The sequence below is a fragment of the Lithobates pipiens genome, unplaced genomic scaffold (assembly GCF_037356315.1).
Source record: "Lithobates pipiens isolate NorthernLeopardFrog02 unplaced genomic scaffold, aLitPip1_a1.2 Scaffold_19, whole genome shotgun sequence".
NCBI lineage: Eukaryota > Metazoa > Chordata > Amphibia > Anura > Ranidae > Lithobates > Lithobates pipiens.
Genome location: NW_027507764.1, coordinates 199,246,851 through 199,307,798, shown reverse-complemented (window position 1 = coordinate 199,307,798; position 60,948 = coordinate 199,246,851). Strand labels below are relative to the sequence as shown.

Sequence of the window (60,948 nt, the reverse complement as noted above, 5' to 3'; positions counted from 1 at the left end):
TCAACAATGGGGCATTATTCCTTCCACTGGTATAATTTCTTCCACTAAAAACAAAAATCAGGCACTATTTCGCCCCCTAATACCAAAGATTGCATTGTTTACTCCCACTGGGCACAGTATGCCCCCCCTAAAGTCTGAAAGACAGTAAACTGTACCTTTCTTTACAAAGTTTGGAGACCCCTGGCTTACAGCCTAGAGCTGGATCTCAGAGGAGGTAGATAGGACAGAGTGTAAGCCTCAGTTAAACTATAAAATTCAGATACAGTATAGATATTTAAAAAGCTGGGACCTGAGATGATTGAATAAACACAATATAATGCAGTTATGTGATCATTAGAAAATTTAATATTTTTAAACTAGTGTAAGTACTTGAAATCTGTGTCTTGATTTCAGTCTCATGTAATACCTCATACAATAGAACACAGACGGAAAGATAATCAGCCTGCCCATTGCTTTTTCATTGTCAAATTCTGAAACAGGAAAAAAAAAAGGACATCAACATGGCTTTGTTGACTGGTAGAGCTGTGTACATCATATGATTGGCTGTACAGAACTAACAAAACCCTTAGTTATGCAAATACAGATGCCATGTATATATTGCAAATATGTAGCTTTTTTTTGCACAGAGTTTGAATGTTAATGCATTTTTATGCATTTTGCTCTGTATATGTTTTGCACATGTTTAACATTTGTATGTATAACATATATATGAGGTATGTCTTATAAGGTCCCTAGGTAATTTTTAATATTGGTTAATTTCAATGGGTACTTACATTGTAAATGTAAACATTGACAAGGAAAAAGGGAAATTGGGGAGAAAAATAAAAAATAATAAAAGAACCTTCACATAAAAGACCTCGAAAAAATGTGGGTTCAGTTGGACTTTTTAGGCATAAAGAAAGTTGTGAACACAACCAATATATTCAAAAAGAATTATTTCTATTTATTAAAACAGAAGCAAAAAAGAGAGATGTTTTTTCCGTATAACTACACATTTAAGACCTAGTTGACATCCTATCAAAGGTAATAAAGTCCATTTCAAATTTCCAAAAGGGAAAAAAAAACAAAGTACATATCTATATAAATATAGAATCAAGGATATCAACCATACAGTCAACAATTACATGTATTTTTGGTGCTCTACATGTTTTTCGCGTCTGTAATGACGCTTCTTCAGGAGCTGATAACAGTGTTCTAAATTGTAAGGAGAAAAAAATAATAATAAATAAATAAAAAAGAAAAAACATATATATATATGAAATACTAAAAAACACATATATAAGCATACATATAAAATACATATATCCAAATATACATAACATATTTCATTATATCACCTATCAAAATGCTGAGGTGTTCCCAAAAAAAAAAAAAAAAAAAAAAAGGGGGGAGGGGGGAAAAGGGGAGAAAGGGGAAAAAGGGGTTTGAAAAGTACTTACATTGATTGTATGACATGTTAAGAACTAATTTACACTAACTTGTGTTGGTGCAATGCAGTGATATTCAAATCTCTAATTGCACCCCAATGCACGTTTGTTGCAGTGCACCTCAACACACAGTAACATATTACCATATGTTCTGGTACACTGTGTTATAAAAAATTACGTGTCTCTTTTGCAATGCCTTCTGGTTAATTCAAACCAACTGGCTGCTTTATTGCATTGCATGTAAACATGCAGTATATTATGCATTAATGCAGTGCACCAGTGTGACTTTACTTCTGTACAGTGGACCTGAACACAGAAAGTGAAGATTATAGGGAACATCTAGAGATGTTTATTGTGGATAAGCAGCAAAATATACCTTTTACTTAAATATAGCCCACAAAAAAATCAGTACAAGGGACATTACTTACTAACGTTGGGGTGTGTCTCCAGCTTCCATTGACATCTTCCTCCACCAAACAATCCTACCCACCCAATAATTTTCCAATGCAGTGTGCAGACAATTCTGCTTTTTTAATCTGCTTTCTCCATTCATAGAAACTAGCTTTAATGATGTGTGCCCAATCTCGGACTTCTGCAGGGTTTGTTAATTATCTCACTTCTACTCAATAAACATTCTCCATATGTCTGGCACTGAGACTTGCAATTCTGGCTGCAGTACATTAATCTCTGTGTTGCTCACTTGATATCTTCTCCATTCATGAAAGGGAAAAAAAGCATTCTTTTCAGTGAATGCAAGGCACTATGTCATTAGAGGAAGGGAGATTGTGACTTTCAGCTGCACCTCCTCCAAACAGAGTACCTTGCATTCATTGGAATGCATGGCTGTTATGAATGGAGGAGCGGTCCATAACGAATCTTATGCAATCACAATTACAAGTTTCAGCACTTTAAAAAAAAAATAGGCTGTTTAAGTTGAGCTTACTGTAATTTAATGTCAGTTAAAACGTGAATATGTTGCAGATGTTATGTTTTTTTCTATATAAGACAGATGTAGGCATGTGCCTACAGGGGGTTAATGCGTCTGCCTGTGGAAGCACTTGTTTCACTTGCTTGTGCTCTTTCCTCATGTTATGTAGCACTGACCCCCAAAGGAGCTGCCAGTTTGATTTGGGCCTGCACTCTGCTAATAAACCCCCTAACTTGCCTCAGTCCCCTTGACACAGCTGTGGTGCAATACAATACAGTACAATATAATATAACACAATATACATGTATTGTCCTCTCAGGATCCACTGGCTCCACCTGCTGGGAGAAAACAATAAGGGGGTACTTAACCAAAGTATATTTTACTGTATATATTGCTAAACAGGTGATTACAGCAATTGTACTGTCATCCCAACATAGAATGACAGGACAATGAATTTTGATAAAACAGTTATAAACTTTATATAATATATACAGTTACAATGTTTCTATGTTTCCTGTGTCCTCAGGTTGCCAGGCTGTAAGGGTTAACTCTTTTCCTGCCATTTTCAGTCGTGTTACCACCCCCTACAGGCCAAACAAAATAAATGGGGGCTGCCTCCAAGCCCCTGGGTCAATTCCTGGGGGAACACTGCCAAAATGTAGCTGGTTTCTCTGCTTGAGAGGTCACCCCCTTGGGGGGGGGGGGGTGATAGGAGCCTGATTAGGGTTCCTGGAGAGGGTCTCAAGCCGGGGGACCTCATGGAATTGTTGCTGTTAATCATGGATTTACTGCCTTTTTGGATTACTGCCAATCATAGACTCTAAGGCAGTGATTCTCAACCTCAGTCCTCAAGTACCCCCTACAGGCCATGTTTTCAGGTCTTCCTTTACTTTGCACAGCTGATTTAAATCAATATCAATGACATGGTATTCATAAGAGCTATTTTATCTAAGGGAAGTTCCCAAAACATGGCCCGTTGTGTGTACTTGAGGCCGAGGTTGAGAATCAGTCTTCTAAGGGACACACTATCTCCTGTGGATTATTGCCTTAATGGACTTTTGCCTTATGAAGGATTGCTTTCTGGACTTGCATTTTATATAAGATATGCGCACTCCACAGAATGTTAGAAGAGCACTGTACACGAATTATGTGAAACTGCAGCAACTACCTCAGTAAACAATTTGTGTTTATTTGCTTTGCCTGGTCTGAAGTCTCTTCTAAAGGGGTGCTTGCACGCTGTGTATCAAAAGAACCAGGCTTGCAACACTACAATGGGACGGAGCTACAGGAAGATGCAATACATTGGTTTAACACACAGAGTACTGGTCAGAGGAAGTTAATGTGTTGCTAAGGACTACAGTGTTTGTGTCAAATGAAAGGCAGCCAATCAGACAGGAGACAGGTGGCTGGCAGGGGTGACATTTCCTCTGGTAGCAAGGGGGTTAAGTGCTTGGCACCATCACTAATGGCTGGTTCCCTATTTTTTAGGAAAGGACCCACAGCAGAGTGCCTAGGGATCCAGCCTGGATTCATGGGAGAGAGTGTGTAGAGGGGCTCCTGGAGAAGAGTGCCAGCACACAGGTTGGAGAAGGAAAGAGAGAGTGCTTCCTGTATCCCATAGCAAATATAAAATGGGTCAGTAGTAGGAAAGGCACACACCACCCTCTGCATAGGCAGAGGAACGAAGCAACATGCAGAGCTGTAGTGTAAGTGCTGTCTGCTTGTCTACCTCTAAGCCCTTGTACACACGGTCGGAGAATCCGTCGGAATGTGTCGTCGGATAATCCGACTGTGTGTGGTATGCATCGGACTGATTCCGTCGGAATATCCGTCGGACCCAATTTTCCAACATGTTGGAAATATTTCCCGACCAACTGGGCCGATCGGACATACTCCGATCATGTGTAGAGAATTTTGATCGGCCCAAGTGCCACGCATGCTCAGATCAAATTCCTACATCAAAGCTATTGGCTACTAGCCTGAATATAGTCCCATCGTAACGAAATTACGCCATCACGTTCTGAAAGATCGCATTTTTCGCCAACTTTGTCCGACTGTGTGTATGCAACAGTTTCGGACAAGATCCGAAGGACAAAATCCGACGGGCAAAATCCGACCGTTGTGGAAATCTCCGACCGTGTGTACAGGGGCTTGGATCCCTCCCCAATGCAAATTTTGAGCTTCTGTTATCTCGTGTGTCAGAGAACTTGTTAGAAGTGACCCTGCCGATAACAGATGAACAGAGCAGCAGAAAGACAGGGCACCTAGAGCTTTGAAGAGAGATAAGTAAACACTACAGATATATGTGCTTAGATTACATTTAATGAATGGGGTTTAAAATCACTTTAAGTGTCATCAGTGTAATGGAGTCAGCACAGAGAATAAGGAGATAATGGTATCATTGTAGCTCACTTCTAAGCTTGAGAGATTTATCTTACTGTCGACTGTCACATGACCGCAGTTCCCACCCTGATCTTAGGCATTAGTGAGTGCAGTTCCAATTGTTCCCCACATGGGCTCCTGAACCCAGCCCAAAAAGACATATTATTGTTTAATGTCAACCAGGAACAAAGTGTGAGAACGGTCAGGGCCTTCAGATAGTCCTAAATGGCTTGTTTCATGAACTACAATTGAAAAAGACATACTCATACCTGCTTCTGCTATATGTCTTCTTGGAAAGGTTATCCAGATTGTAACTGTGTTAGTAGTCATCATAGTTGGATGCAGAGGCATAGATTGAAGCTTGTTAGCCCTGATGCAAAAGCTGACCCGGGGCCCCCATTACCCCCGCCACTTCAACAATGCACCAAGATACTTCTACCGCACACTAAGAGACTCCAAGTGGCTAAAGAGTTATTTCAGATCTTTATTTACTGTACATAATTCCAAAGATTTTGAGAAACTGTCCACATTTCGACATACCTCTCCAATTACCTTGAATACCTTGAGTTAGACAACCTTTGTTAGGCAACCTTTGATAGGTGGAGATCTACCTGAACAACATGAAAGATCAAAGATTAGCAGGGTTCGGCACCTTTTTTTTAAGAAGTTAACTAGCAAGGCCGAACTCTTAGTTCATGTTACAACATCGTGGTTTGGAATACGGGTAAGACCCTTTTTAATATTATAATTTTTTTTTTAACTCTCTTTATAGAAATCGGTCATGGGATAAACCACTGCTGAATTCTCCTTCATAGAATACTATTGTCTGGCTGCCACGCTGAGTCTTTGGCTTCAATACTTAATAACCCAGAACATACATAGAGATAATCAATTTCTGACATTTTAAAGCTGAGCTCCAGCAGAAACTTATTTTCACTGTCTTTGCTGGTGCTTTCCTACCTTTAGAGAATATGTAGTCCATCCTGTTGTTCACTCGGTTGTTTTAGAGAAAAAAAAGGTGCATTATTTAAACCACAAGGTTAATTCCCCGTGATTTCCGTTTTATAAGACTGGGGGCCGTTATGTCATGATTTTCCCCAGCCATCGGTCTTGTATTTCTTTTAACAGCGAGCAGTAACAAGATTTCCATTCCCGTTTGCTGTAGTGGGAGGACCCAGGAATCTCAGACTCCTAGTCTGAACTGTTCACTGTTGAAGCACCTTCCAATTGACAAGCCTACTCAGCTCCTGCTCCACCTGCACACATAATGGTCACTACCTGCATTTCCTTATGCATTTTTGGAAATGTAGTGCAATTTTCCTGCATGGATGTGATGTACAGACAAATAAAAAGTCCTTGTTACGGGGCCTGGAAGTAGCGCATTATTCTGAGGGACGTCATGGCATCACTGGGGCAGAAAATCCTCTATTACAGGAAAAGTTAGCAATTTCATTAAAGTGGATGTAAACCCAATGTCATCCTTTTTAAACTGCCAGAGGGGTTATCTATAAGGATATACATGCCTCCTGCATGTGTCTTTAACTGTCAAATGTCTCCCCTCTGTCTGCTATGAGAACCGGAAAACTGCAGATTCTGTGGGTGGGTCTGTTGTCTGGAGCTCAGTAGGTGGAGTCGTGATGTCAGTAGACTCCCCGCCCACCTCTACACCTCTACACTCCCCTTGTCAATATGCATTTTTTCCTGTGTATTTCTTACACTGAACTCCTGCTATGATCTCTAACATCCAGTGAAAAGACAGGAAAGTAACCACATGACTTCAGCATGCCCAATTATGCTGAGGTGTGGAACATCCAATCCTTGCAGAGCAGCAGCAGAGGAGTGGGAGGGAATTAAAAAATAATGCATGTCTCTTAGGCTAGTGCACCAGATATGTAAATCACCTGTCACTCACAGCAAGGGGGAGGATTTGACAAAATCTCTGTTTGTCAAGATTTATCTCATTGAACAATAAAAAAGGATTGCTCAGAGCTGGATTAACGCTTTGTGGGGTTCAAATGATAGGAAATCTTATACTCTACATTATGACATAAAAAAAAGAATAATTTTTGGGTTTACATGCACTTTAACACTTTCTATGCATTTTAAATCACCTCTACTTCTCCAACGTTGGTATAATAATTATAACAATAAATTCTCTTACACAAATTTGGCCACAATTTATCTTCTATGTGGCCATTTGTGCAGTTCATCATTCAATATTCTATTTTCTTTGACTTTGAGCATTTTTCCAGGCGTTTTTTTAGCCTCTAAATACTGGTCTCCTCTCCTAGTGTTTTCTTTTCACTAAAACAAAAACTGCCTGAAACTTGAATACACATGTAAAACAATTGAAATACTCTTCTAAAATGCTTGTATATGCTTGCCAAAACATCTAAAAATGTACAATTGCCCTGCTCAGGTGTGAATGCCACCCAGAGCTAGCTGTTATATAATTAGCATAGTTAAAAGCTTACTTTTACTTTAAAGGTCTAACAACAAGTTAAGCCACATATACACTACTAGTTTTTTTTCCAGCTCAGGTCGGAGCCACTGTACTAACAATCCAATGTTAGTACAGTGATTTCCCCTGCTGAGCTATTGTGTTGTGACAGGGGGGCGACCTCCCCGCCAGAACACACCAGCCATTGGCTGAGAACGCTGATCAGGAGACGGTTGGCAGACCTTTTTTCAGTCATGAGCCTTCTAAAAAAGCTGGCCGAACATTGTGTGGCAGAATGTGGCAAAGAATGGAGAGTGAGAGAAACACTGGCTGCAGCTGCTCTCTGTTTTTGCTGCCCTGCGATGCTGAACTGATTAACAGCAATATTAGTAAGAAGGGGGAGCTGCGGAGTTGGGCAGCACTGTACTGTGGGAAACTGTAGTTGAGAGGAGGGGGACTCTACTGTATAAGAGCTTTTGAATTGCATTTTCCAGCAAGAGATTGTCAGAAAGAGGGGAGAGAGCTGCATTTTCTCAAGCTGTACAGGACATAGCCTCATTTTTCCACGACAGAGACCAGAACATTAACATTGATGTATATCGGCGATCTAAGCAGGATCTGGAGTGCTGAGTTTGGGCACAGCCCTCAGCCAGAATCACCTCTGGAGCAGAAAGTGGACTAATCGCTGTGTGTCACCAGATGGTGAGCTGCTGCTGTGGAGATCCACTATCTGCTGCTAGAGAGAGAGAGTGACTGAGCCCTTTAGGAACTGACCATACAGCCATATAGTAGGCTTATTGCTGCCTGCAGACTTGACTGGGACGATTCTCATGTGCACCAACAGTACAACTGGGCACTAGCGCTAGCTGGGCCATTTACAGCTGCAGCACAGAGACCTTCAACTGTTGCTTATGCTAAAAGGTACCTCTCAGGAGACATTGTACTATATCCTAGTCATTCTCCTAGAGTGTGCACTAGCTTAGTTAGTATTACTATTCACATTGCATTTAACGTTTATATGCACTGCTTATTGCTCATCTTGCTGATTTATGAGTTGATTCCAGTCTAGTGGTACAGAACTCTAACCTAAGTCATTTCGGACTAGAGATCACATTGTTTAGCAGACTGTCTCCAAATCTTTCCTCATTTATGCTCAAACCACCATTTACCGAAACCCATATGAATACATTGAGTTTATACAGCACTAAACAGTCTTCTGTCTATTTTCTGTTACTAATTCACAGTCAAGTTCAAGATATCCACACTTGTGTTCCTATAAGTGCGTGCAGTAACTTTAACTCAACCAGGTGAGGTTGTTCTTGGAGTCGAGGCGCAGAACATAGAATTACCAAGCAGCTCCTTTTGGGGGGTAGTACTACTTGTACTACAACTACTACTTGCAATAGGACTAATTAGAAATCTTCTGGTGGACTTCTGTTTGCACCTCCATTTTTTTTTCTGCTTGATTGAAGTTCCTTATATCTGGGACTTCCTTCTGGTTGCTGATCAGATAGCAGATAGGTTAACTGGTAAGTATATAAAATACATTTACTACGTTTTCTATCTATTTTCAATTAAATGAATACATTCAGCCTGTGTCACAAATTTCTTGCTTACAACATCACGTTATTGCTGGTTGTGTGTACTGCTACTTTCTGTTGTACCTGCAGGCACACAGCAGGTAATCTGTGCCAACTTCATGGAACTTCTGTACGAAGACTGGATTTGCCATGTGTAGGCCAATATCTGTACCAGGCATCACAATGTACAAACAATTAACATTTTATTCAAGATAAAAATTAGAAAAAATGTATGTTTTTTTTTCTTTCTGTGGACATTTTTGTCTGAAGTCAAAAGTCAACTACAAGGTGAAGTGTGCACAGAGAATTTTGAGTCATTTCACTTTAGTTCCGGAAGCATGAAATTTGTTTTGTGATCTGTTTGGTTATATAAAGCAGATAGCATGCTTCTTTCAATAGTACATTGAGGCATTAAGGGACACCATTGCAAAGCAACAAAAAAAAAAAGGGGGGAGGGTTGGGGGCACGCTTGACAAATATATTTCGTAGCGCTTTATGTTTTTATTACTTTGGTTTATAGTTAATAGAAACTACCTCAAGTTTACATACAGTTTGTATTACCTTTTTTTGTAATTATGAATGAAATGGCTTGTTAGCATAATGTATAAAGCATGTGTAACAGTATATGTTTGTGTTATCCATTATGTCTGTTTCCCCAGGAAATTCTATCATTTTTTTTTACAGTTGTGCTAAGTACGCTGGCCTTGGTGGCTGCTGTTATCATTTATTCACTGTAATTCTCAAATTCAGAGCTCTTCCCATACTAGTGATGTGAGGTTTTTCTATGTACTATGCATTTATAATGAAGTTTTAAGAAAACTGGGCCCACAAATGGCTTGGTCATCACTAAATTTAGCCATTGACCAAAGGTCTTACATGGTTCAGCTCACCAACATTGCGGCCCCACCAGCTCTGTCACTTCACAGCATCCCATTCTGCCTGAACATCAGTTTGTTGACAAAGTCCCCTATTAGTGTGCTCTACACTGACACATTCCCAATTAGGTTCTTATTAAAACAGATCATGCATCCTACCATTTTCTCCTACTGCATTCCACTTCGCAAATTCTAAAGGCTGACCCGGCCAACAAAAGTAGATTTTCATTCATCTTTGTTGAAGAAGCCAGGAGGAAAATTGTTGGCTGAACGCTAATTCCATCCAATCACTGTTGCAGTATTTTGACTGGAAGACTTCTGCTTATGATGAATTGTGTTGGGTGGAGCCTCCTCCGTGATATCATCATGTGCAAGAACCAAAATTAGAACTTGATGCCACTATTGCTGGCTTGGGGAATACACCTATATGCGCATATGTGTTTACGTCTGTACTGTAAGTGCGGTTTTATGTTCAATAAAAGGTGTTTTATGTGGTTTACACTATGAGAAGCGTTTAGCTGTTTGCTTCACATGGTTATACTTACCATCAGGGGCGGACTGACCATTGGGCAACTCGGGCACTGCCCGAGGGCCCCATGCCACTAGGGGGCCCCATCAGGGTTGCCAGCCTCAGTAAAACCACGGAAAGTATGTAAAAATCTGTGTTTTTTTTACATCTGTCTCTTCAGTACCTTCTCAGTCAATAGAAACATGTCTGTTTATACTGTGTGATTGTATACTGTGTGCATGTGTTTGTGTATACTGTGTGGCCCCATAATGTCTGATTGCCTGGGGGCCCCATAATCTCCTATTGCCCGGGGGCCCCATGAGTTGTCAGTCCACCCCTGCTTACCATAGTTGAGCTCATTGTATATTTTAGGAGCTGTGTTGGAGACCAGTGTTGGGATTAATGTGGAGAGTCACCATTGCATTTGAGCCTTTTATGGGCTTTTGACCACTCTGAGCAAGGGGGGTCTTTGCATCTGGTAAGTCTGCATTTTATCTGCACAGGGATGATGGGCGACACCGGTGTTGGCAGAGGAAGATAGAAGTTGTGAAGTGTCCTTTCCTTCCCTTGAAGTAGATTAATGCTTCTAATTTAATTTATTTATATAGACTAATGATCTTTTTTCACAAAATTGTTTTTTATTGCATTTGAGCCTCTTCAAAGAGTGACATATATTTTCTACTCACTGTGGACTTTTTTTCACATTTATTGTGGACTAATTATTTTCCTATTACATTCTGTATTTAAATGAACTTACACTTTTTTTTATTCATTGTGAATTTTTCTGTATATTGTTTTTGATTATAATTTAATTTATTATATGATTTACACTGGTTTATACATAGAGTACCAACACTTATTACTGTTGCATTAGAATACAATAGCCGGCATGGGAATACTCAGCCATGGGCTGACTGAGAGAAATCGATACTTGCAAGGCTGGCTTTACTTCCTGCAGCCCAATACGGTCTTAAGTTTAAAGTTTTTTTTTGTTTTGTTTTTTACCAAGCCATATGACGGTTTATATCAGTTGCTCATATTATACTATATGTTGTAAGGAGTAAAAATGAGGAAATTGTATCATTCTATAGGGACGACTGTTGGATATATTAATTGCAACATGTAAATTGTTTCCAAACTGAGCTGGAATCTACTCCTACAACTGTTTACTATTTTAACTCTTTAGACATGAGATCTGGAGCAAGACATTTGACAGGACAAAACTGTTATGCCACATACACATGACCGGACTTTCCGGCAGACTAGGTCCGACGGTCTTCCTGACGGACATCCGGCGGAGTTCTGATGGGCCTTCCAAATGAATGGATTTGCCCACACACGAACGGACTAAGTCCATTTGTTTTTAATGTGATGACGTTAGATGGGACTAAAAAAGGAAGTTCAATAGCCAGTAGCCAATAGCTTCCCTTGTGTCGTATTTGGTCCGTCAGACCAGCATACAGACGAACAGTTTTCCTGATAGGAATTGAGTTCATCTGACAGATTTGAAACATGTTCTATTTCTAGGTCCGTCTGATTTTTTAAATGAAAAAGGATATTAGCCCACACACGTTCGGATTGTCCGATGGACTGATTCCGTTGGACCTAGTCTACCGGAAAGTTTGGTCATGTGTACGCGGCATTAGTGTCCACCTTAACTTCATGTTTGATCATACAAAGAAGATAGTTGTCCTTATTCAGTGAAAAGTTTTTATTTATTTTTAAGAGCTGACCTGATATGCAGCGATCTGTAGCAGCCAACCAGAATTCCCTTTTCTGACAGTAGACATATGCACACTGAAATATTTTGTTTCGGAATTTCAGTTTCGTCCAAAAAATTTATTTATTTAGTTACTCCTGTAATTCATTTTTGTTTATTTTGTTTTGTTAAAAAATGCATTCATCCGAAAATCCAAATTAAGGTAGAATCTGTCAATTGAAGGCTTATGGTGTCTGTTGGATGTTCTAAGAAGATTAGACGAAGCAGCTAAACTGTACGATGCATCGATCATACATTTCTGGTTTAATGCTCCTCCCACAAGCTATAGTAGAATTCTAATGTTGTTTGACTAGTAATAATTATAATTATTAATTATTATTACTAGTCAAACAACATTAGAATTCTTCTATAGCCTATGGGCAGAGCATTTGACCGTAAATGTCCGCTTGCTGTGATCGTATGTTTTTAGCTGCTTTGTCAAATCTTGTCTCTATAATGTCGAATCTTTTCTCTCTATGTCGAATAATCTTGGACTAATAGAGTTAGGTTAGGCACATATGACCACAGATTCAATAGAAACAGATCGCTATTGTCAATGTCATGTTGAATCTTCTATCTATATTGTTGTCGCAACAATACGAAAATATAATGGATACGAAAATAATGCATTTTTTATTTCAGATCTTTTAGATTTTGGATTCTGCACATTCGTTATTGTTTTGTTAAAACAAACATGAAAACATGCAGCCTGCTCAGTGCCGATCTGCAGCCATTACATTTCCCAAAAATGCGGCCTGCTCAGTGTCCATCTGCAGCCATTAAATTGCCCAACAATGCAGCCTGTCCAGTGCCCATCTGCAGCCATTAAATTGCCCAACAATGCAGCCTGTTTAGTGCAGCATCACCTTTCCCATCATTGCAGCCTCGTCAATGTTGGATTATCCCTGCTGTCTCTGAGGGAAGAGGAGGAGCGAGCGCCACTGAATTACACAGAGCCACGATCTCCTGTGTATCCAGCACTCCGTTACTTACAGCCACGCCTCCTGGCCCTGCTCATATGATAGATAGAATAGTGGCCCAATGCGGGGCCTGGAGGTGTGGCTGTGAGTGACGGAGCGCCAGGTACACAGGAGATCACAGTTCTGTGTAATTCAGCGGCACTTGCTCACCTTCCCTCAGAGACAGCGGGGATCCATGTATAACACGCACAAACGATTTCCCCTTGGTTTTCAGGGGGAAAAAGTTTGTGTTGTACACCAATAAATACGGTATTCAATGTCAATCAGTGCATTAGCAGTACATTGATGAGCAGTGTCATGGACGGAGGTCTGTATCCACTGAAAGAAAGGCGGTCTGGGAGCATACCTATAGGTAGTGAGGAAGCAGCGAGTGCTGACAGTGGAGCATAGCAGGCCAGTAAGCTGTGGAATGTGCCAGGGACTGCATAGAGACATGGGTGTCAAGGGGTGCACTAGGAGTCACTAGATGACACAGAATATTTTGGGGTGCACTTAGAGGCATGAGGTGCAAAGTGGCATGCTTGGAGTCACTAGATGATACAGGATGCTCTGGGGTGCACTGGGGGTCATGGCACCTACAGGGCTATGCATTCTGGTGCATTGTCAGCCCAACTGTCTGAAGAGGTCTCTACTGGGGAGGGTTGACTGTACTGTGGAGCATATATAAAAAATTATTATACTAGAATAACGTCTATACGGATGCTGCACACACCTTATGAGCCAAACACTCTCATTAACCCCCCTGATGGTATTCCCGAGTCTGACTCGGGGTGGATTTTTTATACCAAAAGCGGTATCCCCGAGTCAGACTCGGGACAGCGTCGCTGGATCCAGGAGGAGGTTTCCTTACCTTCTCCTTCGAATCCAGCGTTGTCTCCCCGCTGTACGAGCGAGCCGTGCCTCGCTCGATCTATCACATCGGCGATCTCCGTTCCCTGCGAGCGTTGCGACGCACGGGCACGGAGATCGGCGCCAAATTCAAAAAGTGAAATAAACAGTATACATACAGTATAATGTAATCTTACAGATTACATTGCTGTATGTAAATATTTCACATCCCCTTTGTCCCTAGTGGTCTGCCCAGTGTCCTGCATGCAGTTTTATATTGTAAAAACTGTTCTTTATGCCTGGAAACTGGAGATTGTCCATAGCAACCAAAACTGTCACTGTACATCAAAAATGATTTTAGACCAGCTAGAAAACAGCGATAATAAATTAGAATGACTCGCAGAATTGAGCGATAGCGATTTGTGGGGAGATCCGTCATCAAATACTGAAAAGTAATGACAGTGACAATTCTGCAACTGAGCAAATTTCAGTGTTTTTGATTAGATTACATTATTGAATAATTTTTATTATTGTTATATTATTATTTGGTACAATTATTTATAATTATTTATTATATTATAATTTATGATTTAATTTTTCAAACTTTATCATACCTGGGATGTCTGCTAGACTCTGGTTTGGACAGATTTAAGAGAGTTATTCCTAAGAATTGCAGGACTACAATATAAAACGCCAAATTTTCATGCAAAATAATGGTACCGCTTTTAGCACCTAAAATCCGAAATAATGGTACCGCCAGGGAGGTTAAAGTCAGTAGTGATAATAAAAAGTGGTGTTGCGCTCCCACATGTGAATATATATATAAATCTCAAAGAAAAACTGTACTGTGGAGTGACTGTCCTGTGGAGTCTGTACTCACAGCTCCCAACTGTCTCTGATTTCCCTCTTTCCTCCCCATTGGTCTCTCATTTTGGTCTGATCTATATAGTTGTATATAAAATGACCTTTTTATCTTTCAAAAAATGTTCCCCAGTGCTAAACCTTTCATCCAATTTCTAAATTGCTGCATTTGTAAATTTCAAAAGCTAGTATAACGGAATAGTAGTGTTAAAAAAAACACTTGTGGGTTTAACTAATCATTTTTTTAAAGGGGGCATGGCAGGGGGTGTTTACTATGCCTACATACTTTTGTTAATAGGTGTCCCTCGTTCTACAATGCTTGTACTGCTGTCTTCATAACCCAGTGTTTTCCAACATGGTGGATGTAACAGCAGGTAGGCTTTCTCTCTGAAGTGGAACTGCTCCCTCTTCTCTGTAAGCAGCTGGAGACAGACTGCATGCTGTTGGCTTGTCTGTGTCTTCTTTCCCATGCAGCGGACTGTCTGTCTGGGCAGAGCCCTCTCCCGTTTTATTATCAGCACAAAGAGGAAGGCAGAGCTCAGCAAAAAGTGTGGGAAACAAGGGTAACGGTTTCGCTCCCAGCTGGGACAGCAGCTATCTCACTAACCAGCATTTTAGCCTGCTTAGTAGGGAGGGGAAACTGTGGTAGTGCTAGGGAATTTATTATTTTTTAACAATTCGAATCTTACGGCAAATATCTTGAGACTAGCAATCAGAGGCACAGTCCCTTAATAAGCTGGCCATACACTGATCGAATTTCAGTTTTTTTAAATAATTTATCAAGGACCTCTGAACACCCGATCAGGACAAGCTGTTTGTTTTCAAGTGTGGGTTTTCCTCAATACATACCAAGTACAGTCCCACAGGGAGTATTTAACCACTTCCCGACCGGCGCACGCCGATGTACGTTGGCAGAATGGCACGGGCAGGCATATTGGCGTACAGGTACGTCCAGTTTTAAATGCTGCCCTGCCATGCCGGTCGGGACCCCCGTGAGTCCTGTCGTGGGTCCCGCGGACTCGATCGCCGCAGGCATACCCGCGATCGTCTCACGGGGCGGCTGAACGAGGAGATGCCATTGTAAACAGCATCTCCCCGTTCTGCCCAGCAACAAGTGACGCTGATCTCTGCTCCATGTGATTGGAGCAGAGAACAGTGCTCACTAAAACAAACCCAGCCCCCCACAGTTAGTAACACGCCCCTATGAACACTTAACCCCTACACTGCCACCCACTGGTTAACCCCTTCACTGCCACTGTCATTTAAACAGGAATCACTGCATTTGTATAGCAGTGATTGCTGTATAAAGGACAATGGTCCCAAAAATGTGTCAAAAATGTCCGATGTGTCTGCCATAATGTCGCAGTAACAATAAAAAATTGCCAATCGCCGCCATTACTAGTAAAAAAAAATTATTAATAAAAATGCCATAAAACTATCCCCTATTTTGTAAACGCTATAACTTTTGCGCAAACCAATCAATGATCACTTATTACGATTTTTTACCAAAAATATGTAGAAGAATACATATCGGCCTAAACTGAGGGAAAAAAAATGATTTTTTTAATATATTTTTGGGGGATATTTATTATAACAAAAAATAAAAGATAATGCGTTTTTTTCAAAATTGCCGCTCTATTTTTGTTTATAGCGCAAAAAATAAAAAACGCAGGGGTGATAAAATACCACCAAAAGAAAGCTCTATTTGTGGGAAAAAAAGGACGTCAATTTTGTTTGGGAGCCATGTCGCACGACCACGCAATTGTCAGTTAAAGTGACGCAGTGCCGAATCGCAAAAAGTGGTCTGGTCTTAAGCCAGCAAAATGGTCCGGTCCGAAAGTGGTTAAGTGGTCTTCTCCAGCATTTCAGGTTGATTCTAATGTTCCTTGAATTTTTCTGTCTGTTTTTTTTTTGGAAGTGTGCACTATATGTAGTTATTGTATGTGAATTATTATTTAACCACTTGCTTACTGGGCACTTAAACACCCTTCCTGCCCAGACCAATTTTCAGCTTTCGGTGCTCTCACATTTTGAATGACAATTACTCAGTCATGCAACACTGTACCCAAATTAATTTTTTTTCCTTTTTTTTTCCCCACAAATAGAGCTTTCTTTTGGTGGTATTTGATCACCTCTGGGGTTTTTATTTTTTGCGCTATAAATGAAAAAAGACCGAAAATTTTGAAAAAAAAAACGCATATTTCTTTGTTTCTGTGACAAAATTATGCAAATTATTAATTTTTCTTCATACATTTTGGCCACAATTTATACTGCTACATGTCTTTGGTAAAAATAACCCAAATTTGTGGATATTATTTGTCCACAAGCTGTGGTGCGAATCATACAAAATTGATCACATCTGATGTACTGGTGGCCTATCTCATATCTTGCGACCCAAACAAGTCAGGAAAGTACAAATACCCCCCAAATGACCCCTTTTTGGAAAGTAGACATTCCAAGGTATTTAGTAAGAGGCATAGTGAGGTTTTTGATGTCATTTTTTCCCACAATTCTTTGCAAAATTAAGATTTTTTTATTTTTTTTATTTTTTTTCCACAAAATTGTCATTGTAATAGGTTATTTCTCTCACATGGCATGTGTATACCACAAATGACACCCCCAAAAAGGAGATGTGTTACTGGTCAGATCAGAAGAAAATAAAGGGGGAAGAAGCCAAAAAATAGAAAACTAATGCCACCATATCTAATGATTGCTGCAACATATAACATGTTTGGTTTAGAGCTTAATGATGCTTAAATACGTCTAGATTTTACCTATATATATATATATATATATATATATATATATATATATATATATATATATATATATATATATATATATATACACACAATATATATTGGCAAATATTTGCATTTTGGATTCAGGCTCACTTAGGTTTAGGAGCATTTAGATCAAGGCAGTGCAAGATACATATGTTTTATATCAAGACAAATAGAGGTGCTTACCATAGTAGCATTATGTAGTGCTACCCCTGAAGGAGCCACTTAGAAGTTTGGGCTCTCTGTTCTGTGCCATGACTCCAAGAACAACCTCAGCCCCTCTGACACATGTGGTTGAATGAAAGTCACTGCAAGAACTTATAATAACACAAGTATAGATACTTTAACTTAGCTGTTAATACCTGGGAAAAGAGTAAACATATATAAACATTTTAAGTTACTAAAGTAACTTTGAATATAGTTCTATACCACTAGACTGGAATCAACACATAAGTCAGCAATAATTAGTGCATGTAAGCATTAACTGCGATGTAAATAATAATACTACATCTAGTCCAGGGATATGCAATTAGCAGACCACCAGCTGTTGCAGAACTACAAGTCCCATGAGGCATTGCAAGGCATTGCATGACAGCCACAAGCATGACACACAGAGGCATGATGGGACTTGCAGTTTTGCAACAGCTGGAGGTCCCCTAATTGCATATCCCTGATCTAGTCAAACTCTAGGAGAATGACTAGAATACAGTGCAGTGTCCCCTGAGAGGTACATCTTAGCATAAGCAATAGGAAAGGTCGTTATGTAGCAGCTTTAATTGAGCAGTCTTTAGTCCTAACTCCTCAACCGGCTAGCATTGGGGTCCAGTTGTAGCATTGGCACATATTAGATTATCCCCAGTCAAGTCTGCAGGCAGCAGTAAGGCTACTAGATGATTGTATTGTCAGTTCCTAAAGGACTCAGTTTCTCTAGAAGAAGATAGTGAATCTTCCCAGCAGCAGCTCACCAGTCTCAGGGATATATCAGCTTACCATCCTGTCACACACAGAACACTCTCTGCTCTGCCCCCAGGTGACTCCGGCTGTTGGCATTCCTGAACTCAGCACTCTAGATCCCGCTCAGGCTGCCGCTATGCAGTAGTGATGGTGCACACTGGACAGCGATATGTACTCTCCATACCTCCCAACTTTTAAAGATGAAAATGAGGGACACCTATTAGTAAACATATGTAGGCATAGGACACACACCCTGCCACTCCCCCTTAAAGGACAATTATACAAAATAAATGATTGGCTAAACCCACAAGTGCTGTTTTTTACCACTACTATTTCTTTATATTGGCTTTTGGAAATTACAAATGCAACCCTTTAGAATTTGGATGAAAGGTTTATCACTGTAAAATACTTTTGGATAGATAAATAGTGCATTTTATATACAACTATATAGATCAGACCAAAATGAGGGACAAATAAGGAGGAATGAGGGACAGAGGGATATTGCTCCAAATCGGTGACAGTTAGGAGCTTTGACTCTCCAGTCTCCCTCACAGCAAAATGAAGCTCTGTTCTGTACAGCCTGAGAAAATGCAGTACTTTCCTTTGCTCCTGGCATTCTCACTATTGGAAATGCAGTTCAAAAGCTCTTGATTACAGTAGAGTCTCTCTCCTCTGGACTATAGTACCCACAGTGCACTGCTACCTGATCCAGTATGTTGAACTCTTCCTGCTCAGCAGCTCCCTCCTCTTGCTGAAACAGCTGTTAAGCAGTTCAACACTGCAGGGCAGCAGTGTTGAACTGCAACTACAGCCAGTGTTTCCCTCACTCTCCAATCTCAACCAAGCAATTAGCTTCAATTATATTATATGAAATGTTTTATGCATATGTAACTATACTTGTTTTTTTTTTTTCCTTTTGTAATATCTTTTTGAAGTTCACCTTTAATGTTATGCAGTTAAACGAAATACAAGGAGTTTTTTTTTTATAACGTGTAACACGTCTCCTTGTTACAAGTGAGTTCATATGTTCACGAATATAATATATAATACATATTATGTGTATTAACATGGAAACCTATCTCTGCTGACAGAAATAATACAAAGTAATGGATTCAACAAATGATGGACTCCCTGAAAGTTGGAAGCTGATATTCTTCAAGCACAAACCTATTATTCCTGCTGTGAGTATTTCTATCTTTTGCTATTCAATTAACCATGAGTTATAAAATGTAAGCATACCAGCACACCAAATGCCCAGGGCATTGTTTTTAAAAATGAGGCGCTGATAAAATGGCCCTTGCTGCTGAACCAGCTGGATTCTGATCCATCTATGGCCAGTTTATGAGTAGCTAGTGTGCAACATTGTTGCAATGGTCCTTCATCATGATGCTGATCTAGGCCAAGACAATGGGGGGCATGGGCGTCCGCAGGTAGGGGCAAGGGGGGGCCAAGTGCCCCCCCCCGGAATCAGGGATCGGATCTTAAATTCAGCACAGTTGCGTCGCTATCGGGGTGCGGGCAGCCCTCACCCGGGTGCCACCCGCCAGTGGGGTGACACCATCAAGGTGTTGTCAAGCCCACCATCAGTGTAGTGGGACTTTGGCTCTTTTCCCTGCTCAGTCCAGCAGAGAACTCTGCGGTGTTTTGACAGGCGAGCTGCGGGCTGTCAGAGGTTTCCCCCGCTTGTCCATCCTTTCTCCTGTCAGGGAGAAGAGATGGCGAGGAGAGCATCATGAGACATGTAGTCCCAAAGATTGGCGGCCCCATTTTCCACAGGGAGGAGGCGACAGCTCTATCAAGAGAGAGATTGAGAGACTGCAGACTGGAAAAAAGCTGGGGAGAGAGTGCTACAGGACAAAGAACGAGGAGTGTGCTGGGTGGAAGCCAGAGAGAGCTACGCTGCCCAACGCCAACGCCACCAGAGAGAGAGCCACACTGCCCAGCGCCACCAGAGAGAGAAAGCTGAGTCACTACCAGGGTAATGACATACTAAACTACTGACCAGAGTTGCCCCCAGGGAACCAAGAGTGAGCGATCGTCCAGCCGGAGGGATCACTGCTGTAGTTTTCGCTGGGTCTGGTAAGAGGGCCTGTTGGCCATTATCCATTACTTATCCATGATAATGTGATAATGACATTGTTGAAATGGGGCTGTGCATGGGTGACCTTAAAATGATGTCCCCCCCTATAAAAAAGTTCTGCGGGCAGTAATCACTATATGGTGAGTTCCCAAAAAGTAAAATAAATGTGAATGATTCTGCACAAGGAATAAATACCAGCAGGAAAAAAATAAACAAAAAAATTGTGTAAAAGAAAGAAAGTTTTTAGGGCTCTTTCACACGGAACGGATTTGTGCTGATCCGCCCAGTGGATATCCGCTTGCTCAGCGGGGATTGCTCCGTCACCATGTCACTACTGACATCCGACGCTCCGTAGAGGTCTATGGAGCATCCGTTCAGGTCCGCCTAAAAAACTGACAGGCAAACCTGAAAGGATCTGTCATTTGAAAGAGGCCTTAAATAGGGTGAAAAGGAACTGCTGCCTCTACTAGTTACTACCACCTGGGTGGAGTAAATAAATAAATGAAAGGAAATTAAGTAGAATTTGGCGCTGTTCAAACCCTGATCTAAATATAATGTGACAGGTGGTAATGAATGGTGACTCAATATAATGGGTTGTAGCATTATATTTATTTTGCTATTACATCTATCACATTTGATATATATACTTATTTTTTTTATTAATCATTATAGATCCATATGTGCTCATTTTTTCACAAATATTTATTTCTATTATTTCCATCACGGTTATTGTTTATGTAAATTATGCAGATGGTATGAGGAATTTATTCATAACCTAATGAGCACTAAGTTGTATACCTAGCGGCTTTTATATGCGCCTTATTGAGTCACCATTCATTACCACCTGTCACATTATATTTAGATCAGGGTTTGAACAGTGCCAAATTCTACTTAATTTCCTTTCATTTATGGTGAGTTCCGGCCACAGGAGTATTGACAGTGAACTCACTACAGGACTAGTGACAGCAGCAGAGAGGAGAGAGTCGGGAGGAGGTACTTGCTGTGCTCTCCCTCCTTTAGCTCCTCTCTCCTGGTGGTATAGAGGAGTTGACACCGACTAGGACTGGGCAGAGTTTGATTACCCACCCCATATTTACTCCTTAAACTGCTACTGTCCTGGCAGCAGAAAATGTAAAGAGCTGGTAACCAAACCCTGTAAGTCCCAGTCTGACAGTATTCATGTATAAATGCCTGTATACTGTCAGAAGTGAGGAGCTGGAGTGGAGGAGGCTGCGCACAGCCAGCACCTCCCCCCGGCTCTCCTTCTTCATGCTGTCACTACTTCTGTGGCAAGTTCCTTCCACTGTAGCATTTGAGGCCTGAGGTCTATAATTTTTAAGGAGGGAGGGGGAGTGTAACAAATATTTGTTCTAGGATGGGAACAGGATTTGTGCTTGGGGGGAGGATGGGGGGGGGGGGCTTTTGGTATAAGAGGGGTTTTAGGGAGTGGAGAGAATTTGTGCTAGGAAGGGCAATTTGGAAAGTGAGAAGGGTTTGCGCTGGGAAGGGAATCCCCCCCAAAATGTTCCTCTTCTAGCACTTTCCCCCTGTTTGGGCTAGGAGAGCAAACAATTTTTGAGGAGAGATGATTTGTGCTAGGAACAGTAATTTGAGGGGGAGATTTGTGCTAGGTGGAGGAATTGGGGGGGGGGGGATTCTTTCTAGGAGGGAGGATTGTGGGGGAAGATGATTTGTGCCAGGAGGGGGGATGGGGAGGAATTTGTGCTAGGAGGGGGAATTGAACTTGGCAAAAATGTGTGCTGGGGGTTTTTGCATTTTTGTTTGGCCTGCAGAGAGAATTTATGCTCAGGGGGGTAAGCATGCAGACTGCTGCTGAATTTATTTTTGAGAGGAAGGTTATTCTTGATGAGAAATTTTGCTCACACATCATGGATGAGGAGAGGATGCAGTTTGTTGATTGACATACACCTTTTGTGGGATCAAAGCTGGTACAGTAGCCACACATTCATCAGCTTGATCATTCAATCACCCTTCATTTAACCAATTTAGTGAGCTCTCCATCAGTTAAACCTTGCCAAGACAATCAGCTGTTCTGTGCAGTTTTTGACTCTCAAAAATGATAAGTTTGTACAAGAATCTTGGGCCACTTTTGTGGTAGATTGGGGTAGTGGGAAAGTACGGGGAAGATAGCGGATTTAGATAATGGTGCATGTGGTGCAGCAACTAAAGAACTTTGCCATGTATGAGAGAAGTCCAAGTTTGGATTTAATAAAGCATTCATATAAATTATATAAATGATTAACACACATTAAAAAAAAATAAGTGCTTAGATTGAATTTACCATAAGTAAATAAAACTGACAGTTTTAAAAAAAAACTACTGTATTGCAAATATTGTCGATATTTTATTTTCTTATATAGGACAGAGACATTTTATTGTATAATGTCAGACAGAATCCCCAGGTCCTCCAGATAAAATACATATCAATAAATTTTGTTTAATATTTTGTGAACTGAAATTGGAAAAGACATACTTATACCTGCCTCCTCTATATGTCTTCTTGGAAAGGTTATCCAGATTGTAACTGCAATAGTAATCATCATAGTTGGAAGCTTTGGAGAAGTTCATGTAGGGATACCATGGTGGTCCGGAGTACTGGTAAGACCCTTTTTTAATCGTTTTTTTCTAAATATATATATATATATATATATATATATATATATATATATATATATATATATATATATAGGAAACCTGTAGGATTGACCACTGTTGACTTCTCCACAAGAGAATACTATAAGGCTGGCTATAAAACGGTTATGGTATCAACACAGGGTGGTACTGTGGATACTACATAGATATAAGATGCCACATCCCATTTATATTGGAAGAAATTTGATAAGAAGAACTTGGACTTCCATGTATAAAATCACACTGATAAAATTAACCAATGAGGGTAATATAAAGCTAGATATAACAGACTTATCTCTACATGGAATCTGACAACAAATGGATTTGCGGTATAGTAACGGTGAATCCAAGAGTACTGTTATATTGCAGTGAAGTAGTATCTTGCGCTACATGTTACGCGCCTTGTGTCATAGATCTCCACTTTCTAATGGTATCTGTAGATGTATCTGTAAGCTAAATCTGTATTCCTGGCTGAAGTATCATGTCCTAGAAATGTGCCAGATCTTCCAATGTGTGAAAAATATCCTAATGAAATTTTATTATGTACCATAAAAGTATGCGCCAATAGGTGTAATTCAGAATCTACAAAAATGCATTGCATAGCGTATAATTACACAATTTCATGTGAAAAAGCAAAATACATTTAAACAATATGGACTGATACTGCCTGCATTCACACCTGAGCATTTTACAGCCCAGGTATATTATAGAGCAGGGATATGCAATTAGCAGACCCCCAGCTGTTGCAGAACTACAAGTCCCATGAGGCATTGCAAGACTCTGACAGCCACAAGCATGACACCCAGAGGCAGAGGAATGATGGGACTTGTAGTTTTGCAACAGCTGGAGGTCCGCTAATTGCATATCCCTGTTATAGAGGTTTTAACTAACTGCATTCTTGCATGTGTATAAAGCTGCAGGAGTTTGTTTCCTGGGCTGAGCATGGAGAGGACAGCATTTCTATAGGAGGAGAGAAGTTTCTAAGGCATAAAAACCTGCATGTATTGCAAGTTTACAGGCACTCCCGTTACAGTCTGTAGGACGAAAAATGACTGAATACACTTAAAAAAAATGCTCATATACTTTTTTGAACATAGGGCATGAAGTGTAGGGCAACTGAGTATGAAAAGGGAAATTGTTGAGCATAGATAGACAGGCATAGAGAAATGAGCAGAAAACTACTAAGGCCCCATTCACACCTGAGCATTTTGTAGCTTAAAGTCATTGTAAAGGTAAATCAGAAAAAATAATAACAAACATGCCTATACTTATCTGCTCTGTGCAATGTAATTGCACAGAGTGGCCATGAAATTCCTCTTCTCGGGTCACCCGCCAGCACTCCTGGCCCCTCCTCTCCGACCAGTGCCCCAATTGGAAGCCACTCGTTGTGTGCTTGCTCCCAAGCCCCGCTGCTGCATCCATTGGCACAGACAGTGGAATTTGGCCCTCATCACTGGCTTTGATTCACAGCACTGGGTTCCCTAGGGACTGGTGCCCCAGCAAGGCCAGCGAGACCTGGAAGTTTGGGGGATGAGAACTGCAGATGTGCACAGCGCTGGATCGAAAGAGGGATCAAGTAAGTAAAAGGGGTGAAGGGGATGCTGATTCTTTTCTGTTTCTTTGTTTTTTTTTCACAAGGGGGATGCTGATGCCTAAACATTTTTTTACCTTAATGCAAGGCATGCATTAAGGTAAAAAATGTTTAGGCTTTACAATCACATTATGCCTAGGTTTATATTGGGGCAGTGCAGGAATCACAGCAATTCCTGTGCGTTTCCCGCACTGCATCACAATCGCACTCCGTTTATACAAATCTCTGCGGGTGTCAGTGGTAAGTTAACAACACCCCAAAAATGGTTTTCAAAACACAGTGCGATTGGTAGAATGCAAGTCGATTTCAGTGCAGCAAAAAAAATAAAAAAGAGCATGCACCATTTTCAGACGGGTGAGATGTGATTTGAGACATAAAAAAATGAATGCATTCAAATCACACTGCAAAGAATCGCATGGGATTTGAACAGGAATGCGGTGCGATTCCTGTTTGAATCACATGCGGTTCCCTGCACCGCACCAGTGTGAATCCAGGCTGAAGCTCAAAGCTCCAAACCTCTTAACAAAGCCTGTAAACACACAGATGAGGAGACCGATCATGTGTTCCCAGTACAGAGGAACACTGATTGGTCTCCTCTCCTTGTGAGTCCCCTCCCCCTACAGTTACAATCAAACCCTAGATAACACATTTAACCCCTTGATCGCCCCCTAGTATTAACCCTTTCCCTGCCAGTGACATTTATACAGTAATCAGTGCATTTTTATAGCACTGATTTCTGTATAAATGTGAATGGTCCCAAAATAGTGTCAAACGTGTCCGATGTGTCCGCCGCAATGTCACAGTCAGGATAAAAATCGCAGATCGCCGCCATTGCTAGTAAAAAAAAAAAAAAAAAGAAGCCATAAATCTATCCCCTCTTTTGTAGACGCTATAAGTTTTGCGCAAACCAATCAATATACGCTTGTTTGCGATTTTTGTTACCAAAATTATGTAGAAGAATACATATCAGCCTAAACTGAGGGAAATTATTATTTTTTTTTAAATTGGGATATTTATTATAGCAAAAAAAATGAAATATTGTGCTTTTTTTCAAACTTGTCGCTCTTCTTTTGTTTATATCGCCAATAAATTAAAACCGTGATCAAATACCACCAAAAGAAATCTCTATTTGTGGGGGAAAAAAAATTATAAAAATGTAGTTTGGGTACAGTGTTGCATGACTGCGCAATTGTCATTCAAAATGCGACAACACTGAAAACTGGCCTGGGCAGGAAGAGGATGAAAATGCCCTGTATTGAAGTGGTTAAACGGTGAGCACTCAGGTACCTGTAGCTTAACACCCGATGCTCCAAAGCTACACAAGCTACTTTTGAGGCAGATTTTAGTATTTTTGGCCCCATAAGCTTCAATGGGAATGCCTGTAAATGCTCAAATGGAGAGTTTTTGAGCATTTATTCAGGCTTTTTTTTGGCTGTAAGGACTTGTCTCCTCCCCAGGTGCTTTATGTTGTTAAAACAAAAAAGCCAGAAACTTGAATGCACATCTAAAATGCTTAAGATACTGGCTTAAAATGCTTGTATATGCATGCAAAAAGGTCAAAGAGGCAAAAAAATGCCCTACTCAGGAATGCATGCAGCCTAGAGCTAGCTGTTATATAATTAGTGTAATTAAAAGCTGACTTCAATAGCCATGTAAATTTGGTTAAACTTTGGATGCAGTGAGCCTAACCCCTTTGGGATAGAGATGAATCCAGTGTGCATGAAGCATTAGTAGGGGCATTAGTAGGGGCTTCTAGACACATTATTGCCCTAAATCTCATTATAGTGAGAGCTTTACAAGAGGCAGCCTCCACATTAGATCTAATTAAAACATTTGTTTAAAATAGGAAAGAATATTCCAACTATCCAATTTCCTTAAAATGATAACCTGCAGCCTTTTTTTTCTTTTTTTTTTCTTATTGCTCTTTCCATTAGTCTGTTTAGGGATATTTCTATTGCTAATAAAATTGTGTAAAATTACAGCTGCACCAGGACTAATCACCAGTCCTCTGGTGGGCTTCTGTTCTTTATTACTTTATTACAATAATATATATTTTTTTCTGCTTGATTGAAGTACCTTATATCTGGGGGTTCCCTTTGCTTGCTGATCAGAAGGCAGACGGTTAAACTGGTAAGTAAATTAAATGCATTTTCTGTCTAAAAAAATGCATTCAGATTTTTTTTCAATTTCAAACAACAACGTTGAAAGATGGGATACACAGAGTATAGACTGTACTTAGTAGACTGAGATCGGTCATACTGGGCCCAGATAACATATGTAATGGTGACAAATCAAAGGTCAATGCGGTTGATTTACTAAATTCAAAAAGGCAGTTGCACTCTGCAAATGCAGTTGCTTCATAGCTTAGTAAAGGAGGTAAAATGAGGTAAACCTTAACTTTGCAAAGAATTCCCGATTAGGTTGTAAAATTTTGGAAAATTTAAAAAACTGCATTTTTGCTTGCACATGATTGGATGATGGAAGTCAGTAGAGCTTCTGCTCATTTACTAAGCTCTTGAGCAACTGCTCATGCAGAGTGCAACCGTACTGTGCAAAGTGCACAGTCTATTTGTCTTTAGTAAATCAACCCCGCTGAGTACAGCATCACTAGTGTATAGAATACAATGATTCCCTCACATAAAAATAAGGAAGAAAGAGAGGAAATGAAAGAAATAAGCAGATAGACTAAGTTGGTCATGGTGGGGGGGGGGGGGGGGGGCTGTTTAAATGAAATGCATTTACCAGGTTTTCTACTTATGCTATATTAAATTAATAAATTCATCCTTTTTGTTACAACTCTCTGCTTACAACATCACCCCATTGCTGGTTATGTGTACTGCTATTTTCTGATTTTATCTGTAGGCACACAGCAGGTACAGTATGGTCTGTTGACCAATGTGTGCCAATTTCATGAAACTTCTGTATGAGGACTGGATTTACCACGTGTAGGCCAATGTTTGTGAGCAGCATGGTAAAGGTGGGACAGTACCAATCCTTACAATGTACAAACTATGACTTTTTTTTCCTTGTTTTATTTTGATTAAAATTTGTATTTGTTTTTTTTTTTTTGTGGACATTTGTGGTCAAGAAATTAACTTCAGGATGATGTGTGCACAGACAATGGGGTTGATTTATTAAAGGGAAATAGACTGTGCACTTTGGAAGGTGCACATGCCCTCTGCAAGTGCAGTTTCTCCAGAGTTTAGTAAATGAGGTAAGGCTTTACTTTGTAAAGAGTACCAAATCACATGCAAGGAAAAAAAACAGCATTTTTGCTTGCCCATGATTTGATGATAGAAGTCAACAGAGCTTCTGCTCATTTGCTAAGCTCTGGAGGAACTGCACAGTATTTTTGCCTTTAGTAAATCAACCCCACTGGTCATTCATGAGAGTTATTTCACTAAATTTAATGAAGCATGAAACCATCCCTCATTTCCTTTGATTTTAATCTGCATAATAATGTACAGCAGATATCATGCTTTCATTAGTTCATTGTGACATTGTACCCTGTTGCCTAGGCAAAAAGAAATTAAAAAGTGGCAATCGCGCAAGAGTAACAGATAAAAACGAATCTCTTCAGCTGGTGGGAAGAGAGGAACAAAATGAGACCTTTCTTTTTTTGAATTTGGTTTCATAAATAATTTGTTAGGGACATTTGTACTAATTAATCATTAAAATAAATCTGTCACTTGCACTATTACCAGTTACTCTTGTTGACCTTCCTCCTCTGTTACTGATCATATCATTGCCATGCTCCTCTGCTTCCCTGTTCACCAGCCAAAGCCCTGAGTAAAGAGCCCTGTTTAAACTCAGAGCTTACACAGGGATCTTCTTGATTGCTCATGCAGATATGGCTGTCCAAAAAAACTCTCCAGATCCAGCAGTTAGCTTCCCTACACAAATTCACACAGGAAAGCTCTATTTTGAGTCGATTCAAGGATTTTCTTTTGAAAAATATGTACCAATAATGCCACCCTATGGGAATGAGAACATATAGCAGCTGCCCCTAGAAAAATAGAACAAATCACTAAACTGTGTAAAATATTGAAATAAAGGATTTGGCGCTATACATGTTCATAAAAAAACTTTGCACAAAGAATAAATATACAGTGCATCAAACCTAAATGGGCACACTAATGAAATAAATTGTCATAATAACAAGCAAAAAGTCCATAAGTGATAAATCCCAACACCAAATCAAAATGCTCTGAGATAATACTTCTAGTTCTTCCACCACGAGTGCTCAGTATGAAGATGGCCACTCACCAGAGATGTTTGACCCCTTTTTACAGGACGGTCAAAAAATGCTTTTGAAGCACCAGATTGGTTCCACTAATAGCATAAATCCACTCCAATGGCCACTTACAATGGAACTAGGATGTAAAAAATTACTCCACAGGACACACGGATAAAAGTCTCATAGTGTAGTAATTTTTAATAAAGTGAAAAAAAAAACAGCAGCAATAATAGCAGTTACACTCACATGTTGAAGTTCCTGGCTTGGCACTAGGTGTAATCAGCGTGAGTGAGTCAGCTAATCCCCTGGGGATGGCGTGCGTTCCACATCTTACTCCAGAGGGCAAAGCCTGGTATGGTATATCAAGTTAGGACCCAGAAGTGACGGATCCTCCGCTCCGTCATATGTTTTGACGTAATTGGCGTTTTCAGGAAGTGACTTAACGCTGCTTCCTGCTTGCTTTTATGTGAATTGGAAGGCTGCTATTGGTGAGGCTCATCCAAAATGGAGGAGAGGACGAAAATGTGATACAAAATCTGCCTTTATGGAGCGCTCATGCACACAAGCTCCCCACTCCGTACATTAATAGCCAACCATAAAACCAAATCAATTAATTGACTAATGTATAAAAATCTTATAATCGATTGTATTCTCTGCCATCAGGATACAATGATCATGGGGGGAGTGGCCTGAAGATGGCGGAGTAGAGATATACGCTCCCGGAGCTCCGTTCACCCCCTGGCTACTCAGCTACTAAGGCAGCTACGCTACCTAGCAATAGAGCCTCTGCTTATGCGCTATTAATGAGGTTAGATAACTTGGAATGAAGGGGAGAGAGGAAAACCTGCAGAAGATTTCAGTGCAACCGGAGATTCAGCGGTACTTCCCGCGTACACGATCAGCAGTGTCCTGGGGCCGTGTAGCAGAGACACGTGGTGCAGCAGCTCGGGTAGAGTCTAGAGAACTGGAGGGTTTGGCCTCACCTGTCCATCATATGATGTCGGGAATGGAGGCGGGAACGCTGAGTGGTGTAGACGAACAGCAGGTGACTGTTTCAGACCAGCGGGTTGTCTCGCTGGCGGTGATTGATAACATAACCTTAGAGCACTCCTGCAGGCTCTGCCGACACAGGCAGACTTAGAAGCAATGATTACACGGGTGGAGGAGGTGCACCATAGAGAAAAAAAAATCACTAAAGCTGGTTCAGTCGGAGGTGCAACAGCTAGCAAACAGACTTGTTAAAGATGAAACAACTCTGGCTAACCTGGAAAATCGGATTACCCACCTGGAACAGGTACAGTCGCTACAAACTGTTTATGCCTCCTCTGTGCAGCTTCATTTGGAGGTCCTTGAGGAACGGAGTCACCTCAGAAACTTGCAGATCAGGGGGATTCCAGAGGGGGTAGCTCGAGAAAAATTGCAGCCCACGGTCCTGGCAATTTGTCAACAGTTTGCCAGTTTGGAACCCCCACAGGAGTTGGAGTTAGAGAGGCTGCACAGATCTTTGGGACCACATTCAGTGAACCCGAATAGACCCAGAGATGTGATATGCTGTTTTCATCGCTATGCCCATAAAAAGCTAATTGGTCGTAAAGCATGGGAAATAGGGGAAATTAGTTATGAGGGGTCCCCGGTGAAAATACTGCCAGACCTATCCCGAGCCTCTTTACAAAGGAGAGCGATTTTACGCCCACTGCTGGAAAAAATCAAGTTGCTGGGTAGCACGTACCGCTGGGGTTACCCAATTTCACTAACTGTAAAGAAAGATTCACTTTCATTTGTGTTGCGCCACCCCACAGATCTCCCAAAGTTGTTGTCTTTTTGGGGGTTAAACTGTTTGAGATCCCAAACTGGCTGCAGCCAATATTGGGACCCCCAGGAAGAAAAACAGTAACTCCAGCTGAATCAGAGGATTTACCATTGCAGACAAGGGGAAGTGGGGACCAGGGCAGTACCCCCCCAGATCAAATCAGAAAAGATCCAACACTCCAGAAAAAAGGAGAGGGTGGGGTTCAGGACATTATCCCCTAAAGAGACGGACATCAGATTAATTAGCTGAGGAGGATATCACTTGAAGAAGAACTTTGGCTTTCTGTCTTTTATTTTTTTCTCTCCCTCTCTCTTTTTTTTGGGGGGAGCCTTCTCTTCCCCCCTTCCCCTCACCCCTGATTTTTCTAGCTATCCTGCCGGGGATCCTCATGGACCTTATCTATTGCACAGTGGAATGGACACTACTGATTAGATTCACTTAAAAATATTTGGTACTTGATTGAGGTGTTGTGTTTTAGGTTTTGGGAGTTCCAGTTTTTTTTTTTTTTTTTTGCACTTTACTGAAATATTTCTCTTTTTTTCTAGTACTGAATAGGAGTGTTACAAAGTATAGACCACGGAAGGGGCACTTAATTGGGCGCTGTAAGAGACGGCACCCTTGGAAAACTGAAAATTTTATACTTACCTAATTTTCCTTTCCTGATGCAAAGCATGACAGCATACACGAATGGGATAGGCTCTGCCTCTGGACTGCATCCAGAGAATAGCCATTCGCAGCTGGATGAGCACTCAGGTTGGACAGTCCCTCTCTCACAAGGCCTAGCAGCCAACAAGGTGCTTTCTCAAGAACAAAGTCTTTTATCAACGACGTTGTTGCAGAACACATAGGAAACTAAGCTGTAGAACACTTGTAGGATACCTGGATCTTTCAACCAGCTTGGTGATATCCACAAGTCCGGATTCTCTCGTTTACTTCAGCCCTTTCAGGCTCTTGCTAAGAAAACCAACCTCACTCGTGGTAATCTTCTGAAGAGTCCTCCCCTGGAATGTTCTAAGTACACTGGGTCTCTCCCTCACCGGAAACAGCACCCATCCACCTCAGAATCCTTCCTTAGTTCCTCTGCCTTGGGCTAGCCAGGCCCCGAGGCATTAAAGTTCGGCGGATCTGCACCCCAGGCCATACCTTTCCTGGGGGCTGGTCAGGAGGACCTCCTGTGAAATAAGGAGAAAAGAAATAGGCTGCCTAAAGGTGACTATACAGAAATAGAAAAGTGACGTATGAAAAATATGTACCAATAATGGCGCCCTATGGGGATGAGAACATATATACATTGGTGAATATAACATCAGACAGTTCATCACCTGTGACACAAGATATGTTACCTACCTGCTTATGTGTCTGTGCAATTTCCAATATGTTGGTAGAACCACTAGAACCATGACCAAAAGAGTGGGAGAACATATAGGCAACATAAAAAATGGGTTTAAACACCACAGTGTATACAACCATTTTAGGTTGATGCATAACAAGGACCCGTCTCTGCTCAGGTTCTGGGATATTGATAGGGTTCAGCATTGGAGATGTACAGACATGGCTAAAAAAGTGTCGCAGATTGATTTGGTTCTATGGTTGGCTATTAATGTGCGGTGTGGGCAGCGTATGTGCATCGGCGCTCCCTAGAGGCAGATTTTGTATCACATTTTCATCCTCTCCTCCATTTTGGAGGAGCCTCACCAATAGCAGCCTTCCCATTCACATAAAAGCAAGCAGGAAGCGGTGTTATGTCACTTCCTGAAGACGCCAATCACGGCAAAACATATGTCGGAGCGGAGGGTCCTAACTTGATACGCCATACCAGGCTTTGCCCTGTAAAAAGGGGTCAAGCATCTCTGGTGAGTGGCCATCTTCATACTGAGCACTCATGGTGGAAGAACTAGAAGTTTTATCTCAGAGCATTTTGATTTGGTGTTTTATTACTTAGGGACTTTTTGCTTGCTATTATGACAATTTATTTCATTAGTGTGCACGTTTAGGTTTGATGAACTGTATATTTATTCTTTGTGCAAAGTTTTTTATGAACATGTATAACGCCAAATCCTTTATTTCAATATTTTGCAAAGATTTTCTTTAACCTGAAACCCTGATGAAGGGGATGTTTTTTCTAACCCTCGAAACGCATTGGATTTTTTAAAATAATAACTGAATTTGGACTTTTATCTTTTTGGTCTGGTGCTAATTCCGTGCATGTTGATTTTGTACACAGGAATAACAATCATCATGGGAGGAACAGGAGAAGGTTGCATTCTTCTCCATACCTAGAAGTACTGGTATTTTAAAGGCTTGGGCTAGAAAACAGGGTGCCACAGGATTGTTAGGAAGGTACAGTGGTGTAGTGGGTAGCACTCACGCCCAGCAGTAAAAAGGGTCGCTGGTTAGAATCCCAACCAAGACACTACCTGCCTGGAGTTTGCATGTTCTCCCTGTGCCTGCGTGGGTTTACTCCCAGACTCCAAAGACATGCTGGTAGGTTAATTGGCTTCTGTCCAAAATTGGCCCTAGTATATGGATGTGAGTTGGGGACCTTGGATTGAGGGCTCCTTGAGGGTAGGGACCCATGTGAGTGTGCGATGTATGTGTGGAGTGCTGCGTAAGTTGAAGGCGCTATATGGGTACCTTAAATAAATAGTGATACAATAGATGAGCATCTTAATCACACAGTACAGGGATAGGGACAATTGCAGACACTCACTCAGGATGGACTGGTGTATTTATTCAACCTTACTAACCATGTAACTATGTATCTTCAACTGAGGACATAGGCTACCAGATAAACCAGTAACTTTGCAAAGTAATACAAAAAGTTACTTTGATTAAGTAGTGGGAATACTTAAATAAAATCAGCAGGTTATTTCAGTTTACAAGTATTATACTGACCTAGGTGCCTAATTTTCCATTAACCCCCCTAGCGGTAATCCCGAGTCTGGCTTGGGTTAGGAATTTACTGATAGGAGCGGTAACCCCGAGCCAGACTTGGGATCGCATCGCTGGATGCAGGGGAGGACACAGGGAGAGTTACTTACCTTGTCCCCTGGATCCAGCGATGTCCTCTGCGCTGTGTGATCGAGCTGTCCTCCGCTCGATTCACAGTGCCGAATGCCGCCGAGCTCCGTTCCCTGCGGCGTTACGGCGCGCGGGAGCGGAGAACGGCAGCAAATTCAAAAAAGTAAAAAGACACAAAACACACACAGCACTGTAATCTTACAGATTACCGTGCTGTATTAAAAATTACACACCCCCTTTGTCCCTAGTGGTCTGTGCAGTGCCCTGCATGCACTTTTATATTATAAATACTGTTTTTTCTGCCTGGAATTTGGAGATTGCCCACAGCAACCAAAACATGTCCCTTTTTCAGTGTTTTAGGATTTGATTACATTATTGAATCATTTTTATTATTCTTTATTATATTATAAACTTTATCATACCCAGGATGTCCGCTAGACTCTGGTTTGAAGAGATTTAAGAGAGTTATTCCTAAGAATTACAGGACTACAAAATAAAATGCCAAATTTCCATGCAAAATAATTGTACCGCTTTCAGCACCTAAAACCGGACTGAATCATACCGCCAGGAAGGCTACGATTATGCCGTGATCAACAGACAAAATCTCTTTTTGGCCAACCTCATAAACAGCACAATGAATATCTTTACAATAGCTTTCATGATGTTTTTATTACTTTGATTTATATTAAATTCAAGCTACCTTTAAATTATATACAATTCATATTACCTTTATTTTTTAATTATGAATTAAATAGCTTATGTTATATACATATGCAACGTTATGTATTTCTTATCCATTATGTTTCTTTCCCCAGGAAATTCTAACTTTTGGTACAGTGGTGCTAAGTATTCTGGCCTCAACGGCTGCTATTATCTTTTATTCAGTGGAATTCACAAATCCGCAACTCCTTCCACACTTTAAAAGTGATGTGAGTTTTTCTATGCACTAAGCATGTTATAATGAAGTTATTTTGTGTGTGAGTAGTGCTGACATTGTTTGGACAGTTTAGACTTATGCCGCGTACACACGATTGGAATTCTCGTCGGAAGAAGAAGAAGGTTTTCCCGACGGAATTCCGACGGAATTCGGCTCAAGCTGTCTTGCCTACACATGGTCACATCAAATTCCGATCATTTATAACGTGGTGACGTACAACACGTACGACGTGACTAGAAAAAGGAAGTTCAATAGCCAGTAGCCAATAGCTTCTGTCTCGTAGTTGAATCTGAGCATGCGTGATTTTTGGCGTGTCGGAATTGCATACACACGATCGGAATTACCGATAGAAAGTTTTTCCGTCTGGAAAATTGAGAAAATGCTATCAATTTTTGGCTGGCCGAAATTCGGACAGCTAAATTCCGATGGAGCATACACACGGTCGCATTTTCCGATGAAAAGCTCTCATCGGTCTTTTTCTGGCCGGAATTCCGATCATGTGTACGCGGAATTAGTAAGAGAAAGCTAGGACAGAAAATGGCATGGGTATCACTAAATGTAGCTATTAGCCAAAAAGCATAAATTATTTTATATTCCTAGGACCAATTGCTGGCTTAGAAAAACATTCTAGATCCCAGTGGCATTATAATTGAAAGATTCAGCACTATTGAGTGCCTAGGTAGCAAAGTTTCTGGCCTTACTATACCAATTTATTTGTTGATGTCTGTGTCTCATAAAGGAGATCTTCTTTTACATTTTGCACAGAAATGATGCAACAGAAAATGAGAGGAAAGCTCTACAAAGTGATAGACAGCTATCGTCAGAATAGTTGTCTCCACTGAAAGATTCCCCCCACATACTTGGGTCTGGGTTCAGGAGAAGCTTTGTAGCACAAAGGGAGGTAAACAGATATGTGGCCCCACTGAAAAAAGCCCAGTCCAGTGGGGCCGCATATTTGCGTATGCTCGACGTGAAGGGGCTGAACACTATAGGGTTGATTTGCTAAAGGCAAATTGACTGTTCCTCTTGCAAGGGAAGTTGCACTTTGCAAGGGGATTATCCCCAGAGCTTAACCACTTACAGACTGCCCGCCGTCATTATACGGTGGCATTTTGAAGAGGAATATCATTGTTATGGCAGCAGCTATCTGCCATAACCCCAGAATCTTCTTTCCTCAGGTGGCCGTCCGCTTTCAGATAAAAGTGGTCTTTGCTCTCTGCCTCTTACCGGAGCCGCAGGCAGCAGCAGAGGTGATTGGATCCTGTCCCATCTGAGGGAAGATGGCCTCCACCCTGCTCCATACCATTGCTGGGCGGAAGAAACATCAAAACGTCACTTCCGCCCATAGCTCTTAAAGGTACATTTTTTTATTTTTTCAAACAACATTTTTTTTTCCCTTTTATTGTATTTTAGTGTAAATATGAGATCTGAAGTCTTTTTAACCCCAGATCTCATATCTAAGAGGTCCTGTCATGCTTTTTTTTATTACAAGGGATGCTTACATTCCTTTTAATAGGAATAAAAGTGACAATTTTTTTTTTAAAAGAACAGTGTAAAAATAAAAAATAAAAGGTAAAATAAATAATAAAAAAATTTTTATAAACATTTTTAACGTACCCTGTCCTGCCTATGGAGAGTTGTAAGGGTGAAAATTTGTTGCCATTCCATGAGCAAGTGCAATTTTGAAGAGTGACATGTTGGGTATCAATTTACTGTTGTCTTATTTTTTAATTCAAAAAGGGGTATTTTTTCCAAAAAAAAGTGTGCTTGTAAGACCGCTGCACAAATACAGTGTGACAAAAAGTATTGCAACAACTGCCATTTCATTTTCTAGGGTGTTAGAAATTTTTTCATAATGTTTGGGGGTTTTCTAAGTAATTTTCTAGCAAAAAAAATGATTTTAACTTGTAAACAACAGGTTTGAAATATAGGCCCGGTCCTTTAGTGGTTAATGAATGAGGTGAATCTATGCTGACTTCCAATGTCCAATCATGCGCAAACAAAATGGGTGTTTTTTTTTATTTTCCTTGCATATGATTTGATAGTATTTTGTAAGTGAACGTTCACCCTATTTACTAAGCTCTGGGGAAAATTCTCATGCAAACTGCAAATTCCCTTGCAAACTGAAAGTCCTACTGGCCTTTAGTAAATCAGCCATATGTATTTAAAACAGAGCTGTTAGTTGCATATGCTGGAACTCTATGTGGAAGCCCTCTGCATAGTGTGGTCCCTAAAGATAACTATACAGCCATGCAATTTAATGCCCCGTACACACGATCGGACTTTCCAACGGAAAATGTGCGATTGGAGCTTGTTGTTGGAATTTCCGACACACAAAGTTTGACAGCTGGATCAAAAATTTTCCAGCAAAATCCGATCGTGCGTAGACAATTCCCACGCACAAAGTGCCACGCATGCTCAGAATAAATTACGAGATGGAAGCGCTCAGTCTGGTAAAACTAGCGTTTGTAATGGATATAGCACATTCGTCACGCTGCAATGTTTAAAATTGTTTAATGCAGCGCATTCTCTTTTTCTTTATAATGCTAGAAGAATTACGTTGTTTTGCTTCTCATATTCACACAGACTTCTCACAAACTTCTTTCTTTATTATTTCTCGTCATTTTATTAATATAATATTTTTATTTGTCGAATCTCCCGAATATTTTTTTTTTTTTATGTTTTAATATTTTTAATTATTTTGTGGTTGTTTTTTTAATCAACATCACCTGTATTTTTTTTTTTGGTGATCTCCATACTTTTGTTTGTGTTTTTTGTGTGTCAAGTTACCACAACACCATTATTTTTATTTTAAACTCTAGGAGATTGTTTGGTGTTGGTGTCCCTTTTTAATTTGACTTTGTATTTTTGAAATGTAGCTGCCTACTCTCAAATAAACTGTCCTTTTTGAAGTGAAACACATAGGAAAGTATTTCTTTAACAAAAAAAAACTTTATTAGGGGTCATATACAAATAAAGAGGATGGCAACACTGGAGAAACTGCTGAAATTGAGGAAGCCTTTGGCCCCCAGGTCACACATCAATGCTTTTAAGGCAAAATTGGTGGCCTGAGGAGTCCATATATAAGGGAGTACAATTTGGTCCAGAAGTCCAAGAGATCAGGAACAGCAACAGATGACATACATGTCCCTAGGCTGTGGTCATACAAGAGGCTGCATCTTTTGTCAGACCAGACTGAACCCAGGCCATCACTATCTTTTCTTTCTTCCATACTTCCTTCCAGGCTGTGGCTGTGGTGTTGGAGGTGTGGCAGGAGGATGAGGAGGATGGTCCAACTCACAAGGTTTTTTTGGGGGGGGATTTAGTGTGTGGTACATGATTTCCTCACACATGAGGCTTTGCCCCTCCTCCACGTCCTGCAGTTTGCATGTAGCCATAGAGGCAAAGGCCTCTTGACTAGCGAGGGTGGTTCTGAGGGCTGCAGAAGCCTCCCCAATCAAGTGCTGACTCATTAATTTTTACAAAAAAAATATGTAGAACAATACTATACCTGGCTCAAGCTGGGCTCCTCCACTTCTTCCTGGCTGGAAGGCCCAGGGTGGGTGTCAGAAGCCTCAGTTGGGGTGGAAGGAAGCGTGGAAGGAAGGGTTGAGAGGGATTCCCTGACTTTAGCCTGGTCTAACAGAAAATGCAGTCTGTCATAGTACCACAGCCTGGGGACATAAATGTCATCTGCTGCAGCTCCTGACCTCTGGGAATCCTGGACCTTCTTGCTCTCCCTAAGATATGTGCTCCTCAGGCCACCAGTTTTGGCTTTTAAATAGGGGATGTTTGCCATGGGGACAACCGGCTTCACCAACCCCAGCAGTTTCTCCAGCGCTGCCTGCCTCTTTCATTTGTTATTATACTGTGGATGCTTCACCTGCCACAGACAGGGCAGCTCCCTGTAGTTGTCTATGAAAATTGGGCGAAAGCTGTGGTCTTTGAACCCATCCATTTTCTCTGAAAGACACAACACAAGTCAAACCCTAATGTCAGGCTAAACTCTCCTAATCTTGACCCAATATAGACCTCAATCTACAAGCAGTATAGGCCAGTGATGCACCAAGTTTAAATTGTACCTTCGTTAACGATCGTCGCTGTGATACCCCGCCCTCCTTTCACAGATCGTACATAAAACGCACGCGTGCTACGTTTTATATACACTGCGCATTCGTGAAACTCCGCCCACCCCTGGCATTCTTTCTAGTCTATTCCCCGCCCCTTCTCTTTCAGCGCAGTGGGGAGAGCACATGGTGAAGACACAGCAGGTGCATGATAATTTCAGCAACGAGGAGGACGAGGAAAGCCAGGAGCCAGAAAAATCCCGATCCCGGAGGAGATTCCCGCACCAGATCAGCAGAAGGAGCCCAAAGGGTGGCGCACGTGGTACTGAACTTCCCTTTTATAGTCCCGTTGTGCGTGTTGTACGTCACCGCGTTCTTGATGTTCGGAAATTCTGACAACTTTGTGCGACCGTGTGTATGCAAGACAAGTTTGAGCCAACATCCGTCAGAAAAAATCCGATGGATTTTGTTGTCGGAATGTGCGATCGTGTGTACAGGGCATAATAGTAGAATATTCTTTAATTCTACCAACTACTATTTAATGCAAGGGCCTGTGTAACTGTGCTGAAAATTAGACATGTGTAGAACGAAAAAATGTATTTTGTTCTTTTTCTATTCGTTATTTACATAAATTCATTTAGTTAAATTAGTTTAATCTGTTTAATTCGTTTTTGGCATTTGTTTCATTTATTCGTATTCTAATCGATTTGAATGTTCCGAATGCGAATCGATTTGATTCGAACAGTTTTCAAATTCAAATAGTTTTCAAATTTCCAAAGAGAATAACATATAATAGAAAATAAAGGAATAGAATAGAAAAATATAATAGAGAAGAAAAGAATATAGCAGAAAATAAAAGAAAATAATATAATAGATTAAAACAGAACAAAATAGAATTAAAAATAAAAGAACAGAATAGAATGGAATAGAATAAAAACAAATAAAATAGAATAGAATAAAATAGACAGAATATAACCATCTTCTGAAATTAGAATAGAATAGAAAAGAATAGAATTAAAAAAACAATAGAATAGAAATGATATAACCATTTCCCAAAATTCAAATAGAATTGATTTGACTATGAATAGAATAGAAAAGAATAGATTAGAATAGAATAGAAAAAAACATAATGGTGTAGAAAAAAATAACAGAATAGAAAGAATATAACCCTCTTCCTATTCTAATCTATTCTTTTCTATTCTATTCAAATTCAAATAAATTCTATTTGAATTTTTGGAAATGGTTATATTTTTTCTATTCTATTCTATTATATACTTTTTTAATTCTATTGTTTTTTTTAATTCTATTATTTTTCTGTTTGTTTATTCTATTCTGTTATTTTCTATTTTATTTTCTATTCTTTTCTACTCAAATTTGAATTTATTCTATTTGAAATTCAAATTTCAGAAGATGGTTATATTCTTTCTATTCTATTGTTTTCTATTCTACTAAAATTTGAATTGATTCTATTTGAATTTTGGGAAATGGTTATATTCTTTCTATTATATTCTATCCATTTTTTTAATTCTAGTCTTTTCTATTCTGTTATAGTCTATTCTATTCTATTCTTTTTTTTTTCCTTTCTATTATTTTCTTATGTATTCAAATTCAAATTTATTCTATTTGAAATTAGAATTTCAGAAGATGGTTATATTCTTTTTTATTCAATTATTTTTTATTCAGTTTTATTCTACGAATTTATATTTTATTCTATTTTGTTCTTTTATTTTATATTCTATTTTTTCTGTTTTGTTCTAATATATTTTATTCTTTTATTTTTTGGTATATTTTTTTCTATTCTATTCTATTTTTTCTATTCTATTACTTATTTTCTATTCCATTTTATTCTTTTTGTAAATTGGAAAACTATTCGAATTCGTAAACGCTTTGAATTTGAAAACTATTCGAATTTGAAAACTATTTGAAATTGATTTGAAAACTATTCAAAGCGATTTGAATTTCCTCAAAATGTTTTTCTCGTTATTTTCGGATTTGTTTAACCACTTAAGCCTCGGACCATTTGGCTGGCCAAAGACCAGACCACTTTTTGCGATTCGGCACTACATCGCTTTAACTGACAATTGCGCGGCTCCCAAACAAAATTGATGTCTTCTTTTTCCCACAAAAAGAGCTTTCTTTTGGTGGTATTTGATCACCTCTGCAGTTTTTATTTTTTGCGCTATAAACAAAAAAAGAGCGACAATTTTGAAAAAAACACATTATTTTTAACTTTTTGCTATAATAAATATGCCCAAAAAATATATAAAAAATGTAGTTTCCTCAGTTTAGGCCAATACGTATTCTTCTACATATTTTTGGTTAAAAAATTTGCAATAAACGTATATTGATTGGTTTGCGCAAAAGTTATAGCGTCTACAAAATAGGGGATAGTTTTATGGCATTTTTATTAATATTTTTTTTTCTAGTAATGGTGGCGATCAGCGACTTTTATCATGACTGCGACATTAAAGCGGACACTTCGGACAATTTTGACACATTTTTGGACCATTGGCATTAATACAGCGATCAGTGCGAATAAAATTGCATTGATTGGGGGGCGTGATCGGATGCAGGAGGAGGCTGTGCGTGTGTGAATGAGCCGGCGTCTCGCTCTCCCCTCCATGCCTCCACACTGAGTGGCGTTCTCCCTCGTCAGCCCCGTCCGCATACAGATGGATAGCAGTCTGTGATACGAACCCCACGCCGAATAGATATTTTCTCCTCCCCCCGCTTGCCATTCCGCCGCACGGCGGAGATTCTGATTCGGCGGCAGTGGGTGGAATACTGGATGGGTCAGCTCTCTCCCTGTCTCCCGTGGAGCGGCCTGATCTGGTGACCGGCCCGGGACTGGAATGCTGAGATTGGAGAAGCAAGGAAGGAGAGGAGCAGGTTTTCTTTGCATCTCCACCGCCAGAGAAACAGGACATGTGAAGCATGCAGGCGACCTCAAGAGAGCGGCGTGAGAAACAGCTGTTAAACAGGGTGGTGAGTGTGTATCATCCAGTGAACTTTTGAACTGAACTGTGAATTCTGATAAAGATTTCATATGATGTGGAAGGACGCTGAATAGATCTTTAAACTCCCACCCTATATATTGGCTTGTTTGGTGTTCCCCCTGCCTCAGCTTTGACAATTAAGCAGCTTGCTGAAGAGATAACATAAGGAACTGTTTCTTTTGGAGGAGTTATCAATTTTTTTTTTTTTAAAAAAAGCCTGTCAGTGTTGCTAAATATTGAGTGGAGCTGCTTCTATCAGATTTACTCTGACTTATTGAGGCATTGCCCTCCCCCAGGGGTTGATCTACTCTGGGGTAGTACACCGGCTATGAAAGCTACTATGGGACATCGTGTAAACTGAACCCAAACAGACCTTTATAATCTTTGTAATCCCGCTTTATATACCTGCTTGCTTGGCGCTTTTCCCCTGCCTTAGCTCTGACAACTGAGAATTTTGCTTAAGAGTACAATATAAAGAACTGTATCTTCTGGAGGAACTCTCAACTTATTTTTAAGAGACTGCCTGTTTGTATAGTATCGATAGTAGATGCAGTACCCTTCCCCAGGGTTTTGACCTCCTTTTGCCTCAAGGAGAGTGGTAAAGTTAGAAACATAGTATATAAATGCCCCAACTTTTGATAACCAGAGACAATGGTTGAAAGCGCAGCAGGAATACCGTCATATAATGTTAGAGAAAGCGGAAAACAAATATGTATTCCAGAAACAACAAGCATTTGGGGAAGGTGAAAGGGTTGGTCGAATGCTAGCGCACTTAGTGAAGACAAATTCAACACCCTCTATGGTAACAAGGATTAGTATGGCAGAGGGTGGGATATCCACAAATGGGTTAGACATATTAGAGAGATTCAGAGCTTATTATGAGGGTTTATACCACTCTAACCAGGCTGAGAAGGGGGAAGAAATGGATACATTTTTTAGTGAGCTGACAATGCCTCATCTCTCTAAGGAAGATAGTGATACCCTTGATGGTCCTATAACAATAGAAGAGATTCGGTGTACCGTGCAGGAAATGGCAGGACAAAAAGCCCCAGGCCCAGACGGCCTCCCGGTGGAGGTTTACCGCCATTTTGGTGAGGTGTTAATACCAGAATTGTTAAAAGTTTTGAATTGGTCATTGAGTACGGGAGAGCTCCCGTCTTCAATGATGGAATCAATTATAATAGTGATACCGAAAGAAAATAAGGATCCCCTCGACCCCTCATCATATAGACCCATCTCCTTATTGAATCTGGATGTAAAGATTTTAGCAAAGGTCTTGGCGGCTAGGTTAAATAGAGTGATAGAAAAGCTCATTCATCCTGATCAATCAGGTTTTATTCCTGGTAGATCTACAAGCATAAATACAAGGCGGGTCTTTTTAAATCTTCAAGTACCAGCGGATGGAGATGGCCAGAGAGCTGTCCTATCTTTGGATGCCGCCAAGGCCTTTGATACTTTAGAGTGGCGCTATTTGTGGAGGGTTTTGAGGGAATTCCATGTGGGTCCGGTATTTATAAAAGGGGTGAAAATGCTATATAGATCCCCGGAAGCAAGGATAAGAATAAATAATGATAGCTCGGCCGGGATTCGATTGAAGAGAGGAACGAGGCAGGGGTGCCCCTTGTCCCCCCTCCTGTTCGCCATGGCAATTGAACCCTTGGCCGTGTCCCTTAGATCAAATATGGGGATAAAGGGATTTAGGAGAGGGAACGAGGAAGAAAAAATAGTATTATTTGCAGATGATCTGCTCCTGCTTCTTGGAGATGTGCAGCATTCTATAAGGGAAGTAATGTTTAGAATTAAAGATTTTGGACATCTTGCGGGATTAAAGATAAACTGGGAGAAATCCTGTATATTGCCTATTGACCCCCTAGATAGTCCCTTACCTTGTGAAGCTGCACATATCCAGATAGTGACCCAAATGAAATACTTAGGCATATGCATCACTAAAGACCCCAAACAGTATATAGCGAATAATCTGGTCCCATTGTTATTTAAACTTAAACATAAAATTAATATCTGGAAGAAACTACCTTTGTCAACAGCAGGTCGATGTAACTTAATTAAAATGATAGTATTACCGCAACTTCTATATGTCTTACACAATTCTCCAGTATGGATATACAAAAAATGGTTCTATAAGGTGGATTCCATATTTAGAGAATTGATTTGGAAAGGGGGTCAAGTAATGGAGGGGGAGTGGCACTTCCACATCCATTTAACTATTTCTTAGCGGCCCAGCTACAACATCTGGCGGGAGAGGGCTTAGAGGATGGAGGACGGAAAAAGAAAACCCCTCTAGAACAACTTTTTGGCAGAACATTGGCAGTGACACTAGAGTCAGGGGTCTCTAAGCGAGATATTCCTACTCTAGGGTTGATGACAAAGGTGTGGGAGGTAACTAAAAGAATATTGGGATATAGGGGATTTACGGAGTACTCCCCCCTTTGGGACAATAATAAGCTGGATGAGATACAAAAAATAGGACAAATAAGGGAATGGGAAAGATGCGGCATAAAGTTTATCCACCAGATTTATCATAACGGCAACTTGAAACAATTTCAAGAGCTAAGAGACCAGTTCGCAATTCCGAAGAAGTCTTTTTTTAGATATTTGCAGGTTAGACACGCTTTGGAAAAACAGTTTGGGGTGGATGTAATAGAATGGTGTGAGATGCCAGTAATGAAGGATATATTACGAGTAAAATCGGGGAAAGGGCTAATATCTAAAATCTATATAAAGTTGTGAAAGAAGACTCAAGTAAGAGCGCAGGAGCAAATGAATAGGAAAAAATGGGAAGTAGATGTGGGAAGCATCTCGGAAGATCAGTGGGAGAGGATTCTTGAGTTGGCACCTTGGTTGTCCATCTCTCCTCCTCAAAAGCTTTCTCACCTATATCTGTTGTACAGAGCATATTATACCCCTAAGAGACTTTTTCAGTTTGGTAGAAGGCGGGATGCGGCGTGCCCTAGGTGTGGAAGGACAGAAGGAGACATGATTCACATGTTCTGGAGATGCCCCAAGCTATATCGATATTGGAGTGAGGTAGTGAGGATAATCAATCAAGTATTTGAGATGGCAGTAGAAGTGGAACCTATGGGGTGTGTATTGGGATGGATTGAGGGGGGCGGGGACCCCAAAAATGGTAAACTAGCGAAATTAAGGTGCCTTTTCCAGGCCAGGAAACTTATAGCCCAGAAATGGCAGTCCCCAACACCCCCTACTAGTGGAGAGTGGGTGCAGAACATGAATAGGGTTATTCTTAAAGAAAGGGTAGCATATATAAGACAGGGTGGTATTAAAAAATTTGATAGGATTTGGAAGTTGTGGTATGAGAAAATGAATGCAGGTGTGTATACTTAAAAGGGGAAGAGCTGCTAGTCAAGAAACAGTGTGAGGAGTGGGTTTGAGTGAGTGGGGAAATGAGATGAATGTGGGGAATGGAAGGGCGTAAAAGGGCTATATGAAATTTGTATGGAGCCTTTGTTTTATATGCTAATGTTGTATGTTATGTTTAAAATGGTAAAGAAAATTCAATAAAGAGATAAAGTAAAAAAAAAAAAATTGCATTGATTACTGTAAAAATGTCACTGGCAGTGAAGGGGTATAACACTAGGGGGTAGTGAAGGGGTTAATATGTATCCTAGGGAGTGTTCTAACTGAAGAGGGGATGGGACTGTGCAGGGAAACTAACAGATCACTGATCATACTGTCAGTTCACTGCTCAGAGAACTTGAAACTGTGTGTTTACACACACAGCTCCCGGTCCTCCGTGTGACCCGAGCGATCGCGGGTGCCCGGCGGGCACTCGCATTGGCTCAGGGAGCAAGCGGGGAGCACACGCGCACCACCCGAGGCGCGCCCCAGTGCCCGTTTATGTTACCGACGTAGCATAACGGCGATTTGTGCAGCTGAGCCATGTCGCCACAGTACAACTGCGGCGGCTGGTCGGCTTGCGGTTAAACTCGGTACTATTGTAATTAGGAAATTTGAATACGTCCGAATTTCCAAAAATTTGTCCAGGTTTTGATTCGGAATGAAACGAACTGCATGTTTGGAATATCGGCCAGTTTCTATTGAACCGGCCGAAGCCAGTCTACATTGGGCCTGCGTGTACTAGGCTTTACTCTAATCTGACATTCCAGTTCCAATCTTTTGACATACATAGCAATAAATAGATTAATGGCAGGTATGCCTACAGGTAAATACCTCATCCTTAAAGCTTAAGTTTAAATAAAGCTTAAAGCTTAAGTTTAAATTTAAAAAAATAAAATTAAGTCCCTATAGCGTCAGTGATATAATTTACCTATAATATAGGACATCCCACGTAGTGCATGCAGCTGGATTCTGAAGAAATCTACACTGCAGTGTTAACAGCATTGGGTCTTCAGACAGAACGGCAGTACAGATGGTACAATGGGAAGCTGCCCTCTCCTCCCTCCTTCTCCATTGAGAAACATTCTTTCATTGATTACACTGCCTGTAACATGACTTGTGAATGGGGGAGAGTCTGAGTCACAGGATTCTCTCCATCATTCACAGATTGTGTTATAGGAATTGTGATTATTGAAAGTACATTTCTCATTGGAAGAGGAGCGAGGAGTGGGAGTGTCCCTGTCAGACCATCTGTACTGCTGTTCTGCTTGAAGAGCCAGAGCTGTTAATCATCGCAGTTCTGGAAGTTCAGAGCTAGAAGGATGGGTATCCCTGCAGTGGAAATTTCTCGAGGATCCAGCTGCCTTCACCACATGGGATATACTTCACTACAATAAATATGACTAAAGCCGTCAAAAAAAAAATTTTCAGCTGTAAAGGTGCAGAGGGCTCACTAGATGCCCCACACAGCTCAAAGGCAACTGAAGACCTCCAGTATGTCTTTAAAATAAATGTTTCCAGCACACTTACCAATTCCAGTGTGTCTTTAAAATAAATGTTTCCAGCACACTTGCCAGCTAGTCAGAAAATGACAGCGTGAATATTTTGTGGTTGCTGGTGAGAGCCACAATCAAAGTAACAAATATTTAACAACCTGTCACACATTGTCACCTACAGTCAGTATGGAAGGGTACAGGGCCTATGGTGGCAACATATACTGTAAATCCAAATGACTCTTACCTATGTCCACCTCTGTACAGCCAGTTTCCTTGTCGCCATTTTGAAAAGTATGTCATTCTGCACATGCGGGAGATAGAATGAATGACGTCATGTGCCCCGTCTCGTGCATGTACCATATGTCGCTACACTCATCTGTGTTTTTATAAAAAAAGGTGTTTTTTTACAGCAAATGAGTTGAATGGCATATGACTCATGCAGGATATTTACCACATGACAGAATACTTCGAGATCTTTTAGCTTAGGTACAAAATCTTCCTAAAGGCACTAGTGATGTTGCCTTCTCAAGGGGCATCTCTACTGCCAGGGCTTATGTCATTAGTGCCTTCAGGGAAACCAGGAAGTGGACAAAAACAACGGTAAGTAAATCACAATTTTTTTTTTTAATCATCATTAGATGATTTTGCATCAGCATGCAGTGATGTATGTGTAGCACCCTCTACCTAAAGGTAGGTGCTAGAGTAATATTTTTCTAGCTGCAGGGCACAAGTGCAGGTAAATTTAGCCAGGCCTATACTTTAGGCTGGGCCTTGTTGTTGTGATTTGGGACTGGGAGTGTTCAGTGTAGTGAGGGGTGTGGTCACCTGTACTTTGGCTCAGAGATGCCTTCTCTGCTTTCAGATGGATTGTTCTGGAAGAGAGGTGGGACCTGAGACCTGAGTGCCAGGCAGCTCATGTGAGGAGCCCTGACCAATTATCTCTTGGTATTGGCAGGGGGGTAGGCCTCTCATATAAGCTTGGGTCAGATGCTTCCAGGGAGGAGTTCTGTGGAGCAGAAAGACAGAATGGAGGACTGAGGTGCTGTTCCACACGTCCCCACATGGGGATGCGGCGAACGCGGAGGAGGGATGGTGGAACTGCTAGGAAGGAGCTAAAGATACAGATCTTCATCTCTAAGGAGGCATCCGGCTGCTGTGACTGGGAAACATAGGACCTGGATGTAAAGAGGATCAAGCAGAGGAAGTAGCAGTCAAGCGGAAGAGAGTAGAACAGCATTCTGTGATTGGGGACACAGAACTGTTCTGGAGGAGAAGGTCAGTGTAACATAAGAAGAGAAACTTGTCAGAGCAGAGTAGAATGCTGTGCCTGGGGAACATAACATTGTTAGTGATGGACTGGCACATTGGTAATGCCTTCCAAAGACTGGGTGACTGTCCGATTCATGGAGGCTGGAGGGAGCAGCTGTGTGCAGCTCTGGCTCTTTGATTCTTGAAGATGATATTATTCCGGTTTACAAATGGGAATTATTTAGAGTGGTTCCTTTTGTTCTTTTGGAAGTGAAGCTAGTAACTCAGTGTAGCACTGACCCCCGAAGGAGCTGCTGGTTTTATTGGGCCCACCATTACCTTCCTGACTGCTTTTTCGTCTAGAGTTTCCCGTGGTAAGTGGCCCAAAGAAATGTGGAAACTGACACTGAATCCTCTTTTAGGTTATTTATTTGAAGTATAAACAGAGTCTCTCAGTTTAGGGTAGAGGGTTAAGGTACTTTGGACTGCAAAAATAACAAGGCTCTTATAGAAGAAATCCAGAGAATAACAGTTGGATTTTACAACCCCCGGTTAAACCTTCTCACTAGGCCTAGCAGCTGGTGGAATGTTAAGTAAAGTCTCTGCCACAGACTTGAATGTAGAATACTGCCACAGACTTGTGTGTAACTGAGGGACATAGACAAATTTAAAGAGCTATCATACGGTACCAGTATCTCTCAGCCGGTCCGACGATACCATAAGAGTGTAGATCCATGAAGCGTCCTTCAACTGAGCCTCCAGGCTCCTTCAGAGAAGCCAGCCCTGCGCACAGCCTTCTCCTGAAGTGTCCTCCCCTGGGTGCTTCTCCAGTTGCTGGGCTTCTCCCTTAGATGAGACGGCACTGGACCACCTTTGAATCAATAGGACCCGATATCCATTCAGGCCTGTCCCTGCAGTTGCATCGCCTCGGGCTAGCCACCCCCGAGACTTGGAAATGCATGGTTCCGCACCCAAAGGCCAGGAGGGCCATGGGGGCTGGTCAGGAGGACCAGAACCAAACAGACAGAAAAGATTCTCTGGATCGGAAGGGACGGAACCCTGAAGGACCTGATGTCGGTACCTTAAATACCATCTCCCAGAATGCACAGCAGGAGACACTTCCACTGGGCTGGTTCTGAAAGAAACGTGGCATTCAATACACCCAGCTAGACTGCATTCTCACACTTGCCAGCAGTGACAGCAACACCTGCGGTCAAGGAGAACCCAGTGTAACCCATCCAGACTGGTACTGAAACCATAAATTTAGTAAAATTAGCCCCAAAACCCAACTGTGGTTTCAGGAGAATTAACTTTGAAAAACATAAAGCGCATGCTCGTCAGGAGCCAGCGCTACATCAGTAACTATGCAGTGAAGGATTTGCAGAAAGAAAAGAAGCAACACTCAGTAAAGAACTTATTGCACAGAAATACAAAGATACAAGGCCAAGGCCACGAGTAATTCCAAGAATGTGCTGTATCATCATGGGCATCTCATATTCCCTTTTCTCCCATCCATGTTTTACCCTACAATAAAAGCAACAAAACTGAGAAAATATGACTGTCCATTGTCTTTAAAATGGTGAATGGGGGGTTGGCAGCATGGTGATTGGCAGATGCTAGTAACCAACTCAGCAGCCCTTACGAGGGTACCGCTACATATGCTATTGTAAACTTTTGAAATAGGAGGAAAAGTCCGCTTTAGGATAAAAAAATAAATAAATCTGACCAGACAGGCACTTTAATACAGAAGAGACTATGGGGTTGATTAACCAAAACTAGAAAGTGCAAAATCTGGTGTAGCTGTGCATGGTAGCCAATCGGTTTCTAACTTCAGCTTATTCAATTAAGCTTTAGCAAAGAAACCTGTAAGCTGATTGGTTTCTATGCAGAGCTGCACCAGATTTTGCACTCTCCAGTTTTAGTAAATCAGCCCCTATGTCTCATCTGTATTAAAAGACTCTTACTTTCCTGTTCTCATTGTATTATCTCTGCCTGGCAAATCAAAATGGCTGAAGTATAGAACTCAGAAGAAGAGTGGCTGAAGATGCAAGCTGTGAGCTCCTTGGTCGGTACATCGCTGGAGTAGAGGTGAGTATAATTTTTGCTTCAATATTATGTGTTAATTGCATGTATTTGAAAATCTATGTGGAATCTATGTGGTCTTTGTTACTCCCACTGACCACAGGCACAGTGGTCTTTTTTACTCCCACTGATCGTGGACACAGTGGTCTTTTTTACTCCCACTGATCATGGACACAGTGGTCTTTTTTACTCCCACTGATCACAGATACAGTGGTCTTTTTTACTTCCACTGATCGTGGACACAGTGGTCTTTTTTACTCCCACTGATTGTGGACACAGTGATCTTTTTTACTCCCACTGATCGTGGACACAGTGGTCTTTTTTACTCCCACTGATCATGGACACAGTGGTCTTTTTTACTCCCACTGATCACAGATACAGTGGTCTTTTTTACTTCCACTGATCGTGGACACTGTGGTCTTTTTTACTTCCACTGGTTGTGGACACAGCAGTCTTTTTTATTCCCACTGATCGTGGACACAGTGGTCTTTTTTACTCCCACTGATCGTGGACACAGTGATCTTTTTTACTCCCACTGATCATGGACACAGTGGTCTTTTTTACTCCCACTGATCACAGATACAGTGGTCTTTTTTACCTCCACTGATCATGGACACAGTGGTCTTTTTTTACTCCCACTGATCGCGGACACAGTGGTCTTTTTTACTCCAACTGACAGTTGATGCAGGGGCATTTTTTTGCTCCCACTGACCACTTTATTCCTGCTGACTATGGATGCAAAGAGCATTTATTACTCCCACTGACCACTAATGTAAGGGAAATTTTTACTTCCACTGACACTGGAGCGTTCTGTACTCCCACTGATGTAGGGGGAACTTTTTACTCTTACTGACCACAATCTGGCCCCAAAAAAATGTGATGGATTGTGAACCGGCCCTTTGTTTAATACCATACTTAAAATAAGGTAGGTAGGCCTGCAGAGTTTTTCAGAGTCTAAAATGCAAAGTAGTTTATATACCACCAACCTTTATCCACAATTCCTTTCTGTTAGGGTTTGCCTCCTTGGGATTTAGGGCTTGTCTGCCCCTGGATAGACAAGACAGGGAGAGTTTATTTAATCTGAAAATAAAGAGAGTTGACTTTTAAGTCACTGAAATGAACATACAGTGCCTTTAAAAAGTATTCATTCTCCTTGAAAGTTTCTACATTTTGTCAAGTTATGTCCAAAATCGTAAATGTATTTTATTGGGATTTTATGTGATAGACCAACACAAAGTGACACATAATTTGTAATTGCAGTGAAAGGTGGTTCTACAAAGTATTGACTCAGTGGGGCCTGAATACAAATGCACACCACACGTTTCACATATTTACATTTAAAAAATGTTAAAAACCATTTATCGTTTTCCTTCCACATAAAATCCCAATAAAATAAATTTAAGTTTTTGGTTGTAACATGACAAAATGTGGAAAGTTTCAAGGGGGTATGAATACTTTGGCAAGGCACTGTAGGTAAAACTAAATGTTATATCTTGGTTAACACAAAACAGAATTCTTGATTTTCAATGTTTTCTTGCAGGTTGCACTAGCATACCGTGTGGATGCCAGCATTTTAGGACTGTGTGCATTTGAGCTTGGGATATCTATCTGGATCGTCATAATGCTAACCTTTTCATGGAAAGATGCCATCTATGAGTAGAAAACACTCTAAATGTGGAAGCACTTTCTCCACCACGTCACCTTTTATAGCATTGTGCTAGCAAAAATTACATCCTCATTCTGCTAAACATTAAAGAACACAAGGCTAACCCACCAAGATAGCCCTAAAATGTATGCATTATTAATTTCTGGATGAAAATGCTAATTGTGTGGATCCAATGAGAATTATCAGTTCAAGGCAAAAGGAATGTGAATTTCTGTTGGGCATTTCATATTATTGTAAAAATAGTGGATACCAATGCTATGTGTAAGAATCAGATGAAAATTTTCAGTCCAAGGAATGAGGAATTTCTGGTTTGCATTTCACATTATTGTAAATGTTTTCTTTATTAAAAATGTAAAGTCACATATATAAAACACTGGTATCCCCTCTGTTTTATGAAGCTATAAAGCACAGCTTGCGGCTGTGTGGTCACGCGATCCCCCTCTGCTCTCCTTCCCTGATCTAAGGAGAGCAGCGGAAGGGGCTGAGATCCCCCTCTGATGTCAGCCGGCCAGCAGAGGGAGGTCACGTGACCACACAGTGGCGCTGATCAAGAAGGTATTTAGGATTATAATATTGAAAAAACTGACATACTGTGCTTTATATCCTCATTAAATAGAGGGGATGCCGGTGTTTTTTATACATTACTTTACAAGAATACCAGCGGGCGGGGAGGAAATCAGCTCTCACCACACAGACTACTGGGCTGACAGGCAGGGAGGGAGGGAGATAGGGAGAGGCTGACCATACAGCATGATGACGGAGGGACATAGACTGTCCATAGTATCATGGATCAGCAGCCATGATTACCGTAATCAGTACACATGGGGAACACAGAAACAGGCAGGGTCAATCAGGTATTTTACAACATGGAAAGGGACGAATTAGACAGCACAAGCATTATGTTATAGATCATGCTTTAAAGAAACCAGAGCATTTTTACATTTTTTATTTTTTTTAGGGTTACAACCACTTTAAGCTCTCGTGTGCCAGTAAAATTACAGATGACTTCTTTTTAGCCAATTTATTGCATACATCACCTTCATACACCATGTCATCTCTGTGGCGTGGTTAAGGTTGAGGTCAGGGGTGTAACTATAGGTCAGGAGTGCCCATAGCAAATGTTTGAATGCCCCCCCTCCATGACATAGCTTTGTGGCACTTGGCAGTGTAAACTCTGACAGCACTGTCACTGACCCTAACATAAAGAATGCCTACAGTGGGAGAACTGTCAGCATAATCAGTACACCACTAGGGATCAAGGCTAAGGATACAAGTTGTCAGGGAAGTACAGCAGTGCAGGGGATTCCACTTTTGACCTTTTCTAGCAAAATATTCCTTCCTCAGTAGCTCCCCAGCCTTCTTCAATAATAATAATAAATTTATGATCTCAGAAATAGGTGTAAATTCCAAGCCCTGTAACCCCCAGTGCAAGCAAGTGCTGAAAGAAGTGGACTATTAAAAAAGACAATGTCGAAGGCTAATATCTTTCTAATTTTAAGACCTAGTAAAGATCTGGGTTCGTATAGGCCCATATCGCCCTTAAGTTGAACAGGGTTGTTACATCCATTGTACATTCTGACCAGGTCGGGTTTATGCCTAATAAATCCACCGCGGCCAATTTGAGGAGGCTTTTTCTCAATATGCAATCATTGGCGAACAATGTTGGTCACAGGGCACTGCTTTCTCTGAATGTTATGAAAGCCTTTGATAGCATTGAATGGAAATACCTCTGGGAGGTCCTTAGGAAATTCAGCTTTGGGGAGGTACCGTATTTATCGGCGTATAACACACACAGGTGTATAGCACGCACATTCATTTTAAGAGGGAAGTTTCAAGAAAAAACGTAAATTTTTGTATTGGCGTATAACACGCACACGCTATTTGCACCCAATTTTCCTGGTGAAAAGGTGAGTGTTTCATGGGTACTCTTACTGTATTGTCACCCTTGGGCTGCTATTAGCTTGTCAGGTATATTGTCTCACACTTTTACTTTGGGGAGGGGACTCGGCAGGGGTGTCCTTTGTCGCCTCTGCTGTATGCCCTGGCCATAGAACTATTGGCTATTCAAATAAGGGATAATCCTGGTATTACTGGATTCTGCTGTGGAGATAGGCAAGAAAAAGTAATGCTATACATGGATGACACAATGATTTTGCTAGGGGATACAGATGCCTCACTGAAAGATACTATGGTCACCATTACAAAATTCGGAAAGTATTTAGGGCTTAAAATAAATTGGTCCATACCTAGGGATTTGGGTGACAGCATATATCAGGGATTAAAGTTGACTTAATATATCTCCCTACTGCTACTAAGATTTCGAGAATGCATAAATAGTGACCCATAGTAGAACTTCTGATTGGCCCATATTTCCAGTACCCCCTATTCACCCTTATTAAGGAAGCAGTAACCTCCAATGGTTTTATATCCCAAAGTTATGCTATGTTGCTTCAGCTGTATCTACACAAACATCCCCTAAGAGTAAAGGCTAAGTGGGAGGGAGAAGTTGGTCCATTAGATGGGAATCAGTGGGAGGAGGCTCTGCAGGCTGTGACCACGTGCTCCTTGAATTTAACCCAGAGATTGACGCAGCTGTACTGTATATTCTTTTGAGAGTGTACTATACCCCTCAAAGATTCTACATTATGGGATCACTGCCTGCGTTGATGTGCATTAGGTGTAGGCGAGGCCACGGCGATCTAATTCATCTATTGTGGCGGTGCCCCAAACTGCATCTATAATGGAGAGGTGTGGTGGACACCCTGAACAGTGTATTTAAGGTGTCACTTCCTCTGGACCCTAAATCTTGTTTAAAAAAGGGGGTTTAAGGTTTGCGCTATGGAAAAAATGATTGAAAATAATTTTTGTAAATATTGGAAGAGGTAATAATAATGGAAGAAGCAATAAAAATTAAAAATGATCTAATATAAAATATATGTATTAGAAGGGAGGCTGCCGCTACCAAATATTACCAGCCTAATAGGTTGGGAGAAATGTAAACACTGTGGTGGTAGCTATGGCGCTCTCCTATAACAGCAAAATGTATATATATCTCTATTTCCTATATTTCAAAATACACCATGAGAATGGTCAATTAATACCACATGCGGGTTGCAAATTAAAAGTGCTAGTAATAGTGAACATCCGTAATACAGTGCCAGTGCTAATGAAACTGGTAAACACCTATAATAATTGATACAAGTGCAAATTGCAAACTGGCAGTGCTAAAAAAAAAAAAAAAAAAAACACAAGTTTAATCTGAATTACACAGCTATGTGCAGTATAAAGTGCTTTTATGCTCTTAGTGCAAAATAGGTGGGTATAAAACTTCTATTATCTCCACACATTAAAGTCTCTTAAAGAAGCAAAATAACTTTAAAAAGTTCCACTTAAATTAAAGTGACTTGTGCTCGGTGTCCGGTGTATCCTGAATTGCAACCGGTGCATTTTCCATGCATAAGACAAATTGCCGCACTCACCAGCTCCCCTGTGTCGCTATATGAAGCTGGTCCGGTTAATATTCAGTTACTCCTCGTTCCATCGTATTATATAAGAAATGAAATATCCATAGTGTAGTATTGTTGTAACTTATTAGCTTTATTAAAATCCAAAAGTGGCTACTCACATTAATCAAAAGGTAAAAAACGCTATGAGATGCATTCACCGCCACCACCTTGTGAGAGAGTGTGTACACGTCTTAGGCCCCGCCCTACGCGTTTCGTCATTGGACATTGTCTGGAGGCGCATTAACCCCTTCAGGGGCAGGGGAGCTGGTGAGTGCGGCAATTTGTCTTGTTGTGCACGGAAAACGCACTGGTTGCAATTCAGGATACACCAGACACCGAGCACAAGTCACTTTAATTTAATTTATGTGGAACTTTTTAAAGTTATTTTGCTTCTTTAACGGACTTTAATGTGTGGAGATAATAGAAGTTTTATACCCACCTATTTTGCACTAAGAGCATAAAAGCACTTTATACTGCACATAGCTGTGTAATTCAGATTAAACTTGTGTTTTTTTTTTTTTTTTTTTTAGCACTGCCAGTTTGCAATTTGCACTTGTATCAATTATTATAGGTGTTTACCAGTTTCATTAGCACTAGCACTTTATTACGGATGTTCACTAGTACTAGCACTTTTAATTTGCAACCCGCGTGTGGTATTAATTGACCATTCTCATGGTGTATTTTGAAATATAGGAAATAGAAATATATATACATTTTTCTATTTTTCTGTTATAGGAGAGCGCCATAGCTACCACCACAGTGTTTACATTTACCTAAATCTTGTTTGCTTAATATATTAGATGGCTGTTACTAGGAACTTATTTTTAGCTGTCAAAATGATAATGCTGCACTGGAAATCGTAGACTCCTCCTGTCAAAGAGTGGGTGTTTGCAGTGGGAAACACTATGCACATGGAGAAACTTATCTACCAGCATAGGGGTGCTCACGAAAATATGAGAAACTTTGGGACCCATGGTTAGATGTACCTGGTATTACTCCAGCAGATCTAACCATGGATAGGCTACTGGGTCTTAATATGGGCTAAAGGTATAGTTTGAACTCAACACTGATGAAGTTGTGTTATACACTATATAATAGTGTTGACTGATTTTCAAAGTTAACAATTGGTAGGCACTGTCGATGCAATTCTGCTTTATTTTTGTATAATGTACAATATATGTGGTTGGATATGTTCATCTGGGCTGGATGTAAACAATAAAAGTTTTTTCTTGGATAAAAAAGCAAAACCATCAGATAATTTTATATAATGCATAATTGTTAGCGATCCTGCACACAATTACACTATAAACCTGATTCAAACTTCTAAAACTCTAGCTTTATTTTGCAGAACTACAAATCTCAACTTAGCAGGTTGATGAGACACTCAGATGTTTTACAGCCTGGGGGTTATTTTTTTTATATACAGGTTAAATTTTAGTTAAGTTCTGAGGGCAATAAACCTACAGGACAGTTAAAAAAAATTATAAAATAAGAGGGATCTATGACTAACAATCTGGATCACTTCTGTGTATCTGATGTCAGCTCCTCTAGACAGCCTTACTACTGGTAATGGGCCCACTCCCAGGCCCTATGGCAGCTCCATGGGCTGCTATGGCTAGACTTATATCACTGGATGGGGTCAGCCCTGGGACACATTATATTTTACTAAAAGGCTTGAACACACAGGGCAGATATTATATGTTGTACTTGAGAGGATTGTTCTTGGTGTAGAGGCAGTTATGTGAAGGTGGGGCCATGCCCACCACTGGAGTTCTTACAGTACTCGCTCATCTCAAGAGTAGAGCAGCAGGGAAAGCTGTCATTTATATTGACAAATGTGATAGTCTTCATGACTAACTCAACCATCAACCCATCTGTGCATGCCAGATGGTGTTATCCTGGACTTTGAACTCTCCTTTCGGCCCCACATCCAATCACTTTCCAAAGCTTGCTGCCTCCACCCCTGCAAAATCTCCAAAATATGCCCTTTCCTAACCAAAAGCTCTTAATATACTTCCTGATTATCTCTCACCTCGACTACTGCAACTCCCTCCTCTTACACCCTTTTACATAGGCTATCCTCTCTTCAGTCCGTTATGTTACTGCTGCCAGGCTCATCCACTTTACAAACCGCTCAGCATCTGCTACCTATCCCGCTAGCTCAATACTTACAAAAACAACTGTGTATTTGAGATGAGACACTATGACCTGGGATCCCCTGAAGGGAATCCTTTCCGGGAGCTGTGGGAGTATAAATTGCAGTTTGGTCCAATGCAAGGCTGTGTCCAGGATATAGCATCCAATGAAAACAAGCCCAAAAGAACCTGTGAATATTAGCGAGGCTGATGTAGAGGGGCTTCTATTAACAAACTTCTATTATCAAATATTGATATGTGTATTGATACATGTGTTAATCCTGCATACAAGGGTGAAGCAGGGTACGTGCAATAATGTGTAATGATATGTAAGTGAAACAAAACAAAAGAAAGGCAAGAAAAAACATACAATGAGAGATAGAAAAACTATGCCAACAAGGGAACTTATAAAGCCTGTACTAATGTGTATCAGAGGAGCTCATGGTGGTAACCATGTTCTCAGATGCTACCTGGTGCTGGTCTGTGAAGGACTAGGGTCCAAAGTAGTGCATTTTGGCCAACGAAGGAGAAATAAAGAACTGGTGAGGGACCGGCCACCTGGGAGTAAGGCTGGCATGGATCCGGCTGCGGTATACTTCCAATGCCACGTAAGCGTGCAGTGTAGGAGGGAGGCATCCTCACTTGGACGGCTGAGCCACCTGGCATTGGCGCCAAAAGATTCCTCCCATGTTGTGGCAAATGTAAATAGCGTTGGTATGGTAGCGTCATGGAACCATACACCGGCCATCCAACGTAGGGGCCGTGGCGTTGATGCGTAGCGCGAAGACATCCGCCCACTCCAGGAAAGGAGAAGGAGGGAATGCCTGCATCACAGAATGGATGAGAGCCAAACAGCTCATAACCAGATCATGTGCCACAAAACAACACAGAATGGGGATTTAACTATTTGTCAATTAATAGTGGATGGAGTTGGTAACCTCCAACCAGTAGGTATCATATCCCTCATACAAGGGGGGAGATAACCCAATAGTAAATAATATTAAGACAATAATGAAGGTTAAAGGGGTTGTAAAGCTTCATTTTTTATTTTCTAAATAGGTTCCTTTAAGCTAGTGCATTGTTGGTTCACTTACCTTTCCCCTTTAAAATGTTTTTTTTCTTTGTCTGAATTTCTCACTTCCTGTTTCTCCTCAGTAAACTTCACACCATCATCCGAGTGGTGTTTAGTCAGCCAGAACAGCTTACTGAGGAGAAACAGGAAGTGAGAAATTCAGACACAGAAAACAAAGGAAAAAAAAAACATTTAGAAGGGAAATCGAAGGAAAAGGTAAGTGAACCAACAATGCACTAGCTTAAAGGAACCTATTTAGAAAATAAAAAACGAACCTTTACAACCCCTTTAATATAAGATAACTTAAACTACTTTTGTCAGACCAAATTAAACACAAAACTGCATGCTTCCATCTCTATGGAACATGAGGAAAAGGAGAGTTGGGGTTTGGGACTTTAACCTCCCTGGCGGTACGATTATTTCGGATTTTAGGTGCTAAAAGCGGTACCATTATTTTGCATGAAAATTTGGCGTTTTATATTGTAGTCCTGTAATTCTTAGGAATAACTCTCTTAAATCTGTCCAAACCAGAGTCTAGCAGACATCCCGGGTATGATAAAGTTTGAAAAATTAAATCATAAATTATAATATAATAAATAATTATAAATAATTGTACCAAATAATAATATAACAATAATAAAAATTATTCAATAATTTTATCAAATCAAAAACACTGAAATTTGCTCAGTTGCAGAATTGTCACTGTCATTACTTTTCAGTATTTGATGACGGATCTCCCCACAAATCGCTATTGCTCAATTCTGCGAGTGATTCTTATTTATTATCGCTGTTTTCTAGCTGGTCTAAAATCATTTTTGATGTACAGTGACAGTTTTGGTTGCTATGGACAATCTCCAGTTTCCAGGCATAAAGAACAGTTTTTATTATATAAAACTGCATGCAGGACACTGGGCAGACCACTAGGGACAACGGGGATGTGAAATATTTACATACAGCAATGTAATCTGTAAGATTACATTATACTGTATGTTTACTGTTTGTTTCACTTTTTGAATTTGGCGCCGATCTCCGTGCCCGTGCATCGCAACGCTCGCAGGGCACGGAGATCGGCGATGTAATGCATCGAGCGAGACACAGCTCGCTCGTACAGCGGGGAGACAACGCTGGATCCGAGGGAGAAGGTAAGTAAACCTCCTCCTGGATCCAGCGATGCAGTCCCGAGTCTGACTCGGGGATACCGCTTTTGGTATGAAAAATCCACCCCGAGTCAGACTCGGGAATACCGTCAGGGGGGTTAAATGAAGCGATGACCTGGTAAAGTCATATGATTCCATCCCTATCTATTATTAAAAGACTTATTTTTAAAAACGTAGCAGGCAATGCCTGGACAAGTTTTTTTGACATCCAAGCTGAAGATGCCACATCACCTTTCCCCCTTGAGCTGGGACAGACTGTGCTTGCATGTCCACATGTACAGTAATTTTTAAAAAGAAAAAATCAACATAGAATAAAAAGCGGAAAGAGAGGAAGTAATTAATAGGAAAAAATTAGGGCAAATAAGAGTTAATGGGGGGGGGGGCGTGGTCTCGACATGCAGCGGTGAAGACGCTTCTTTCCTGAGCTCTGGCGCTGACCCCGCAATAATAGCACTTATTTATCGCATAAGCACACATACTTCACTGGAGAGGATGGGAAAGCCCTTGTACACACGGTCGGACATTCCGACAACAAAATATGTCAGATTTTGTCCGAAACTGGTGTTGCATACGCACAGTCGGACAAAGTTGTCGGAAAATCAAATCGTTCGTAACGTGATGACGTTATTTAGTTGCGACGGGACTACGTTCAGGCTAGTAGCCAATAGCTTTGGTCTAGGAATTTGATCTGAGCGTGCGTGGCACTTTGTCTGATCGGAATTCTCTACAATCGTGTTGTCGTAAAATTTTATAGCCCAGCTCTAAAACTTTGTCGGTCGGATATTCCGACGGAAACAGTGCGATGGAGCCCACACATGGTCGGATTATTCGACAACACGGTCCGATCAGACATTTTCCGTCGGAATGTCCGACTCTGTGTACAAGGGCTAAGAGAACCGGCAAGTCTCTGCCAAAGAAAGGCACGTCCGAGGGCTCCATAAACAGATTCCTGGCCGACTCAGAAGACTTGGCGGATCTGGATGGACTAGGCCGCTCTCCACGAGGTGCGAGCTCCAGCGCCAGCTCCGCTCCCCGCCATAGGCCGGAGCCCAGACACAGCTCTCCAGCCTCATCTGCCAGCTCGGAGGGAGAGGGGAGCGTGTCCAGACATTCCGAAGTGGCGGTCTTGATGAGCGGACTCCCCACTAAATTGGAGATGGCGTCTATGCTATTGGGACTCGAACGGGCCATTAAAAAAGAGGTCTCCGCAGTCCGAATGGACCTTTCACAAGTACTGGACCGGTTAGAGGAGACAGAGCAGCGTTTGGATAGCCATGCGACCACCATCAGGTCACTGCAGGCATCCGCCCGCTCACTCACCATAGGATGGCCCTCTACAAGATCGAGGAGCAAGAAAACCGTAACAGACGGAATAACATTCGTATTTGTGGGCTCCCGGAGGCGACCGGGGGATGAGGACCTCCTTCCATCTGTGCGGGGCATCTTTAACAGCCTATTAGGACTGGCGGTGGATCATCCGCTGAAAATAGACCGCGTGCACAGGGCTCTCCACCC

At 41.0% G+C, this 60,948-nt stretch overlaps 1 protein-coding gene across 1 annotated transcript; it reads left to right on the top strand.

The window, feature by feature from the left end:
• Positions 1 to 19,395: 19,395 nt before the first annotated feature.
• On the top strand, positions 19,396 to 51,674 carry LOC143996526 (uncharacterized). The gene is made up of 5 exons (XM_077491615.1): positions 19,396 to 19,486; positions 22,915 to 23,004; positions 26,702 to 26,758; positions 34,512 to 34,625; positions 51,438 to 51,674. Exons 1-5 carry the CDS (start codon positions 19,412 to 19,414, stop codon positions 51,555 to 51,557), a joined length of 456 nt encoding a protein of 151 aa, XP_077347741.1. The 5' UTR covers positions 19,396 to 19,411; the 3' UTR covers positions 51,558 to 51,674.
• Positions 51,675 to 60,948: the final 9,274 nt, after the last annotated feature.

Bases quoted from the DNA above. Each gene is read 5' to 3' on its own strand.
- LOC143996526 (XM_077491615.1), top strand. From the start codon at position 19,412: ATGGATTCAACAAATGATGGACTCCCTGAAAGTTGGAAGCTGATATTC. The intron at 26,759-34,511 runs GTAAGTAAATTA...TTCTTTCCCCAG, and splicing joins GAAGGCAGACGGTTAAACTG to GAAATTCTAACTTTTGGTAC. The intron at 34,626-51,437 runs GTGAGTTTTTCT...GTTTTCTTGCAG, and splicing joins TTCCACACTTTAAAAGTGAT to GTTGCACTAGCATACCGTGT.